A 61,829-nucleotide genomic window follows, 5' to 3' on the forward strand; every position below is an offset into this window, starting at 1 on the left:
TCACAGGGTGGTTGTGCAGAATTAATAGGAGAGAGAACCATGCACACTGCCTAGAGCTTCTTGGAGGAAAAGGAGGGATATAAATGCAATAAATAAATAGTTGCAGATAGGTAGCCGTGTTGGTCTGCCATAGTCAAAATAAAAAAATTCCTTCCTGTAGCACCTTAAAGACCAACTAAGTTAGTTCTTGGTATGAGCTTTCGTGTGCATGCACACTTCTTCAGATACTTCTTATCTTCAGATTCGTATCTGAAGAAGTGTGCATGCACACGAAAGCTCATACCAAGAACTAACTTAGTTGGTCTTTAAGGTGCTACTGGAAGGAATTTTTTTATTATAAATAAATAGGTAAATGATGGCTTGCTGCTGGAGGGGGGGAGGCTTCAGTCTCCTAAGCTCTTTCTCTGATATCCAACACTTGAATTCAGCTTCTGAAAATAGTGCTCCACTCACTTCCTCCTCTAACATCTTCAGTTTGTGTCTGGCCAGGTAAAAATAGCTCCCTGTGCCAACTTTATGAACCACCTGGAAATAAATGCCTTTATCAGCTCCAAGCCATCCTTACACCCTCTTCTAGCTGGGACCAGAGATGGATTTAAAGGCAGAGCATCAAGTCAAGATAGCATCCAGGGGCTTCCCAGAAGCCATTAATGGAATATGCCATCGAAGGTTGCTGAAACAGCTGCAGACATGTGCAGAACTAGCCCATGATCAGGCAGGGGAGAAGAGCAGAGAATTCTGGCTTCTGGATCCATCCTCTTCTGACACTCCAACCGAAAGAAGCCCCCAAGCGGGACCGGAGCAGCAGCAAATCTCTCCTGGCTCCGGATTCTTCTCAGCAACTCGCATTCATGAGCTCCTGCCTCTTGTTTCTCTGTGGATGTGATACCGTGCGATACCAGCCATGCTAAAAATTACTGGGTGATACCCAATTAAGCCACCCCTTCATTTCATTTCCACGGGCCCCATTTTGAGCATGATTAACGTCCGTAGAGTTGGGACCCCAAGGGTCATCTAGTCCAGCCCGCTGCAATGCCAGGAATCACAGCTCAAGAATCCTACGCTGCCTTTGCCATTTAAATGCCCTGCTGTCTACCGAAGTTGCACGCAAGAATTTTTTAAGAGGAAAGTATCGTCAAGATATTTGAAGCAATAAACAGAGCATCATAATGCGAAACAGCAGGAGGTCAGAGCAAAGGGTTGAGAACAGCAGGAAAATCCCTCGCAGGCCAAAGAGGACTCTGCAAGCTTGCAAGGTTTTTAGCCGGGGCAATCAGAATAAACCTATTATAACTATACATTTTCATCCGTATAACTATTTATATTTACCTATTCTTATTAACCTTATTACCAAAACCACTTCTTTTCAGTCCAACATCATTTTAACATTCATTAATTTTACAGTATTTCTGCAGATAGTCTTTAAATTTCTTCCAATCTTCCTCCACCATTTCTTCTCCCTGGTCTCGGATTTTGCCACTCATTTCTGCCAATTCCATATAGACCATCACCTTCATCTGCCATTCTTCCAGGGTGGGTAAAGCTTGTGTCTTCCTTGACTACTGATTCAAAATCCTAAAATGTATTTTATATAACTGACTTTTTCATTTCTATTCTTTACATGTCGTATTGTTGTTTTATTGCTATGGCCGATGGCTGACGCAAATAAAGATTCATTCTTTCATTCATTCATTCATTCATTCATTCATTCACAAAGAGCAGCCACGCAGACGTCTCCGATCTCTCCATTCTTCTCCATGGGAAGATTTCACTTCCGTTCCGGGGCGAAGGAAGGAAACGAGCCCGGAAGTTCAGCCTCAGACAAAAAGAAATACATACAGTAAATCCTGCGGTGACTCTAGCCTTTTCCTATCTCTATGCGGAGCCGTGGCTGGGGAAGGTTTGCTACTAAATAGCGCAGCAGCAGCAGCAGAGAAAGAGCCGGACCGGGGAGGAAGGCGGGGGGGGGCCACGTGCAGAGGTGAGATGCAGGAGTTGCATTGCAAAAGGGGGGGGGGAGGACAGAGGGTGGCCAGGTCCTTGCAAGACCCCCCCGCCCACCATTCAGCCCTTCTTGCAACCCCCCCCCCCATGTAAGATGCCAGCTGTGCAGCATCAGTGAATTTGTCTGGGGAGGGGGCGCTTTGCAAGGATAGGGGAGGGATCTAGGCCCTTGGGAAGGGAGGGGGGCAGAGACGGGTTGTTTCTGTATCTAGTTAGCTCTGGCTATGGAGATGCCTGGGGAGGGGGGTTATTGGGTTCTTGTTTCTATTTTTATTATGTATTTTATATTTTTCTACTGTGATCTTATCTTGTGAACCATCCCAAGACCTATGGATATGGGGTGGTAAAGAAATGTAAATAGATTAAATAAGGTCAGGGCAGAGGAGGTAGGGGTGTGTGTGTGTGTGTGTGTGTGTGTGTGTGTTTAGAGAGGCATTTCCATGGAGAGGGGCAGGTTGGGGGGGGCTGACGCATGGATCTCAGGCCATTCTCATCTCATTTTCTCTTCTTTGATCCTGAGGCCCCTCCTGAACCTGACAATCCCAAGATGATGAATCTGGGTTTGGGAAATGGTTCACTTTCGAATTTACTCTGAGTGCTCAAACAGCAGAAAAGAGACTGTAGTTAGGTAAAGTTCTGGCTGCATTTACAAAATAAATAGGCCGGGTTTTTAAAAAAACTTTTGGAAACCCACTAAAACAGGCACAATGTCCATGTTATTTGCTGTATGGCCAGTTTGTTTAGAAATAAAATGCGAAGGGTCTTCTGAAGGCTGACAGCTCCAGTGTTCCAATTCTGCCTTTCCTCTTCCTTGACAGGAGCTCAGCGCAGCTGTCCAGATTGCTGTCGTTTATTCCTGAGCTGCTGGAGTTATTGGCGAAGATGAAGATGGAGGAAGACGCTGCGACAGGAGGTGCGCCAGAGGAAGCAGGAAGAGACCAGGACCAGGACACTGTAGACTGCAAACCCAAAATGGAGGACAGAACGCAGCCCCCAGAAGCTATGAGATCCATTCAGAAAGCAGCCCTGCAGCCGGTGAAAGAGGAGCCGGAAGAAGGCTTCTCCCACCAGTGGGAATCCCAGTGGCAGGACTTCCTGAGGACGGTGGAGCCCCCTTGCCAGGGCCCAGAAGCCCAGCCTGAGGAGCCCACGCCGTGGGGCGACACAAATGCCTTCCTGGCCTCCTTTGAGCAAGTGGCCGCCGCCTGCCGCTGGCCCCGGGAGGAGTGGGTGGCGCGGCTCTTGCCGGCCCTCCGAGGAGAAGCCGCGTTGGCCTTTGGCTTGCTGGAGGGCAGCGACCGGGAGGACTACGGGAGGGTGAAGGCGGCCCTCTTGCGCAGAGATGCCCTCGGCCGGGAGAGGCGGCGGCAGCACTTCCGGCGCTTTGGCTATGGGGAGGCCAAGGGGCCTCGGGCCGTTCATGGGAGACTCCAGGAGCTGTGCCACCAGTGGCTGGCTGTCGAGAGGCACTCCAAGGAGCAGATCCTGGAGCTCCTGATCCTGGAGCAGTTCCTGACCGTCCTGCCGCCCGAGATCCAGGGCTGGGTGAGGGAACGGGGCCCCGAGACCTGCTCCCAGGCAGTGGCCCTGGCGGAGGACTTTCTGCTGAGGCAGCAGGAGGCCGAGAGAGACGGAAGCCAGGTGATTTCTCCGCAAAGTTCCTCTGCGGTGGGACTTCAGGATCTGGGTCCAGAAAGCGCACCCTCCAGGTCTAGTTTTTGGGTACAGCTGTGCCCACAGCCTGGCCTGACCCTCACAGTTGCCCCACAGAGTAAATAACAGGACACCAGAAATCTCGATGCTCAAGTCTGCATTGCATTCCTATTTCCCCTTCCTTCCGATATAGGTAGGAAAGCCTTATTGGTTAATAATGATCATGATAATTTTATTATATGTATCCTATCTGCTTGGCTTGCCCCTGCCTCTCTGGGTGGCTTCAAACATATATAAAGACATAATAAAACATCAAACACTAAAAACTTTCCAATGCAGGGCAGCATTCAGATTTTCTCCTAAAGGTGATATACCATATTTTTCGTACCATTGGACGCACCGGACAATAGGACGCACTTTGTTTTAGAGGGGGGAGAACAAGAAAAAAAAATTCTCCCCCTCTCTGCCCAGCGCCCCTTCAGTGAAGCGGCAGGAGGCGCTGCACAGAGAGGGGGAGAACTTTCCCCCCTCTTGTTTTCCCGCTCCAAAACAAGGTGTCATTTAAGGTGCGTTCAGGCGGCTACCTTGGAAGCCTGGAGAGCTTCCGTGTCCACTGACCCCTCTCGCTCTCCAGGCTTCAGGTTCCTTTCGAGAGCCAGTGTGGTGTAGTGGTTAAGAGCGGTAGTCACGTAATCTGGGTAACCGGGTTCGCGTCTCCACTCCTCCACATGCAGCTGCTGGGTGACCTTGGGCCAGTCACACTTCTCTGAAGTCTCTCAGCCCCACTCACCTCACAGAGTGTTTGTTGTGGGGGAGGAAGGGAAAGGAGATTGTTAGCCGCTTTGAGACTCCTGAAGGGGAGTGAAAGGCGGGATATCAAATCCAAACTCTTCTTCTTCTCTTCTTCTTTGGGGCTGGCAGGGGGAAGCCCACCACCAGCCCCAAAGAGCAGGTCAGGGAGCAGCGGAAAGGCGCAGCGGAGAGGCTCCTGCCATAGCCGCGCGTCACCTCCCCAGCCGGGAGAGCGCACGCGGGGCTACGGCGTCTTCGCTCCATAGGACGCACACACATTTCCCCTTCATTTTTGAAGGGGAAAAAGTGCGTCCTATAGAGCGAAAAATACGGTAGTTACTCATCTCCTTGACACCTGATGGGAGGGCATTCCACAGGGTGGGTGCCACTACCGAGAAGGCCCTCTGTAAATAATTATTGCACCTTTTCCTCCAAGGAGCTCCAGGCAGCGTACGTGGCTCTGCTCCTCATTAATCCCCACACCAACCCCCTTGCGAGGTGGATCAGGCTGAGAGGCAGTGGCTGTTCCCTCAGGGTCACCCAGGGAGCTTCCTGGCTGAGTGGGGATTTGAACCCTGGTCTCTCACTACACCACCCTGGCTTTCTGATCAGTCATGGTCGCCAATCTTTTTGGGACCAGTGGGCACATTTTGAATGTTGGGCTTCCATGGGGAGCGTGATGTGGCATAATGCAAAATTAGAAAAATATAGTCGTTGCTCCTTCTCTCACCCGCAATCGCTTGCCATGCAGTCACCCAGGTTTTGGTGGTCCTGACCGTGGGCATCACACAGTATTGATTTCACCCACACACACATGCAGCATGTGAAGACCGCTAGCAAGCATTAGCCTCTCTCACAAACACACACACAGATATTGCACCTCTGTCTTTCTCGCACACTCGTCCCTCTCTCTGCTCAAGTGCATCTCTCTCCGTCGCAACCACAGAGCAGGCTGCAGAAACCCATCACCCCATTGAATCTCCTACAGATTCACGGGGGTTGCCAACCTGTTGCCCAGAGAGGCCTCTGCATTAGGCAGAAGATGCATCCACTGAGTGGTCCTGCTCTTGCCTCTGTGGCCTCCCCCTGGCCAGTTGCCCCCGGCAGAAAGCCTCCAGGAGCTCCTCTCCGGCTGGGGGCCAGTTGCTGTGGGTGGGCAACAATCAGACTCCGAATTCATGGAGACAGGCTGCCTGTATCTGACTGTCTGTATCTGGCTTCCTTGCTGCTCTTGCAGGTGGCCTTTGAGGTGGTGGCTGTGAATTTCTCCGAGGTAGAAACTGCTCCTGCTGGTGGGGAGCAGGAGGGGACCCTGTGCGCTGAAGCAAAGCAGGAGGAGGAGGAGGACCAGGAAGCCAGCAAGTTGGGTAAGAGGGGCGTGCCTCCTGCTGGTCTGAGTTCCTCGTTTCTCTTCAGAAAAGCTTAGGAGATGCTCTTGCCATTAGAATATCCAGGCTCTTTGGGGTTTCTAAGGGTGGGAGGCGGGGACAGTGCCCAGAAAAAAACACTCTCTCGATGCAATTTGTATTTCTCTCTGGTGGCTCCCATTGTTATCCTCACCAATGCATTAATTGCTGGTGTAATAATAATAATAATAATAATAATAATAATAATAATAATAATAATAATAATTTATTATTCATACCCCGCCCATCTGGCTGGGCTTCCCCAGCCACTCTGGGCAGCTTCCACCAAAATATTAAAATACCGTAATGCATCAAACATTAAAAGCTTCCCTAAACAGGGCTGCCTTCAAAACTGCAAACAGATCTATTTAAAACAAAGCAAGCCCAATACAAAGAAGGAGGCGTTCTTGCAGAGATTCGTTCATTCATTCACTGGGAAAGCCTGTAGGAACAAACATATCTTCAATTGTTTCAGGAATGTGCAGAGAGTTGGTGCCTGTTGTATCTCAGCAGGAAAGCTGCTCCACAGAACAGGAGCAGCCATACTTGAAACCCTGATCTGAGCAACTGTGAGGGGGGGTAACTTAATTGCAAGATGGTACATACCTCAGACGTACTGCGGCAAACTACATTAAACCAAATGTCCAGCAGTTATTTAGGTAAAAAACCTCAAGATTGCTTGGGCCTCTCTCAACTCCCTTCTGTGAGCTTGCTAATGCTGTTTCCCCCACGGAATGGGTCATGTTATTGTTTGTTTATCTGTTTATTATACATTTGTATATCACCCCTCCCCAAGGAGCTCAAAGTGGGATATGCTCTTATCTTCTCCCCCATTTAATCCCCACAACCACGTGAGCTGGATTGGGGCTGAGAGTGAAAGACTGGCCCAATATCACCCAGTGAGCTTCATGGCCCAGTGGGGTGGGGAATTTGAACCCTGGTCTCCCTGGTCCTTTGCCCCATCATGCTAACCACTAGGAAGATTGGGTTCCGGTTCCGGTCAGGATGGAGGAGACAAGGTGAATCTGGCTACTCCCTAACTGAAGGCAAGATTTACGCTGGTAATCTATCTCTTGGCACCAGTTTATCTGCCTCCCTGTTCTAGCTTTTGATGCTTTATTAGAGCTCTTCTCAAAGCTGTGATTCATGTTCTACCCTGCTACCATATTTTTCGCTCTCTAAGATGCACCAGACCACAAGACGCACTTAGTTTTTGGAGGAGGAAAACAAGGAAAAAATATCCTGAATCCCAGAAGCCAGAAGAACAAGAGGAATCGCTGTGCAGGGAAAGCAGCGATCCCTCTTGCTGTTCTGGCTTCTGGGATAGCCGTGCAGCCTGCATTCACTCCATAAGACGCACACACATTTCCCCTTTTTGGGAAGGAAAAAGTGAGTCCTATCGAGCAAAAAATAGGGTATTTTATCAGACTAACAACCTCCATCGTGAGGCTGCAAGAAGTTGCAGGAAGCTGAGCTCCCTTTCAGCCCCCCCCCCGAATGAGAGGCATTATTAAACTCTGTAAGTTTCTATAGCCTCACAAGGCTCACAACATCATTTTGAGCAAGGCTCGACAACCTGCCTCCAGTGTGGTGTAGTGGTTAAGAGCAGTGGACCCGTAATCTGGTGAACTGGGTTCGCTTCCCTGCTCCTCCACATGCAGCTGCTGGGTGACCTTGGGCCAGTCACACTTCTCTGAAGTCTCTCAGAGTGTTTGTTGTGGGGGAGGAAGGGAAAGGAGATTGCCAGCCGCTTTGAGACTCCTTCGGGTAGTGATAAAGCGGGATATCAAATCCAAACTCTTCTTCTGCAAAACAGCTTGCATCTCAGTCCTCTGCGTGCACAGGCAGATGAGAATCAGTGTGAAGCACTGTTGGGGTTAGGATGCGGGTTCAAATCCTGGGAGACCTGCTTGGGTGAGCCACTGGCTCTCAGGCGTAACCAACCTCACAGGGTTGTTGGGAGGACAGCATGAGGAGGGGGGGAGACTCTTTAGGGGGTGAAAGGCCAGATATCAAGTCCAAACTCCTCCTCCTCCTCCTCTTCTTCTGTAATAAATATTACAAAGAGGCTTATTAGCAAAAGAGACTGAAACACTCTCTATGCGAAGACGCCGAGCCCTCTGTTGCAATAACCACTACTCCACCCTGCCTCCCCCTAATGTTCTGATTCTCCACCCTTTATTTCCCCTGCTTTAAAACTCTTTGTTTCTTTTCTCTAGCGCAGGGAAAGAGTCATTTGGGATTCTCTCATTTCTTACGCAGGCAAAGAATGGCTGGCCGCACACCAGAGGGAGACGTTCACAGCGGAAGATTCGGGCCGAGCAGGGGTGTCCCTGTGGAAAGCGGAAGAGGTGGTTCCCCAGTGCCGCTTCCAGGAAAATGCCGCCGCCACCAGTCAGGAGAGGCCTGAGGGCCAGCTGAGGACCTACTCCGGAGGGGATGGAGACGCATCTGTACCTTTTGGGGGAGATTACACAGCCCTCATTGTGACCACCGTCCAGGCAGGAGTGGACACGGGGAAGAAGCGGAATACCTGCCGAGCTTACGGGAAAAGCTTCAGCCCGGGTTCCGGCGTGCTCAAGAGCCGCCGAGCGGGAGCCAAAGCCCACAAATGCCAGGTCTGTGGGAAGTTCTTCCTTTCCGGCTCCAAGCTCATCATCCACCTGCGGACCCACACGGGGGAGAAGCCCTACGAATGCTCGTCGTGTGGGAAGACGTTCAGGTCCAGCTCGGTCCTGTACCGTCACCAGAGGATCCACACAGGAGAGAAGCCTCACAAGTGCCCCGTCTGCGGGAGGAGGTTCGGCAGCAACTCCAACCTCAATCGGCACCAGAGGATCCACACTGGGGAGAAGCCGTACGAGTGCGCGGAATGCGGGAAGAGCTTCATCCAGAGGGCCAACTTGAATAAGCACCACAAAATCCACCAGGGGGATGGGAAAAGCCGGGAGGGTTTCAGCACGAGCTGAAAGCGCAAAGTGGGTGTGACATGTGTGCACACAGGAAGAAACCGCTTAAGAGACCGGATCATGCAGCGACACTTTTCAGAGGAATTCCTGTGTTGCAGCGGGTTGGGCTGGATGACCCTAAGGGTCCCTTCCTACAATTCTGATTCCACGAATTGCAGAGATCCCAGAGGACTTTGTGGAACTGTTCTGGGTGCATTGATGAGGTGTAAGATACCGTGGGGTGAGGGGGGCACTACTGTGAGTGTGCTGGCTGCTCCCCATCATTCGCTCACAGATGCTGAGTGCTTGGGAACGACCCTGGCAAGAGCGCTGTTGCCTTTTGCATGAAGACATCTGCATCCGGTTGCACAGGCTCCCTATGAAGTGAGGCCTTGCTCTCAGTGCAAGGCAAGATTGTGGGCTGTATTGTATGTTATGTGGAAAAAGGGAGGAGACAAATGTAAACACTAAATAATTTCAGTTGCATTCCTTCTTTAAAAACTCCCCTTGCTTTTTCTTCTTCTTTTAATACTGCCTTTCCTCAAAATCTCAGCCGAGGCAGCTTATAGTTTAAACATGTCCCTTTCATGTTGAGCTAAGGAGAGAGAATCACACCAATAACATGAAGAGAGCAACAGGCAAAGCCAGCGGTCAATGCAATTGCAATGGAGCAAATTCAGTGTTTTCATGAGTTAGGCAGAGAAAGGGCCGTAGCTCAGTGAGAAATCATGTACTCGGCATGTAGAAGGAGCCACGTTCAGTCCCAATGGCCTCTCCAGGGAGGGCTGGAGAAGACCCTCTCTGAAATCGCGGGGGGAGATGACACTGAACTAGTATCTGACTCTACCAGGCAGCTTTCAGGATGTGAAGTTGCGCATTCTGTTGACAGGGATCTCCTAAGGTTGCTTGGAGAGGCAGAAGGTTGTGCATTTATTTAGTTATTTATTTTTGTGTCCAACCAATTGATTCTCAGAGTATGCATCCCATTGAAATTAATGGACTTAAGTACGATAGGTCCATTAATTTCTATGGGATGTATTCAGCCTAACTAAGGAGGTCGCTCACTCCAGTAGCATTTCTGTCTGCCTGATGGGATGATCTCTCCTCCCTACCACCACCCCTGCCAGTTTTTGGGGTGGGGGCAGGAAGAAAAGTCCCATTGCACTCTCTGATGGGAATGAACTTCCCAGGGGGCACCTGGGGGGCCAGAGCTCAAGAGGGTGATGGATTAGATCACAAGGTGGACTGTGGGTTGCCTCCTACAAAACAGCTGATTCTTCTCCAGAAGGGGCATTTTCATTGGTCCAGCACAAACTGAGTGATCCCATCTCTGGAGCAAAGGCACCAACAAAGCCCAGGTAAATGAACCCGGAATGGAACCACTGACCATTTTATTTTAATGGGAATTAGCTGAAATGACTGGTTTACGTTATTTGTTTCCTCCAAAGAAGGACTTCAGATTCCCCAAACTTGACCAGCTCTCATGCCTGGAAGAAGTTGCAATTGTCTGTGGCCTGGACGATGGAGAGAAATTTTCAGGTAGCTTTTTCAATGTGCGTTTGGATCCTTTGATGAGCTGAGAATGGTCAGGCTTCTGCAGAGAGGTTACTGAATCCTCCATTATGATACATGCAAAATAAGGCTGCTGACATAGACGTAGCCAGGAATTTAAGAAACCAAGTTATCTGCAACGCAATTGGGCAGTTAAGTATTTTAATTTACTTGATTGGGGGGGCAGCTACCCCCTCTGCCCCCTCCTGGCTATGTCCATGACCCGTGGCACCCTGAGATGCATACAGAGGCTAGTTAAGAGTCTGGTGAGTCACCGGGTACAAGAGTTAGGAAAACAAACACTCCTACTCCATGGGAGCAATCCTTTTAAAGGAGAATCCAAGGGCAAGAGGATGGTTAGACAGATCCGCAGCTTGCTGCCTAGAAGAGCATCTTTTGGGTAACGCTGTGAATTGCCCCTTTTGATGGCAGAAATGCTCAGGCCAAGACAACTCACCAACACACATAATTTAGAAGTGAACTGATTTGAGTGTTTCTTTCCCCCTTGGTCTCTGACTGGGTTTCTCTCTTTATTCCAGCAGGTGGTGAAGGGAAGATCAGAAATGAGGGGGAACTGGATAGCATCTCATCTGAAAGAGGCAAGCCCTAGGAAATAAAGGGAATTTTTGCTTCCAAGACGGAACAATGAAGCAAGGGGCAAACTAGATCAGAAAGAGGATACCACAAGTGGGGATAATGAATGTTGTGCACCTGTTGTGCTCAGGTGCTGCTTGCAGGTTTCCCACTGAGGAATATCATTGTGAGAACAGGATGCTGGACTAGATGGGGGCCTGGTCAGATCCAGCAGGGCTTCTGGTTTTTTTATATTGATTTGGGTTTAGATGAATTTAGGGACAAACTTTTGTGTTTATCAGTAGTTAAGGTTGTGTTTCCAAGCTTTTTGACTTGTAAACTAGGAGCGTTTGATGCTATTTTAACGATAAGCATCCAATTACCTTGTAACACCTGTATATAACTATGTAATTATCACTTTATTTACTCTTACCGATTAGGTTCTGTGTGTTTTCCTCTTCTATATTCCCAGCTATAAACTAGAATAAACACATTTTCATTCTAAATTACAGAGAGAACAATTTCTTTAAAATGAGATCTATAGCAGTGTTCCTCTACAAATTGAACACATATTTGAGCATTTATATTCGGACCATCTCACTTGCTCCTGCTCATTCCAACTTAAATTGGGTTTCCAAAAGCAGTCTACTTTTCTGAGCCATTCTATACAAGATCGTTTTTTTGAACATTAGATGCCAGGAACATAACCAGGAATATTCCACTTGCAGAGAATGTTTTCTACAAATCCATTTTGTTTAATGGGAGCCATATGATACTCTATGGCTAAGCCATGTAACTTTGGAACATTGTCAAAAGAGCCCAGTAAAGTCCTGCTGCTTAAACAGTTGTAAGATACAACCCATATGGCATACAAAACAAATGAGGAGTGCGGGTTTGGTCATAACAGTAAAAAGAACTTTATACATGTGGGGGAGTATATTATTTGGAAGAGGTGTGTATCTGAAGAAGTGTACATGCACACGAAAGCTCATAGTAATAAGTAACTTAGTTAGTCTCTAAGATGCTACTGGAAGGAATTTTTTTATTTTATTTGGAAGATGGTTGTTGATATAATCCAGCTGGTTTTGCATTTTTCACCATGTAAAAATATGCAAAGTATGTTTATTCCTATCTTTTCTGTATCACTTTAATTTTAGTATGTCTGCTGCACAAGGGAGCACTCTTATTATTTATTATAAATGGGCATCTAATGGAAGGCTTACTTTTGAAAAATATTGGATGCCATCACGGGAAACCATTTTTAAAAAGTGGCTCCTAGAAGGAAAACATGAAATTGGTCAGGCTATGTGTCCTAAAAACAAATTCAAAGGTGAAGCATGGAGAACGATAATCAGTTGTTTTAACTGTAGAGAACATAAACCAAACCATGAACCAAGCTTTTAAAGAAACCCCATTTGCTTTAAAAATTAACAGTGTATGTGGATCCAATGTCTTTATGATCCTTTCTGCTAATGAGTAATATTTCTGTATGGATCTAATTTGTGCAAGTAATTTCAACAAAAATAAGGATGGGAAAATTAAGTACAGATTCTTGAACAAATCCTTGCTCATACCATGGATACGGGCCATAAGATGACAAGGCCCCTTTTGGGTCCTGGATCCAACCCCTGCTATCTCCTCCTTCCCAAGCGCTATTTGCTCTGACTATAGAACTATGTCAAATCATGAACATCACATCAGAGTTTGAGAATCTGGGCAAACAAGTCCCTATTTTTTATTTTTCTGTACACAAAAGCATCTTATGTGCGGCAAGAGTGTCTCAACCAGCCGAAGCAGCTTCCCTGTTTGCCGTCCTCTTCAGGCCATCTCTGCGGGTGAACAGATGTTTAATCCAGCTGGAAAGTGGGAGAGAGAAGAGTGAAGACGTTTAGTGTGACTTTCTCTTGGAGTTCCCCAAATCGTGGCTTCTTCCTCTGGGCCTGGTCCTGTGACTGCCGAAACCCAAGAGGCCCCTTTTTCTGCTCTTAGGCATCTCTCGTTTTGGGAAGGAGCAACTCGCCCCTTCTGCCCGCCTTTTAGGCTCAGGGAAGTGCAGGAAACAGGGCTGACGGCCCTCGCTGGCCTCTCTCCCTAGAGAAGCGCCCCCCCCGTCCCAGAGCCCCTCCATCCTCCCTGCCCCCCATCTCACCTTGATGAAGCCGATGTCCTTGGCGTACTGGCGGAAGCACTGGCGGCACATGTTGAGCCCGTACTTGCGGATCAGGCCGTGGCGGTTGGAGCAGACGCGGCTGGGGGGGGGAGATAGAGGCCTGGGGTCAGCTGGAGGGCAGGAGGGACCCCCCACTCCCTGTACTCCCCCCTCAGAGGCAGGAGGAACCCCCCACTCCCTTTAATCCCTCCACTTCCCCTCGGAGGAGGCACCCCCTCCCACGGGGGGAGAGAGAGGCCTGTGGGTCAGGGGGACGGGGACCCCCCATACTCCCCCCTCTCGTCAGAGGAAGCGCCCCCTCAGATCCCCCCCGGGCTTGGCTGCCCTTTCTCTCCTCCCCCCCCCCCGCGCTCTTAGAGCCCCAGAGGAGGGGGGGCCTCCTTCTCTTTCCCTCCCTGGGGCGCCTCATGGCGGCGGGGCTCCCTCCCTCACACGTGCCTGGGGAAGGGGGGGAAGAGGCCTGTGGGTCAGGGGGGACAGGGACCACCATACTTCCCCCTCTCGTCAGAGGAAGCGCCCCCTTAGACACCCCCCCGGGCTTGGCTGCCCTTTCTCTCCCCCCACCCCGCTTTCCCTCCCTGGGGCGCCTCATGGCGGCGGGGCTCCCTCCCTCACATGCAACTGGGGGGGAGGAAGAGGCCTGTGGGTCAGCCGGGGGGCAGGAGGGACCCCCACTCCCTATATTCCCCCGTCGGAGGAAGCGCCCCCTCAGACCCCCCCCCGGGCTTGGCTGCCCTTTCCTCCCTCTTTCCCTCCCTGAGGCGCCTCATGGCGGCGGGGCCCCCTCCTTCCTTCCTCCCTCCCCCCCAATTGTCCTCCCCCCCCTCTCTCATCTCCCGCCCTGTTAGAGCCCCAGAGGAGGGGGGCCTCCCTCTCTTTCCCTCCCAGGGGCGCCTCATGGCGATGGGGCCCCCTCCCTCACACGCGCCTGGGGGGGAAGAGGCCTGGGGGTCAGCCGGGACCCCCCACTCCCTATATTCCGGAAGCGCCCCCTCAGACCCCCCATGGGCTTGGCTGCCTTTCTCCCCCCCCCCCGAATTTTAGAGCCCTCCTTCTCTTTCCCTCCCTGAGGCGCCTCATGGCGGCGGGGCTCCCTTCGCTCCTTCCCCCTCCCGCCCCCCCGCCCCGATCCTTCTCCCCCCCTACACCCGCTCCCTCCCTCCCTTCCCCGCCCCCACCCACCAGGATCGGGACCCCTGGCCGAACTTCCTCGGGTGGCTCCAGTAGAGCTGCTGGTGCCCCATCTTGCTCGGCGCCTGGCGAGGAGGGAAAGGCCGCGCCCCACTGCGCACGCGCGGGCGGAGGAAGAGCCTCTCCCGTCGTGCCCCGCGCCCCCGCCAGCTCCGCCCCTCCCCTGACATCACGCCGCGCCCCAGCCGGCCCCGCCCCTTCTCCCTGACGCCGCGCCCCGCGTGCCTGAGCTCCGCCCCTCCCCTGACGTCACGCCGCGCCCCCGCCTGCCCGGGCCCCGCCCCCTCGCCTGACGTCACTCCGCGCCGAGCCAAGAGCCTGTTCCGCGCGCCTCTCCCCCAGCCGGGCGCGGTGGCGCGTGCCTGTAATCCAGCTACTCCTGGAGGCTGAGTCTGGCGGATCGCTTGAGCCCAGGAGTTCGGGGCTGCTGTGGGCTATGCCGATCGGGTGTCCGCACTAAGTTCGGCATCAATATGGCGAGCCCCGGGGAGCCGAGGCGCGCCAGGTTGCCCAAGGAGGGGTGAACCGGCCCAGGTCGGAGACGGAGCAGGTCAAAACTCCCGTGCCGATCAGTAGTGGGACCGCGCCTGTGAATAGCCGCTGCAGCCGCGCCTGGGCAACACAGCGAAACCCAGACTCTCCTTTTGCTGCTCAGGAATAGAATAATAATAATAATAATATTATGATTAAGAAGGGCAATCGGGAGAGGACTTTTGATTGCATTCAGCAGCAATAAAATAATAATAATAATAATGGCAATTGGGAGAGAGAGAGATGCGCTGCAGCCTCGCCGGGGCAACACAGCCATACCCAGACTCTTTGGCTGAATTTAATGCAACAAAATAATAATGATGATAAGTGCAATTCGGAGAGAGACGCTGCAGAAAGAACAATGCTAAATGCATTTATTCCATGAAGGGCAAATGAATAGATTCCATCAAGGGAACTCGCCCCCTGCCTTTGCCCCCCGGATCAGACAGGGTCTCTGGCCGCTTTCAGGAATTCTTCAGCCCGCAGGGAAAGCGACGGGCCCCGCGGGCGCGGAGATCTCGGGGAGGGAGCGGGCTGGGGACTGTGGCCGGGAAAGGGAGTTTGCTCGGCGGCTCGCAAGCCTTGACTGCATTTCTGCAAAGAACTTCTCCACTGACCGGACAGAGCCCAATGGGCTCCTGCGCTGCGCGACCGCCTCCTCCTGGCCAGAGCCAGGAAGTGCTTCTCAGGCCGCGCGCACTTCCCCCAGTCGCCAGCAGGGGTCAGCGCAGCAGCGCACACGGACCGCTGGGAAGAAAGATGCTTTTAGGATCTTTTAGCTGCAGAAACAGATAAGCCCTTCCAGAAGTGGAACCACAGGGTAAATGAGCAAGCTCAGCTTTATTTAGAAATGGGGGGAAATGTGATCCCACACAATGGATATTCCGCTTCCCAGACACGGTCCATTGAAGCTGCCCCTAAACTGGTTTCCGGATGTTTGGGACTACAAGTCCCATCACCCCTGATCATCACTCTTGCAGGGCCCTGGTCTTCGTGGGGCATCCTGTAGGCCCTTGGTGCCTCCAGAAACTGCCAGGATTTTGTGGGAGCAATTTAAGGTATGGTTAGCAGATTTTTGTCAATGAATCCGGGGACACTTTTTTTTTTTGGAAGCTGAGTAGCAACAGGGAGTCAGTAGTGGGGATGGTGAGGTGAAAGACCCTGGGCCCAAGCACACATGCATATTGTATAAAGGTGCAAAGCCCTTCTTTAGCCCACTGTGAAACATAAATGCGAAACACAAATGCACCGGCGCTCTGAAGGCGCAAAAGCTGCGCACGGACAGGGAGAATCGCTCTTGCTCTAGTCTACTGGATGCCAATCTGCCAGGCACACTGCGCTTTCAGGATTATTATGCATTACTAGAGGTAAAGTTGACAAACATTGTTGTGGGTTGGTCTCTTTTTAATGAGTGCGAGGTACAAGCACAAGAGAGGCTGAAGAAAAGGATGCAGTTAAGCAGCCTGGCTGGTATGCAGGAAGTAGAGCCAGTGCTTTTTGCTAGAATAAGAGGTGCCACTTCTCACCATGAAGTTGTTACAGTAAGTGCTGCACTTTTTAACAAAAAAAAAAAAAGGTTGGTGCCGGTACTGCGTATCCTTGAGTGCCCCCCTGGAAGAAGAAGAAGAAGAAGAAGAAGAAGAAGAAGAAAGCACTGGATATAGCATTGGCAAAATTACCAGTCCTGCTTCTAGCCCCATGACCAGTGCCTCTGAAAGTCCTTTGGTCAGACATGGCTCTTGACAGCACCTGAGAGACAGTCGGTCCCACCTCCTTGCTAAGAGACCCACACCTGTAATTAAGTCCTATTTTGCTAGGTGGGGTAACTAAGAAGTTATCCTCCGCCTGCTTGTTATTACTGATTTGCATTTCTTCCCTACCCTTCACCATAAGGTCCCATCTCAGGTTACAGCAATCTTTGTGACATTAAAAACAGTGTAAAATGAATTAAAATGGTGTAAAATAATTAAAATGGTGACAGCAGCCACGAAATTAAAAGACGCCTGCTTCTTGGGAGAAAAACAATGACAAACCTAGACAGCATCTTAAAAAGCAGAGACATCACCTTGCCAACAAAGGTCCGTATAGTTCAAGCTCTGGTTTTCCCAGTATGGAAGTGAGAGCTGGACCACAAAGAAGGCTGATGGCCGAAGAATGGATGCTTTTGAATTCTGATGTTGGAGGAGACTCTTGAGAGTCCCATGGACTGCAAGAAGATCCAACCTGTGCATGCTGAAGGAAATCAGCCCTGAGTGCTCACTGGAAGGACAGATCCTGAAGCTGAGGCTCCAAGACTTTGGCCACCTCACGAGAAGAGAAGACTCCCTGGGAAAGATGGAGGGCACAAGGAGAAGGGGACGACAGAGGATGAGATGGTGGGACAGTGTTCTCGAAGCAACCAGCATGAGTTTGACCAAACTGCGGGAGGCAGTGGAAGACAGGAGGGCCTGGCGTGCTCTGGTCCAGGGGGTCACAAAGAGTTGGACACGACTAAACGACTAAACAGCAACAAAATGAATTACAGTCAATAGAATAGGATGGGGCCTAAAAACATGCATGTCAGGTGTCAAAGGCGTTTTAGGATGGAGGTTGGACTAGATGACCCTTGCGGTCCCTCCAACTCTACGGTTCTGTCATTCTATGAAGTCACATACAGCTCCCTGTTGCTTCTGGCTTGCGGATGGAAATACGGCTTTGATCTTACCTGGGATTCCAGCAGAGGGCAATGCAGTTCAACAATCTATTATTGTCCCATACAGAGGGAAGCAGAAGTCAAGATACAGTGGTGCCTCGCAAGACGAAATTAATTCGTTCCGCAAGTCTCTTCGTCTTGCGGTTTTTTCGTCTTGCGATGCACGGTTTCCCATAGGAATGCATTGAAAATCAATTAATGCGTTCCTAGGGAAACCGCCTTCAGACCAGGTCCGGGGACAGACTGTCCCCAGACCTCTTCTGAAGGCTGGGGGGGGGGGGGACAAGGGCTTTTCTTCCCACCCCCAGCATTTTAAAAAACCCTGGGACAGCGGAGGACTTCTCTGCTGTCCGGGCAATCTTAAAATGCTGGCGGGCGGCAATTTAAAATCGCCCCGGGACAGCGGAGGACTTCTCCGCTGTCCGGGGTGATTTAAAAGCCCCTGGGAAGGCAGGCAGGGGGGACAAAGACTTTTGCCCCCCCGCCAGCCTTCAGAAGGTGTTCCCGCCCCCCGCCCTGCTTTGGAGCACCGTTCCGAAGCGGGGCGGTGGGGGAAGGTGTTCCCGCCCCCCCCCCGCCCCGCTTTGGAGCACCGGGAGAAGCGATCTCCCCGCAGCCGCTTGCTTCAAAAGAGGTCCGGGGGCAGCGGGAAGCGCTTCCCGCTGCCCCGACCTCTTTTGAAGCAAGGGGCGGTGGGGAGAAGCGATCTCCCCGCCCAGGGGCGCCGACTTATAAAAAATATTGGGGGGGCCCATACTGGGGTCCTGCCGCTGCTTCGCTCGGGTAGCCGGGAGAACGCAGTTCGAGGTGGCGGTGTTGGGGAGAGACCCTCGCTCAGGGCGCCACGAGACTTGGCGGCCGGCGGCCTATCTGGGGGGTTTTGGAGCGTATTTCGGCGGAGCGATTGGGGAGGAGGGGGCTTGTTGCCGGATTCTTCAGCTGGGCCGGAGATCCGCTGCTGGGGGGTCCCTGGGCCGAGTTGTGAGCCCGGCCTGCTGAAGGGAGATCCAGCCGATTGCACGACGGGGACGGCCGGGGCTCTCCGGCTAGGGCGCGCGGCTGGCTGGCTGGCTGGCTGGCGAGGGAGCAGGTGGGGAGGAGGCGGGGGTCCTCACTCTCTTAGGAAACGCACCCGCGCGCCCGATTGCCACGAAGTCCGAAGGGTGCGTGTGTGGAATTAAAAAGAAAAAACGAGATACGGGCAGGGCAGGCAAAGAGTTTTCCGCAAGAGGATGGAGGGCAGGTTGAAGAGAAAATCACTCAGGATGAGACAGTCAAATCAGCCATGATAAAATGGGCTCAGGATATTGGGTATAACATCATGTTTGAGGACTGGGAAAGGTTATGGACCACCAGAATGAAATTCACTGCATGTAATGCCTTGAAGGAAAATATTATGAAAATGATTTATAAGTGGTACATGACCCCAGTCAAGCTTGCAAAAATATATCACCTGTCTGATAATAAATGTTGGAAATGTAAGGAGGCTGAAGGGACATTCTCTTTCACCTCCGGTGGACTTGTCCAAAAGTGAAGGCCTTCTGGGAAATGATCTATAATGAGTTAAAAAATGTATTTAAGTATACCTTTCCCAAGAAACCAGAGGCCTTCCTCTTGGGCATTGTTGGCCAGAAAGGGTTAAAGAAGGATAGAACTTTCTTTATGTATGCAACTACAGCAGCAAGAATACTTATTGCAAAATATTGGAAGACACAAGATTTGCCCACACTGGAAGAGTGGCAGATGCAATTGATGGACTACATGGAACTGGCTGAAATGACTGGCAGAATCCGAGATTTGGGAGAAGAAACAACAGAAGAGGACTGGAAAAAATTTAAGGACTATTTACAAAAACAATATAAGTTGTATGAATGTTAAAAATTTAGACGATTCGGAAACTATAGCTTCAGCAATTAGATTTGGGAAACAGGAAATTATATTTTAAGTAAGAAAAGGTCAAAATCTAAGGTAATACTATGTTTAATTTAAGATATAAGTAACTGATGAAAAGTATGTTAAATTTAGAGGTATAGTATTTGAAAAGTACAAAATAAGGTACGAAACAAGGTAATAATTTGCTGATATCTTTATTATAAAGAATGCAGGGTAAGGGAGATGCGAGGAAGTCCAGTTAGTTATATAAAAAATGTGTTGAATGGTTGGTTTTCTTTTCTTCTTTTTCTTTTTTTCTTTTTCTTGTTCTTTTACTTTTTTCTTCAGTGTATGTTTCTAACTTTGTATTTGAAAACTTAATAAAATATTTATAAAAAAAAAAGAGAGAGAAAATCCTTTCGCTTTTCTGGGGCGCAGGGAAGTCTCAGAGCCGGAGGTTGGGGAAGGGACCCCCTTTGCTCTGCCCTCTTCTCCCGTCTTAGATTCGCATGGGGGTCCCCGCCCGAGCTTGCCTGGCCACCGGGCCACACAAGGGCCGCGCTCTACGCGGCGCACCTTGCTAGCCGCGCAGCTGTCCTCCGCGGCTGCGGAGCGGCCCTGCGCCGGTGCCCAGCCCCTCTGGGCGCCCGCTGCGCTGCCAATGACAAGCGGGCGACGTCGCGGGCGGGGAAGGCGTCGCTTTCTTTCCCGATCCTTCATCCTCCCAGTCTTCCAGCCCTTTTTTGGGTTGGAAGCTCGTCTCGTTCGCCCTTCTCCTTTCTTCACCCTGTGCGCAATTTTCCTCCCTCGTCTCCCTCCCCATTTCTCCTGACTGACTGACTGACTGACTGACGGGCTTGAGCTCGGGCTCGGGCTTTGGCTCGGGCTTTGGCTCGAGCTCGGGCTTTGGCTCAGGCTCGGGCTCGGGCAGCCACAGCGTCGGCGGTGTTGGCGATCGGTGGCGCGGGGGGATGGCCCTCCCGGGGGAGCCGGCGCTGCTCAATGGGGTTGCCAAGGAAACAGGCCGGCCGCCCCCCGCCCGGCGCCCCCCGCCGCCCGTTATCGAGCTGCTGGAGGGGCGCCCGAGATTATTGGGGGGGCAGAGCCCCCCCAAACGAATTTTTGAGGGGGCTCGGGCCCCCTCAAGCCCCATGGAGTCGGCGCCTATGTCCCCGCCGCCCCTTGCTTCAAAAGAGAAGACCCGCTGTCCCCGGGGCAAGCTTCGTTTTGCGAAGCAAGCCCATAGGGAAATTCGTCTTGCGAGGCAACTCGAAAACGAAAAAAGCTTTCGTTTTGTGAGTTTTTCGTCTCGCGAGGCATTCGTCTTGCGGGGTACCACTGTATTGACATCAGCATTCCCGCATTTGAGGCTGTAAACAATATTTCAACTATAAGCAATGAATGGCACATCTCTCAGTGATAAGTTATGCATCCAGGATTGTGCCATTGCCTCCAGAGGTTTCATCACCATTTGTGGGAAGCTGTGGACAGGGTACAGAGCAATAACGCGGTGGTGAAGTCTTCTTGGCCTCAGCCCAGGATACCTGAATGAGCGTCTCCACCCCCATTGTTCTGCCCGGACACTGAGGTCCAGCTCTGAGGGCCTTCTGGCGGTTCCCTCACTGCGAGAAGCTAAGTTACAGGGAACCAGGCAGAGGGCCTTCTCAGTGGTGGCGCCCACCCTGTGGAACATCCTCCCATCAGATGTGAAAGAAATAAATAATTATCTGACGTTTAGAAGACATCTGAAGGCAGCCCTATTTAGGGAAGTTTTTAATGACTGATGTTTCAATGTATTTTTAATCTTTTGTTGGAAGCCGCCCAGATGAGTGGGGTAGAAATAATAAATTATTATTCTGCCTCCCACCTGTTAGTAAATTATAAGAAGAGGCCTGTGTTTGGATCAGCCCAATGGCTCAAGTGGTCCAGAAAACCTCCTCACTGTGTCCAACCCACAAGCTGGGGGGAGCAGAACCAAGCTATCTGTTCGGTCAGTTAGTTTAGTATTTTTATTTATTTACTTGAATTGAGGGAGGGGGAAGCTGCCTCCTGACCCCCCCCCTTGGCAACGCCTATGTGCCTTTCAGATTTAAGTATCCAAACAAAATTAGACTGATGAAGTTAAGAGTTGAACGCTATACCATCATTTGCGGCTAGAGGGCGATAACTGGCTTTTATAGCCTGCCCGGAAGATACTGTAGTAGAGACGGCAGGAGACCATAGAGTTGCTTTCTACCCTTTCTCCATCTCTATGGAATCAGACGTCGCTGGTCCCACGGGCGGGTTCGCACTGGGGGTCCTTGAAGGAAGATGTGGCGTCTACCTAACCCGCCTGCTGCACTTGGATTTCTGAGGGCGGGGGGGCGAGGAGAGAGAAGCGAAGTTGGCGCAACAACTCTAGGGAAAAGAAACGGTTCTGGGGTCAGGGGGCGGCTGCCGCGTACAGATTGGGAGACGGGGGTTCATCAGGCAGGCAGCGCCTTGGTCAGCCGCGACGCGCCGCTACGTAAGTATGGAAGCGACCGGGTTGAGGAAGGCCCCCTTTGGCTGTGTGGCGGTTTGAATCCTTTCCCGGCGGCGCGATGCGCGCGCAGGAGGCGGGAAAGGCGCTCGGTGGCCTGGGCGGTTTTTTGGCGGCGCCTGAGGCGGCGGCCGGGCGGAGATGCGGCTGCCGTGCGAGGTGTCGGTGGCGAGCCGCCTGCTCCCCTCGGCGGGGCTGCGAGGGCCGGGCCGCGCCGCTAGGGCTGTGCTGGCCCTCGGGAAGCCGCCCGGAGGAGGAGGAGGAGGGGGAGTCTGGCTCCTGGTCAGCACCGCCCGACACCGCCCGGGGGCCAAGTACCAGGTCAGGCAGGCAGGCCGCGCCCCGGCCCTGCTCTCTCTCTCTCCCTCTCTCCCCTCGGAGCCTCCTCGGTGGTGGCTTCTCGCTCCTGGGAAGCCCCACGGGAGGCTCGTCTTATCCCGTTTCTTATAAAAGTATTTTAAATATTATTAGTACTACAGTGGTACCTCGGGTTACATACGCTTCAGGTTACAGACTCCGCTAACCCAGAAATAGTGCTTCAGGTTAAGAACTTTGCTTCAGGATGAGAACAGAAATCGTGCTTTGGCAGGAGGCCCCATTAGCTAAAGTGGTGCTTCAGGTGAAGAACAATTTCAGGTTAAGGACGGACCTCCAGAACGAATTAAGCACTTAACCCGAGGTACCACTGTACTGAGGTCCAGCTCCGAGGGGAACCAGGGAACCAGGCAGAGGGCCTTCTTGGTGGTGGCGCCTGCCCTGTGGAACGCCCTCCCACCAGATGTGAAGGAAATAAGCACTAGCTTATCTTTAAAAGACATCTGAAGGCAGCCCTGTTTAGGGAAGTTTTTAATATTTAATGTATTGTTTTTAACACTTGAATGGAAGCCACCCAGAGTGACTGGGGATAAGCAACTTAGCTAATTATCCCCTGGCCTCCTCGCTGGCCCAAGTAGGACTAATTCAGCCACCTAGCCCGGGTATCTATCTAATTCTTATTAGATGGATTTCCCCCAAATTGATTCTTGAACTTTGAATTTTGTTGTTATTCATGTTTTTATACTGTATTTTATGCTGCTGCTACAGTTGTTTTACATTTGTTGTTGGCCACCCTGAGCCCGGTTTTCTGAAACGGGAAGGGTGGGGTATAAATTTAAAAATCTTGCTTATTCATTATTATTAGAAAGGCCTGGGAGAAGAGGAATGTTTTTGCCTGGTGCCTAAAGAGGTGTAGAAAGGGGGCAGGTGAGCGCCCCTGGGCAGAGCATTCCTCAAGCAAGGAGCCACCACAGAAAAATCCTCTTCTTGTGTTGCTGCCCTCCAGACCCTCTCATGAAGGAGGCGCACGAAGAAGGGCCTTCAGATCATGATTGCAGGGTCTGGGTCCATGCCCGTGGGGGGAGGCAGTCCTTGAGCTTTTGCTGTCCTAATAGAAGCTTGGAGGATTGGGCAAAGGCATAGAGGAGAGGGTATTCATGGATACTAGCCACGATGGCTGCGCTCTGCCCTCCACAGATGGAGAGAGCATGCTTCCGAATACCAGTTGCTGGAAACTGCAAGAGGGAAGACTGTTATTGTGCTTGGGTCTTAGCTTCCTCTGGTGAGCATCTGATTGGCCACTGTGAGAGGAGGATTCTGGGCTAGATGGGCCACTGGACTGATGATCCAGGAAGCTCGTCTGAAGCTCTTATGAGACTCTTGCCCAGAACTGCCAGCAGCCCCTCCTCTGCATGTAATGAGGACCAAGACGAGGGTGCCGTTCATTTATTTTGGCCTCACCGTGACCAAGCAGGTGCCTATGGGAAGCCTGCAAGCAGGACCTAGGGAATAATAGAGGCCAACTCCCATCATGCCCTGCCTGTAAGCTATAATAATAATAATCATAATAATAATAATAATATATTATTTATACCCCGCCCATCTGGCTGAGTTTCCCCAGTCACTCTGGGCGGCTCCCAATCAAATGTTAAAAACAGTACGGCATTAAATATTAAAAACTTCCCTAAACAGGGCTGCCTTCAAATGTCTTTTAAAGATAGGATAGCTGCTTATTTCCTTCACATCTGAAGGGAGGGTGTTCCACAGGGCGGGTGCCACCACCGAGAAGGCCCTCTGCCTGGTTCCCTGTAACCTCACTTCTTGCAATGAGGGAACTGCCAGAAGGCTCTCGGCTCTGGATCTCAGTGTCCAGGCTGCACGATGGGGGTGGTGACGCTCCTTCAGGTATACCGGTATTCTAAGGGCATAGCTGTCAATTTTTCCCTTTTCTTGCAAGGAATCCTATTCGGAATAAAGGAATTTCCCTTTAAAAAGGGGAAACGTTGACAGCTATTTCTAAGGGTCACCTGGTTGGCACCTGAGGGAGAAAGCTGCAGTGAGGGCTGCTGCAACATTGGAAAATGTACTCCATAATAGTTACTTGGATTTATCTGTAGCTCTGATCAGAACATGCGGGTCCCTTAAGAGGCAGAGAACAGAAGCAAAGAGCGACATGGCAACAGCCACGTTAGCAAAGCTGGAGGACGTGCCCAAGTAAAGGGGCAGCAAAAATTTATCAGGCTTGAAGTCCCCAGATACTCAAGGTGAAGTACTTCCTGGAGCTGAAGAACTAGATTAGGACACTGAAATCGGATACTAATTCCACTAATGAATTGGCAATTACTTGGCCACTGTGTAAAATGCTTTAAAAATTACAGATAATACGTTGTTTGGAAAGCAGAAGCCCTTCCAAAGCTGCTTTTGTCAAATATTAGCTTTGTATATGATTATTCGGCAGCCTCCGTCTTCCTGCTCTGAACTTGTGCTTTCAGTCCTTATCACCTTGGTCCTGGTTTGAAAAGCCATGGGGCAGATCTGGGATATTGCAGTGGTGAATAGGGAACAGTGGAGAGTTAAGGTGCCATTTGCTCCAGAGGAGTGGGAAGCTGTGCCACCAGTATTTTAAGAAGAGCTTTGCTGAATCAGGCTCATCTTTCGGACACTGTCCAGTCACAAGGGGCTTTATAAAATGAACAGATTGTGAATCCCTTCCCACATTTTTAAAGCCGGAATATCTGGTTGGCAATTTGAACATGAAGCTTGTTTTCGGGTTCTCAGCAGGGAATGTTTACTTACAGGCTCATGGCTCTATTGTGCTCTTTTCCTTTTGAAAACAGCTGAGAGAGAACATAGAGCAGCTCTTTACTAAGTTCGTGGAGGAAGGAAAAGCCACCGTACGGCTGAAGGAGCCAGCCGTGGACATCTGTCTCAGCAAGGTATGGCGTCAGGCCAGGGGCAGCAGATGGTCTTCTAACTGCGTGTTCTCACTTGCCAAATTAGGATGGTGTCAAGGTAGCCCTCCTTGGATGACAGGAAGACATGCACCCTCCCCAACCTCTAACCTGACTCTGCTGAAATGATTAAATTTGGGGTTGATTCACAGGAGTTTGGATGCAGCAGGAAGCTCGTTAGCTTCTCCTTTGATCTCCCAAGGTTAGGAAATAGCAGTTGGCAGCTTTGTGACGTCTTGGCCGTCTCACAGTGAAGAAATAAAAATGCATCGTAATGTATGTGCTTCATTGATTTTTAAGCAGAGGTTGGATGGCCAGCTGTCATGTATGATCTAGTTGAGATTCTGGCATCGCAGGTGCTTGGATTAGAGGACCCTTGAGGTCCCTTCCAAGTCTACAATTCTATGATTCTACTTGTTTAAGTTATGTAGATATCATATTATATATATATATATATATATATATATATATATATATATATATATATATAGAGCTATATATATATATAGAGCTATATGTATATCTATCTATCTCTCTCTCTCTCTATATTAAATACATAACCGCCAGTTGCTGGGGACCAGGAGTGGGGAGAGTGCTGTTCCTCTCGGGTCCTGCTTGCGGGTTTCCCACAGGCATCTAGTTAGCCACTGTGAGAACAGGAGGCTGGACTAGAAGGGCCATTGGGGCTTATGGTCCCCATATATATTTCATTTCTTAAGTTAGTGAACAGATTGGGAGAGATATCTTGCAACTTAAAATACCTTTCATCAATGTTGATTCTGGCTGGCAAGTTTTATATTTGCATCATTTTAGAAATGAGGTAGAGATTTTCTCGTTGTTTTGAGAATGATTTTTAAGTTTAAGCTTTGTGCTTCAGAACAATGCAGGTTTCGGTTTGTAGGACCAGATTATTCATGAAAGTTGTACGGTGTGACAATGCTGAAGCTTTCTTCTGCTGTCTCAATAGTTAGTCCTGTTCTTACAGGCCCCGCTTAATATTAGAGCAGTATTTGCCCAGCCTCCCTCAATGCCCCTGTTGACAATGTGGTTTGTTAATTGTGGCAGAGACAATGCCAGACAAAAATGCATTGTGCTTTCCAAAGGCTGCCACCTGATCCTTTCCCACGTGTTGGGTGTCATGGTTCAGAAAGTGCCAGCGCATTGACAAAAGCGTTGAATCTGCAAATGCTTATTATCTTGGTGTCCTATTTGGCTGCAGGCAAATGTCGGCCACCTGAAGACTTTCCTCTCTGCAATGAAGCTGGCTGACCGAGGCACCAGCGAGGAAAGCTTACCGCTGTCCACCTTGGCCCCACCGAAAGCTTCTGAAGTTGAGAAGCCAAAGACAAAGATGACCATAACATCCAGGAAGGATTACCCTTTCACCCAGAGCTTCCCATACACTCTGGAGCAACTCCAGGCCTCTTACTGCAAATTACCCCGCATTGATACGCACATACTTGGCCTGAAGAGCCTCCGGAAACTGGACTTGAGCCACAACCTTATCAAGAAGCTGCCAGTCACAATTGGGGATCTCGTGTCCCTCCAGGAGCTCAGCCTACAGGGCAACCTCCTGGAGTCCTTTGGCGCGGCCCTCTGTAATTCCACCCTCCGAAAGTCGCTCCAGTCTCTGGATCTCAGCCAGAACAAAATCAAAGCGCTTCCAGCCCAGTTTTGCCAGTTGCGGGAGCTCATTCACTTGAAGTTGGATGACAACGATCTGATCAGGCTGCCGTTCAAGATCGGTCAACTGAGCCAGCTCCGCTTCTTGTCCGTGGCTCGGAACAAGCTCCCCTTTTTACCCAACAGCTTTGGAAAACTCTCCCTCGAGAGCCTGGATTTATTTGGCAATCCTTTTGAGCAGCCCAATCCCCTTGCTCCCGACATACAGCTAAAAATACCACTGACTTTGTGGGAACATTCAGCTAGAGCAATGATCAATTACAGGTAAGGGGGTTGGGGGGGCTCTGAATGCCAGAAGCAGTGCATCCCTTTCCTTCCTATTGTTTCTTACAGTCAATAATCATATCAACGCTTTAGGACTTTCCCTAAAGTGTTAAGATTACTGTTGAGTGTAAGAAACAATTGTAACGTGAAGGAAAAGTAGGTAAAGCTCATGGAAGAATTTCAGAAAGGCCTTAGGATGATGTGCTGGTGTGCATTTGTGGGGCTTCCTATACGAATACAATATTTAGTGACTCGCAGAAGATCCCGGAGTCAATCCCTGACGGTTCCAGGTAGGGTTGGGAAACAGGCCTGGCTGGCGTGGAAGCCTTGGAAGTCTCTGCAAGTCAGGGTATTTGGCTCAGAAGTGTGTTTGGGGTGCATACATTCAATATGTTAATTTACAGTGCTTGCAGGCTTCTTTCCAAGACAGGCTTCCAGGCTCTATGAAACTGCTCGGCACGAACTGTATTCACATCCAGGCCTTGTTCTCTTTTCACAGGCTCCCGTACAGCTGCCACGTCCTCCCTTCTCACCTCTGTCACGATCTGGACATGTCAAAGAGCTGTCACTGTGGGCGAGCTTGCCTAAGCAGCTTCATTCAGACGACCGTGACCATGAATCTCCACAGTGTGGCGCACACGGTTGTCCTTGTGGACAACATGGGGAGCACAGAGGCCCCCCTCCTCCGCTACTTCTGCTCTCTGACTTGCTACTCTCAGTTCCTGGACAGACATCTGCAAAGCATCCGATGACCTGAAACCGAAAACCACATGTGGTCTGAGAAGCCTCACTCAGCAACAGACGCTGTCTGATGTCGAAAGCAATGCTGGGACACTAGGAAGCAGAGCCAAGAGATCAGTTGTCTCCCAGGCCTTTCCTTTTTTCATCATCCAGAAGGAGCAAGGGAGACAGGCTTGCATTCGAAACAGAATGCAGTTTAGCAAAGGCTGCAGGTTCTTTATGAAACTCTCTTGCCTGCATAGATCAGGGAAGCTCCCTGCCTGACAGTGGCAGGTTATGTTCAAGATGTGAATATCATATTCCTTCACCTTCCTGTTCATCGCTATGATTGAGCAGGAGGACTCTTTTTGTCGTGCCCTCAAGCAAGAACCTGATTTCCTTCTCCTGTGCATTATAAGGACACTGTTCTACCTACAAAAATAGTTAGCTGTTTGTTATTTAAAGCAGAACATGTTCAAAGTGTGTCTAGACGTTTGGCTGCAGTGGAGCCTCTCTGGATGGCATGCGACTTGTTCAGACAAGCTCCAGGTTATTTCATCAGTCTCCCAAAATCTGTTCCCTGAAATGGTGTTCGCTCTGAACAGGACAGTATTACTAGTTAACACAGAGTTTATGCTGATTTTTTAACGTTCATGCCATTGTCAAAAGGAAGTTTGTCACGTTCACACAACCTGTTGTGTTGGTATTGAAGAACCGATGCAAAAATAACGTGCTTCAAATCAAAATATTGTGGTGGCCAGTTCATCATATATTAAAATTTGTATGCAGGAACTGGTTGTTCCGAGTACCAGATGCAGGCACAGAGTGTTTTGGGAATGGTGCCCATGTGCAGAAATTGTAGTTTGAAAGGACAGGGGTATGTGATGCAAGAATGGGAAAGGATTGGGCCCCTGCTAGTCTGGATTTTGCCTGTAAAATGTGTGCTCTGTATGCAAGAATTATTATGGAGTGCATCATGTGAAGCAAGTTTTGCATCAGTTAACTTCTGAAAGCCTCTTTTATTTCTTAAAAAGAACAAATAAATGCTTAAGAGTCTGAAATGATGTGAAATGAGTCTTGCATTACTCTTAAATGGAGCTGGGCTTTAGAAACAACATAGATCGCACCAGCATATTTCTGTTCCCTGGTCTCTGCTCTTTAGGATCATGAAGGATTCTAAATGTACAAAATACAGTGACAGCACAGATAGAAACCTTTGGCCCATTAGAACTAAATGGCCACTTTAACTCTGGGGCTGCTGTACTGCTTTCCAGCCCCATGGAGATGATGATGAGGATTTTATTTATACCCTGCCCATCTGGCTGGGTTTCCCCAGCCACCCTGTGTGGCTTACAGAATATATAAAACATAATAAAGCATGAAACATTAAAAACTTCTCGGTACAGGGCTGCCTTCAGATGTCTTCTAAAAGTTGAGTACCAGTAGTTCTTTATCTTCTCAAGATCTGCTGGGAGGGTGTTCCACAGGGCGGGCGCCAGTGAGGGAGCTCCCAGAAGGCCCTCGGCGCTGGACCTCAGTGTCCAAACTGGCCGATGGGGGTGGACACGCTCCTTCAGGTATACTGGCCCGAGGCCGTTTAGCACCAACACTTTGAATTGTGCTCGGTAACATACTGGGACCCAGTGTAAGAGGGTCATTCCATATAGTGACCCAACTTTTTTACCTCATGTCATCCAATTTTCTTAATATTTTGTACACTTGTTGAATGATCAAAACTAAGTTCAACTCTAAAATAAACAAGACTTCGGCCAACAGAATTAACGCCTTGAAAGAATTCTCGTTAAGTACTAAAGAATATTTTTCAAAGTGTTTGTTGTATCATGCAACAGCAAGCTGTCACTCTGCTATGGAACACATTTTTTAAAAAGCCTGACTAGCTTTTCATATACCTTTTAATTGAATAACTTTCTAAAGAAATGCCTGCGGTAACTGATATTATAGGTTGTAGTCTTTTTTATTCTGTTTTATTTTACTCCAGAGAGACCCGTTTATCCTAAATGGAACCCAATAAGGCAGACATGTTTGTACAAAAAATAAAAATTAATGTGATCCCAGTGAGATCCCACGGTGAAATTTTGCAGGAAGCAAAAATTTCTTGGGGAAATTTTAATCGTATTAGATTTTGTAACAAATTTAAAGTACACCCATCATGTGACATACATTAAAGCCCATGAAGTTCTGAAGAGATTGGTTTTTTAGTTTTGACAAATCTCAATCCTGGGCTGAGCTTTAAAGGTTTAAAGGCCAAAATGGTCAATTTTTTGAAATATCAAACCCTCATAACTCACAAACGGAATGAGATAAAAAATTAAAATTTTAGATTTGAACTTAGTTTTGATCCTTCCACAAATGTACAAAATATTAAGGAAATTGGATGACATGAAGTAAAGAAGCTGGATCACTTGATATGGAATGACCCAGGAATTTCAGGAGGTGTTCCATGGTCAAGGCCTGGGCTGCTTTAAGAGTACAGTGGTACCTCGGGTTAAGTACTTAGTTCGTTCCGGAGGTCCGTTCTTAACCTGAAACTGTTCTTAACCTGAGGTACACTTTAGCTAATGGGGCCTCCCACTGCTGCCACCCCAACAAAGCATGATTTCTGTTCTTATCCTGAAGCAAAGTTCTTAACCTGAGGTACTATTTCTGGGTTAGCGGAGTCTGTAACCTGAAGCGTATGTAATCTGAGGTACCACTGTACTACCAAGGACATATATGGGTTTGCAGAGGGGAGAAGAATACTGTACATGAAGTTCGGAGTTCCACGGATCCCTTTTTTTGTCAGAATGAAGTGTCAAAAGGAATAGTGGGGCTGTAATATATAGCTGGTCCCTTCCAGAATTAAAATCCACTACCAAGGTTTCAGAAAATTCCTCTTCTGAGCTCTCCAACCTTCCCCAGTTCCTTCTATGCAACACACAAACATTTTCTTTTTCAGTCTTGTAGTTCCAGCCAGACGCTTCTTTTGGACATGATTGTTTTTAAACTGCCAAGTAATTTGCATTTGCTTCTGAGTTCCAACTGGCCCTTCATGCAACAGCTGCAGCAGGCGGATGTCTTGGAAAGCAAGGCCACACCATTCCCAAGCAGGGAGGGATTAAAATGAAGACGCTTGTTGCACCCATCTCAGAGCCTGGTGTCAGCAACTCCTCTTTTACTTAAATAACGTTTATGCTGCGACTTGGCAGATCAACAAAATCACAGCAACCCGCATCCTCTTGTGTGCAATCCTAAAAAGGCGCAACACAAAAGGAAATCTGGTTGAGAGGGAGGAGGAAATAAGGAAGTACCAGTTCTTCCTAACAACCAGCTGTTAGGGAAAAGTTCTAGGTAGAGGAGACGCTGCCTTCTTTTTGCCCTTCTTTGCACGGCTGAAGACTCTGCACATGCTCTATGATACCCCATCCCCCACTGAGTTAAAGGGGGAGGTGGGGCTTGCACTTGGTTAAAGATGCAGAGGCGGAGGGGCAATTGTCTAATATTGCAGACCTTCTATGATGTGCCCCTGTATTCCAGGGACAATCCCCGGATTTACAGAAGCTGTCCCAGTTTCCGATTTGATCCGAGAATGTCCTGCTTTTCCTTAGGGCAGGGGTCAGCAAGGTTTACCTTTGCCTGGGCCGGCTCACTCCAGCAGAGATCCCTCCGTGGGCTGGATACCGTGTGTGCGATTTTCAACATCTGTGCAGGTACAATTTCTGGTGCCACAGAAGTGAGTGCCCACACTGTGCTGCGGCAGTTTAGCACAGCACACAGGGAGTCGCTGAGCGGGCGGCTCGTGGGCCGATTAAACAACCCCCATGGGCTGCTTAGGTTGCTGATCCATGCCTTAGGACATCCCTATTTTCATCAGAGAAATGTTGGAGGGTAAGGAGTTATGCAACCCTGGAGACAAGGAGATAAGCGAACATATACACACACACAGATAGATAGATAGATAGATAGATAGATAGATAGATAGATAGATAGATAGATAGATAGGAAGCTGCTCAGAGTGGCTGGGGCAGCCCAGTTACATGGGCAGCCCATCATCATTATTGAATAGGATGTCCCTATTTTTATTGGGGACGCGGGTGGCGCTGTGGGTTAAAGCACAGAGCCTAGGACTTGCCAATCAGGTCGGCCGTTCAAATCCCTGCGACAAATAAAACTATTGCGATCGAATGCTTCGTCCCTCTTTTCGGGGGAGAAATGTTGGAGACTTCCCCGTTCCGGCTGCCTCTGCCTTCCCGCTCTGCCGGAGCCCAGGCCGCCCTCCACCCCCAGCGCCGGCTCTTCCCTCTCCCCGGCCGGCCAGGGGCTCCGGATGCGGAAGCCGCACGTGGAGGGCGGAGAGCGGCGGCGGCAGGAGGAGGAGGATCCGGAGGCGGCGCCCTCGTCGCCGCTGCTGCAGCCCCGGCGGAGCGGAGCGTGGCGGCTGGTGGCGCGTCCGGGGCGGGGCGGCTGGCTGGCCGGCTCCCTCCTCCTTCCTCCTCCGCCCGCCCGCCCGCCCACGCCCCATCCGGCCTGGGCGCGGGGACTGGCCGCCTCCGGAGAGAAAGAAGGCAGGCAGGCAGGCAGGGAGATCGAGCCCAGGAAAGATGCCGCGCGCGCGGCGGAGGGCACCGTTGGCCGCCCGGCCGCTCGGCTGATGCGCCCCGGAGGGAGGGCCGCGCCGGGCCCGGCTCCTCGGTGATCGCCGCCGCCGCCGCCATGAGGCTCCGCATCTACAAGCGCAAAGTGCTGGCGCTGCTGCTGGCCCTGGCCGCCGCCGCCTGCGCCCTGGCGCTTTGGGGAGGCGCCGGAGAAGCCGGAGGGAAGCGCGAGGCGGACGATCGGGCGCCGCCGCCGCCTCCACCGCCGCCGCCGGGAGACCAGCCCGGGGTACCGGCCGGCAGCAGCAGCAGCGGCAGCATCCTCCCCGCCCGGTCCGGCCAGCGGCTGCCCAACGCGTCGTCTCCGGCGTGGCTCCCCGGGGAAGAAGCATCGGCGTCGGCCAACCGGACGCTGCACTACCGATCGCTGGTTTACCGGCTCAACTTCGACCAGCCCGTGCGCAACGAGGAGCGCTGGCGGGCGGAGGGCGGCGACGGGGCGGTGGCGGTGGTGGTGCAGGTGCACGAGCGGGCCGAGCACCTCCGGCTGCTGCTGGCGTCTTTGCGCCGCGCTCCGGGCGCCGACCGGGTGCTGCTGGTGCTGAGCCACGACGTGTGGTCGGCCGAGCTGAACGCGCTGGCCGCGTCGGTGGACTTTTGCGCCGTGCTGCAGGTCTTCTTCCCCTTCAGCCTGCAGCTCTACCCGGGCGAGTTCCCGGGCACCGATCCGCGGGACTGTGCCCGGGACGTGGGCCAGGCGGCCGCGCTGCGCCTGGGCTGCCTCAACGCGCAATACCCGGACGCCTTCGGCCACTACCGCGAGGCTGCCTTTGCGCAAACCAAGCACCACTGGTGGTGGAAGTTGCACTTCGTCTGGGAGAGGGTGCGCGCCCTGCGACGCCACCCGGGGCTGGTCCTTTTCCTGGAGGAGGACCACTACTTGGCACCCGACTTCTACCACGTGCTGCAGCGCATGTGGGCTGCGCGCCAGAGGGACTGCCCTGAATGCCAGGTGCTGTCGCTGGGCACCTACGCGCCGGTCCGGGGACCCTTCTCCGGACGGGCCGACAAGCTGGAGCTGAAGACCTGGAAGTCCACCGAGCACAACATGGGCATGGCCTTTGGGCGGGACACCTACGAGCAGCTGATGGGCTGCGCCGAGGCCTTCTGCACCTACGACGACTACAACTGGGACTGGACCCTGCAGCACCTGACCGTCAGCTGCCTGCCGCGCTTCTGGAAGGTGCTGGTGCCCGAGATCCCCAGGGTCTTCCACACGGGCGACTGCGGCATGCACCACAAGAGGCAGTGCCAGCCCGCCGCCCAGAGTGCCAAAGTCGACGCGCTGCTGGACGCCAACCGGCAGCACCTGTTCCCCGAGACCATGGTGGTGGGCAAGAGGTACTCGCTGGCCCCGCTGAGCCCCCACGTCAAGAACGGCGGCTGGGGAGACATTCGGGACCACGAGCTCTGCAAAAGTTACCGCAGGTTGCAGTGAGCCCAGCCGGGCCTGGATGGAGACTTGGCCTTTCCCCCGTCGGGCCTGTGGGATCTATTACAGGCATGAGCCTGAAACAGGGGGGGCGGTGAAAATGTATTGATTGGTTTCTGCTTTAATAGGGACAGTGGTTATTACAGAGAGAGAGAGAGAAAAGAAGTATTTCTGAGGCAGAAAGGTCCTGTAGGGGAATGTTAAAAATAAACATAAATGCTACTTGTTTACTGGAAAAATAATTGACATTTTTTACCTAGGCCTTTTTATAAAGTGTTTGTGACACTTTCAAACAACCCTGAATTCCGTTTTTCTTTTGCAGTTTGGGTGTCAAAGGGTTGGGCGAGTGCCTAAGATGACCAGGGCCCCCTGTCCGCAACTCAGGAGCCCCCCAGTTCTGAACTGGTTGGCGCTTTCTGAACAACCCCTCACCCTCTCTCTGCCAACCACTTATCTTACTAGAGAGAATCAGTCGTTCAGTATTCCATAATCTTGTACATGCTTGCTTGAAATTTGGTACCTTAATACCTGCAAAAGCCTTCTATTTTATTTGCTATGTGCTTATGAGAAAATTGGAAATCCATTTCTTTTCACTTAAATGTAGAAATATGCAACTTTTTTTTTTAGTTCTGCCAAAATAAAAAAAATCATGTTTTTTTGTAACACAAGTCTTTCAGTGATCCGAAACAATCCCTTTTAATTTTTATAGCGCCAAATTAAAAGAACAGCTTCAACAATGGTAATGACGACACAGTGCAATGATACAAAGTAAAGTAAATTAACAACATAACATTTGAAGAACTGAACTGAAAACAATGACAACCATTTACCTCCTGTTCCAGAAACAATTCAGGTTCCTGCGTAGGCAGCCCAGCTTAATGAATAATTAAAAATAGGGCTGGGTGAAGAAACAGAGGAGAGCATCCAAGAGCTAAAAGCCCCAAGCAATGTAAAGTAACAGCATATGCAGAAGAGATATACTAATTGAGAGCCTAGTCTACATCTGTGCTAAGAGGCTCAGTAACCTTCAAAAGCCCTTCTTGATGAAAGAGCACAGACTTAATTTAACTAGGTATTGAATGTTACAGCGCAATCCCATCAAAAAATTCTCCTGCACAAGTTCTTCGTAAAGTAAATGGGCCTTGTGCGAAAGAACTTCCCAGTGGATTGTGCCCTTCCTTGCCTCTGGAAAAAGGCAATGAAGATGAAATCCATTTCTATGCCCAAAATGTAACAAAGGCCAATTTGTGTATTGTGGTGCAGTAATACAGGCAGCAGCAGAAAACACAAGATGGCAAAGTCATCTCCAAGGCATCCCTTAGACCTGCAGCAAAACGCTTTATTGGTGAATTTTAGTGTGTTCCTAGATTTTACAGGACAATCCAATTAGTGGAAACTACTGAATTCTGTCTAACATAATTAACTGCTGAGTGTTTTCCAGAACTTGACTTTCTGGGATGCAAATGTGTTTCTTCAGGTTACAAGAGAGGAAAGACTTCATTAGGTTAGTCTCCCCTGCTCCATTTCAATTTTGAACATGCTAATTAATGTAGACAGAACTTCTAATTTAATGGCTTGAAGAGTGCTGATGGGTTTTCAAGCAGGTCTTAATTGAGAGTGGGTTCTGGTGAAATCTGTGGGACTGAGAAGAGGGTTACAATCCTGCTCCAGCCGAGCACTGTTGAGCCCCAATGCAGATCACTGGGGAACAATTCTTCCATTTAAAATGTGCTAAGTTTTAGCTTCATGGTAGGTACCTGCCACATCCAGGGTATTGATGACGTTTGTTAGAACAACAGTTGGCACAAAATCTCTTCCTGTAAAATGCAGGCAGTTTCAAAAGCATCCAGCCTAGCTACGGTAGACAAATTAAGCAGAAGTTCTAAAATAGTCTTTGAACTGTGAAAACTAGTTTGGCCGACAGAAAACCTGAAACACATTTCTGCCGTAAAACGTAGAGCTGGGAATAGATCTATGTACAGTAGCTGCTTGTGGGGTGTGCTATTCTCTGGCAACGGTTGGGTACAGCCCTGTCCCTCGAGTGCATGCTTACTTTGAAATCAATTCCATTAAAATGAATAGTATTATCTTCCTGTGAATGCAGTTTACAATCTGGCTATGACACCCAAAAACAGTTTTCATGCAAGAACCCAGGGGCTTTCCCAAGACAGTTTCAACACTTGACATTCAGGAGACTTGCATGGGTTTTGATGAACAGAGAGCAACTCATGGTATGTATACTGGTTTTAGTATCCACCATGAAAGCAAGCAAGCTGGTTTTTGCCCAGCTGGTGCTGTTGCATTTTGATCTACCTGTTTGAAGGGTGCTTGCAGAGTGTGAAACGGATGCCCCAAAGGCAAGCCATACAAATTCACACCTAAAAGTGATTGTGGCAGCACAAGTCATTGTGAAATGTGAGGCTTCTGAGACGGGAGGACACTTCAAATAGTGGGTTGTTGTTTCCCCATCAGCAGAGAAGAGATGGGAATGCTGGAGGAAGGGGAAGTTGGAATAAAGGCATTATGAAACCCTGAAGTTGTGACGAGGCCTTGCGCAAGAGCATGTCTCAGTTGGCTCAGCCGAGAGATGAATTAGCCTTCTGCCCACACAGCCTCTTCGCTTTGCCCTTCCAGGGCGCAAGACGTCACAACCAAGAAGTCTCCCTGTTTCAGTCAGTGGCTTCAGAACAAGCCAGCATCCTAAACGAAACTTCAAAGTCTGGTTTAAGATCCTCATTCCAAAGTAACTATAGTCTCCCAGTTCAGAATGGGAAATGGGAAATTGATTAGAGACTTCCTGGTTTAATCCTGTTTGTGTGCACAGGCAAAAGGCATGTTCCTATTTCAGTTTAACAAACCTAGATGTAGCCTGACCACGACCTGTATGTTCCCCTGACTACTCGCAGCAACGGGATTTTGACTTGAATGAACTGCCAGTTTCTTTCTGAAATTCAGCAACTTGCTGAGTGCTCGTCTAAACCCAGGGCTGCCAAGGCACTGCTCTCCAGATGTTGCTGCACGGCCACTTCTCTCCTTCCTGACCTTTAGCTGGGGCTGATCTGGAGAGCACTGTGTTGGTAACCCCTTCCTGGGGTCCAATCCTTTCAAATCTCCCAAATGGAAGTGAACGTTTTTGAGCACATGGGACCGGTGCTTTGTTTCCGCAAGACTTGGGGTTGGGGTTCTGCACCGTCCCTTTCCTGTGCTCTTTGGAGGAAATGCAAAATATAAAACTTGAGGTTTTTTCTCGCCGCAGAGCCCGGCTGGGAGCTCAGCACATTAATCCAGTTCATACAACAAAGCATTCTGAAAGGCGACTGCGCAGTGCGTTGTGTGGCTGGTAATGTACTGCACACTTCCATCCCGCATGTCTGTTTCCTTTAGCACAGGAGGAGCCGGCCTGCTCCTGCCCTGGCCCTGGCTGTTCTGTGCTGACTCTGAATGCACACCCTTCCCCCCTCTGGTCTGGCCAGGCTCCTCCCAGTCAAACTGGGCTTGCGGTGTGGACGTGGCTCTTTCCTCCTCCCTTGCAAAAGCACGTTCTGACTCACGGCACTCCCTTATCTGCTGTTTCCCAGGGCTTGCCAAGCTGGGGTTGCTGGGGTCAAGCTCCAAACAATGGCCTGGTCCCCCGCCAACTTGGCCCATTGTTTCCATGGATGTGAGCGGAGCTGTTTGTGCGGGGCAGCTTTCTGCGTCTGCTGAGAGTTCACTGCCATTTTCTTCTTCACCATCCTCTCCCTTGGGAGCAGCTCCTTCTTGCATTTTACCAAGCTCAACGCCGTTCTGCTCCAGCGGCTGTGAAAAGAAAGGGGGAGAGATGTTTGTTACAGTGGTAGGCTAAAGGTAGAGAGAAGTGTTGCTGAAAACGGTCTCAGCCACCAAACAGGAACAACCTGGGCTTCCTCCCAAACAGGTCTCCCTTTTAAGTTCGTACCTTCTTGCAATGTTTCCAGTAAACAGGGCTGGAGATGTTTGCAGGCCTGGCAGTGGACCCTGACCTACAAAGCTCTGGGAACATGCTCAGAGGCAAAGTTGCAAGAGTTCTGCCAGGTGGCTGCCCACTGTGTGCTCCTCACAGGAAGGATGATTCTGGCTGGGTTGTGCAAGATGCCTTGCGCTTGTCACAGAGCCGTAGTTACCCAATGCCTGGGGGCCATCTGGATCATGCACATTTCAGAGAAGGAGTCATGGTTTCAGCTGAGGAGACTCAATGTGCATAAGTCATAAGTGGTGCACTAATTGGTTTTATTCTGATTACATGGTGTACTTGGACTTTCGACAAGGAACCTCGCCAAAGACACCTCAGTAAGCTCATGGAATAATTGGAGAGGTCCTCTTGCAGATCAGGAATTGGTTAAGTATCAGGAAGTGGAGAGTAGGAAGAAATGGCCATTTCTCTGAATGGAGAGATGTAGAAAGTGCATTCCCCCAAGAATGGATACTGAGACCTGTGCTTTTTAACTTCTTCATAAGCAATCTAGTTTCCTAGCCCAGTTTCCAGGTGATGTTAAATTGTTCAGGGATGATGAAACAAAAGGAGATTGTGAAGACCAAACTGGGTGAATGGGTGGTCAAATGGCAAATGCAATTCAGTGCAAACAAGTGTAAAACAACGCATGTAGTCTAAATTAGGGCAAAGGGGTGTTTTGAGCCTCAACACCTTGTTGCTGAGGAGGACTGCATCTAAATCCTCCAAGGACCCTCTATGACAGTGCCCACAAGCAGCCAATGATTGGTAGCCCAGGTCCCTAAGTCAACATTCTTCCAATCGTTCCTATGCAACAGGACGGGCCACATTCTGTGATGCTCAGAAGACTTTACACCAGCTCTCATTTTCACTGGCAAATAAAGCAGTCCTCTAAGATACAGAATAAGGCACAAACTCTCGCAGAGTAGCCTGGATATGAGCAGCAGGTGGTTGCCAACTTCCAGTGTGGTGTAGTGGTTAAGAGCGGTAGTCACGTAATCTGGGAAACCGGGTTCGTGTCTCCGCTCCTCCACATGCAGCTGCTGGGTGACCTTGGGCCAGTCACACTTCCTGAAGTCTCTCAGCCCCACTCACCTCACAGAGTGTTTGTTGTGGGGGAGGAAGGGAAAGGAGAATGTTAGCCGCTTTGAGACTCCTGAAGGGGAGTGAAAGGCGGGATATCAAATCCAAACTCTTCTTCTTCTTCTTCATATTCTTGGCCCTGTGCAATCTAGGACACCAAGGTGGTCTGTGCCACGGTGCTGGCTGCAAATGTTAATGGAAAAAGCTCTTCTGCTCCAGTGCAGGACTGAGAAAAATGAGAGCACAGATAAGGGAAAACACACCACGTAGATACCAACCAAGAGGTCTGGGTGTAGGCTGGAATTGCCATCCAAGCGATATCAAGCTCTGCTCTCCTTTCAATAATTAAATGTAGAAAATCAAATATTGATATTCATTGCAGTTGGCAAGTTTCCAACGGCTAACAAACAACAGGTGCCAGACCCAAGGTAGAAATGCAAGGCAGCCTCTGTGAGGCTTTAAATGGAAGCTGTAAGTTTACAACACATACAAAGTGTGAGACACTTTTATTTTACAGTAGGGGAAGCAGAAACAACCCCAGAGTCCGTAAGGAGAGCTGGGCTACAAATACAGGTGTCTGCTCTTATCTTTCATTTCATTGTGTGCAGGCAATTAAAGAGAGTGCACCTCGCAACCCACCCCCAGGAGCAAAGTCCAGACTGTGGCCTTGAACTTTCAGAGTCTGATCCAAGATACAGGCTGGCTGAGGCACATGATTATTGAAATAATATTTGCAAATGCAGCATGTGGAGCCACACCGTGTTCGGTCTATTTCAGGAAGAGATTACAACTCATCTGCTGCCACTTTTAATCATTTATTATTTGGGATATGCTATAATTTTACAAATTGTGAAGTTCTTGTAATGATTCTGCAGATTAAGTTGGGAGGAGGGGAGGGGAGTGACATCCTAGAAACCCTCATTCTGTGATGGGAATCTGACCGTTTGTTACAGCAGGCTATTTGAGAAACCGCCACACAGGACCAAGTAATTCTTAAATTCTTAAAATTTCAAGAGACTCTAAATATTAGGTGTCAGTCCAGCCAGCTGCCTCTGTTTATATTTGAATATGGATTTCTATTCCTTCCAAGATGACAAGTCTTCATGCTCTCCAAAAGGGCTTCAAAATCACAAAGCTTACAAGATCCGCAATAAGATGAGAAAAATCTGACTTCCGACATGCAGTTAAGATCCTCTCCAAATGCAGTGGAACAGTGTTGTCTGTTCTGGGAGCATGTTCATGGCCATCAGGAACATTCTTGCTTATCCTAAATCTCTCTCTGCAGTTTCAATTCAATGTTGCTTGTCCTGCATTGAGTTGAAGCCAAATTCTGGCTGATCTGCAGATTTCTCCACAAGCATGGCAATCTCATTGAAACATAGAACATTCCCAGCACACGCATGCCAGGGTGGGGAGCTTAATACAAGTGGAATAGCAAGTTGCCATGTTTGCTGAACATTTAATTTGGAAGTTTTCAGAATCAATGAGCGCCCGTAACGCACAGGTAAAAATATCCTTACAAGCAGCAAGGTGTTGGGCAAATGGAACTGGAGACAGGTAAGACAGTGACTGGTTACTCCAGTGTTGTTCATGGATGATAAGGCAGCCCTGCTGAACAATGCCTTACCTTTAATCTGATCTGACTTTTGCCCTCCGAGACATCCAACACTTCAATTAATGGCTGATGTTCCATCTCAGACGGGCTGGAACGGGACATCCTCGAAAGACTGTCCAGAAACTCATCCACATTGTCTTCAGTGACAAACCACCTTTCCTGAAGGGGAGAAACAAGTGCAAGGATTAAACTTTCCCTTTGGTTACAAAACACTAGCCCTTAGGCACCCCAAAGCTGCCGTAATCCCCAGATCTCTGATTCTCCTTAAAGCTGGCATTCTGGTGAGCTGCTGCGTGCTTGCAGGTGATAATGCTTTTTCCATAAGCTGGCAAATGGCACAAGGGCAGGCCAGACCGGGTTGGTTTTGTTTTCTTTTTCTTTGATTAAAGCCTTTTTGCCAAGGCCCTTCTTCCTTGTGAGCATCTGTCTGAGGGATGCCATGGAACTCCAACAAAAGAAAAGTCTTTCTTGGCAGTGGCACCTGAACTCTCAAATGCCCTTGCCACACAGCCTTTAGCAATGACAAACCTAGACAGCATCTTAAAAAACAGAAACATCACCTTGCCAACAAAGGTCCGTATAGTTAAAGCCATGGTTTTCCCAGCAGTGATGTATGGAAGTGAGAGCTGGACCGTAAAGAAGGCTGATCGCCGAAGAATTGATGCTTTTGAATTATGGTGCTGGAATGAGACTCTGGAGAGTCCCATGGACTGCAAGAAGATCAAACCTCTCCATTCTGAAGGAAATCAGCCCTGAGTGCTCACTGAAAGGACAGATCCTGAAGCTGAGGCTCCAAGACTTTGGCCACCTCATGAGAAGAGAAGACTCCCTGGAAAAGACCCTGATGTTGGGAAAGATGGAGGGCACAAGGAGAAGGGGACGACAGAGGACGAGATGGTTGGACAGTGTTCTCGAAGCTACCAGCATGAGTCTGACCAAACTGCGGGAGGCAGTGGAAGACAGGAGAGCCTGGCATGCTCTGGTCCAGGTGGTCACCAAGTGTCAGACACGACTGAACGACTAAACAACAACAACATACACAGCCTTGCTTCCTTGGCACCCTCATCAGAGTCCTTTCAGCACCAGGCTAAGGTGTTTTTGCTCACAGAAGCATTTTAACCTTGTGTAGTACATTTTAATGATTAACCATTTTATCTGTTGTTTCATTATTGTGCTTATGCTGTATACACCCAACCGGTCTGAAGGTCAGGATGAAGATTCAATATATACAGTGACAGGCCAATTCTATGTTAGGCTGCAGACCTTTTTTTAAGGCCTTTGAGCAAGAATCCAGATGCAAAAGTGTTGCATTACTCAACCCCAAAAGACATTCACCAATGAGAGAGAAACAGAGGCTATGCAGATGTGTCAACCTTTTTTTCTGGCAAAGTGCCAGCGCCTTGTACAACTGTGCGGCGAGGAGAAATTCAACAGGTGAAGCTTTTTACACATGGGGTAAATGAACTGGACCATGTGGCAATAAAATCTTCAGCCAGTGAATTTTTGCTTGTCATACAGTTGTAAAAAAAAAAAAGTAGAGCAGATCCCCTATGAGGAAATGTTGCAACATTTGGGACTTTTCGGTTTAGAGAAACGGCAAGTACGAAGGCAACGGTGCCCAAAGCTGTTCTCTGGATTGCAGGTACATGCGTGCTTTGTCCTGGAGCCGCCATTTCCTCAATCTCAGGGGACAGCTGGGAGAAGCCTCTGAAGAGCTCCAGCTAGAAGAAAATACCAAATGGAATGGATGCCCCAAGGAGCTCTATGGATCTGGCCTTTAAAGCTAAAGTAAAATGTCCAGGTTCACCGATGAAGCAAACTGCCCAGTAGGGAATTTCACTTTCGTTATTTTTGCCCATGTTCCCTGTCTGCACATCACTGAAAAAGATGGCTCCGCATGCTGTCCTGGTTCACATATAATGCTGAACTGTAGTTTAATAATAACAATAACAATTACAGTTTTATTATCTATACCCTGCCAATCTTCCCTGCCCTCTCCTCCACCAGGACAACCAAGAGGAGGAAATCAGAAGTGATTGCTTCCATCTGCAGATAACCATAGTGACTCAGGTCCAAAGCTAGGGGAAACTGTGATGAATGTTAACTATATTTCAGAGAACAAGCCGCCTTCAAAATGCAGTGTATTAACTATAGTTAACACTGATCATGGTCCTCAGTTTGGACAAAATAAGTAATTACAGTTGGCTGAAAACAGAAGCAAGAGCTTTCCATTTTCTTGTGGCTTTTCCAGAGGAGAGGGAGGTGCCAGAATCTCCCCCAGACTCATTCTCATAACCTTACATCACTGTCGCCACTGTTTCAGAGTTAACAAAACCCACACATGCGCCTTGGAACATGTCACTCTCAAGAAGCTTCACATATATTAAGATACATTTTTATTTTATAACATTCATAGGATGACTTTATAAACTCATTCAACGCGGCTTACAGCCTTATAAAAATACAACTTTCGACAGAAATAAGACTTCTAATAGAACCACAATGTTAAGAAAACCTGCAATAATAAATACATGTCCAGCCCAGAAATAGCACACAAATCCATCAACCAACAGAAGGCCAATGGCAAGATGGAATATCACTCATAGGTAAGTCACTGAACCCAACTGGGCATACTGAGAATATTGCACAAAACCACAATAACGATGTATGTCTAGGACTTAACACTATGTCAGCACTATGTCACGTTGTTCATAAGGCATTAAATAAAAGCAATTAATAAAGCACATTTTGGGTTCACAGTAGTCTTTGGAGCAATTGCCAATGGTAAGAAATAAAGCTAACAGATCCATTTTTGCCCCTTTATCAATAATACCCAGTGCTAAGTTATTAGAATTGAAAGTTTCTCTCCAGCAGACTGCAGGCATTTTAAAAGTAGGTCATGCGCTGGATCTAAATTAAGTTAAGGTGCCTTTATGGTGAATTCAGGAAACAGGTTCAAAAGAAACTCAGATCTCAGCGCCTCTCTGCCTTTTTGCAAATCCTGCTGCAGAGGAGATCAGCTAAAGTCAGAGTCTCTACGGCAATGGAAGATGAAAGCCACAAAGGGGTGAGTCTCCTATGTATAAGGTATTAGCAATGGCCAGAATTAAGACAGCTCCAGAAAGGCTTTCGGAAGCTTAATCAAGAGGTTAATAACTTTGGTGACACAAGTTTCCTATACCAGGAAGGCGGCAAATGAAACTTAAATATTAATGGCTTCTAGAAAATGATGGTGCTTTTTATCAGCGATTAAATCAGTAACAATTTTGATGGGTAGATTTTTCTTTTCAAAACGTATTCTCTATTCTTTATTCTAGTTTCTGTGATGTATCAAGATGGCAAAATGGCTTGAAACGGCCCTGGGTTTATTTCCTCCTGTCATTCCCATTTTCGAATACCATGTTACAATAAATATTCTAATCCCGGTTCTATATTTGTTACGCCTCTGCTTTGACAAATAATGCTTAGATAAATAGAAACTTCCAAAGCAAAGGTCAACAACGGCACCAAAGCAAACATCTATAAATCACTGAAAATTAGTATGTAACAGCATGTGGGGGCTCCTTTCTTTACTTTTAGAACTGCTTTGTTTACGCAAATTTTTCAAAACACTGTTTTGCATCTTACAATGTTTTTGAACAGTTTTATGTGCTAATGGGGTGTACTTTTAGGGAGTTGTTTGTTGGATGCTCTGAGCATTTTCAAACAGGAAGGCAGGATTAAAAGAGCTTTGAAATAAACTGAACAAATAAAATCTGGTGACAAATGTGGAAATGTGGACTTAATTTCATCAGATATTTATAAAGGATAGGAAATGGAAGAACTGACTACTTTGCTCCACATTAGGGAGGACACTAGCTAGACAAATATATTTATTTTGGGGAAAGGGCGTGGCATTAAGAGAGGTGTGTTTTTTGCTCTGTGATTGTCTAAGAGTTGCTCCTTGTTACACTAATTCGCTGTAGAAAAAAGAAGAGGGGAAAGAACTGTTTAATAGTCTGCGTGAAACCTTTGTAAGTTGTGCATAATTGCCCCATCCCAGTGTTGCTAAAGAGAGATCTGTCTGTTTATGCCTTCTCTCTGATTCCTGTTCCTTAACCATTTACTTACTTTTAAGAGGACCTCTCCTCTGATCCCACGACAGCTAAGCTTACTCAGGAGTCTAATGCTCCTGTCTATCTGAAGTATAGACTAGCCTAGAGCAAAGCTGCCACCAAATACTTCCATCCTAGCAACCCACTGCAAATCCATTCAGATGACTAAAGCTGATTTGGGGAACTGGGCATTAAAATGGAATTAACGCTGTGGACATAGTTTTATGGGGAAAGTGTGTATTATTAACTAAGGGGGGTTTATTGCTTACACCCTGGCTTCCAAAATGGCTTGGAACCCATTTGCCTATTACATCATTGCTGAAATACAAAGAGATGGAGGGAACATCTTTTTTTAATCAATCTGAATATCTTTCAGTTGGCATTCTAAAGGTTTGGTTTGCATAAGATCCTGGATGGTTCGGTTGGTAACAGCCTGGTGCTGATAATGTCAAGATTGCAAGTTTGCCTCTCCGTATGGGACAGCTGCATATTCCTGCACTGCAGGGGGTTGGACTAGATGACCCTCAGGGTCCCCTCCAGCACTTCAATTCTATGATTCTACGGTTGTACCCTGATGTGTGAGCCTCCTTCAGTTCCAGCTGGAAGAGTAAACACACAGGAATTCCTCCCAGGTGAAGAAGAGTGAAATACGGTCTCCAGTCTGTTAGTGCCACCATGTGTAAGCGAAAAGGAATCCCGCTTTAAAACATTTATGTAGGTTGCCTTCTCACAGCACTAAAAACCAACCCCTGCTTCTTGGGGGAAACATAGAGCGAGGAACTCCACTGCCTATCTGCTGGTGGTGACGACGAGAGCAACAATTTCCCCCCTCTGAAAAGCAAACCGCGTTTCACCATGGCAATCCCCTTAAACGTCCACGTGCCAAAACCAATTCTAGTTGGCATTTCTCCACTCATTTGGAAAACATCAAGAACTGGCAATTTTCCGCTGTTGCCAGCAAAACATGAAACTAACTGCTCAGTTTTGGAAAGGAACAACTAGGCAAACATGTAATCTGTGGATTGACAAAAACAAAGGATCCCAGAAGAACCCCAGCACCACAGAAAAATACCAAGGTATGGGGAAACCCAAGAGATTTCACAGTAACATGTGTGCCATTTTAGAACATGCAAGATACAAGTAAATGAGTATAAAACTATTTATGTGCTTATTGCTAATGGTATCAGCTTGGAAATACTGGAAACCACAACTGTATGTTACTCACAAAAGTGTGGTGTTAGGAGAAAGGTCGTTTCTCTTTTCTGTGGGTTATATTTTACATAGTTTTTCATGTAGATTAGCACAAACTTTTATTTTAGTCTGTATTTCTTAGCTGATGTGCAGTCATGATTATTGTATCATACAGTAACGCAGGGGGCAGCAAATTGCAAGAGCAGGCGCAGGCAAAAATCACGATGCAGGAGAAACCGTGAAGCCAGCCAGTGCCTCTACCTAGCTCCATCCTTATTTCAGACATTGTCATACATTGGTATATTGTGATGCTGGAAACCAGGTATCGCCCAGCCCTGGCTTACACACTCTGCCTCCACAGTCATGGGGACATTTGAAGCTTCCACTTCCATTTTCTATTTACCACACAAAATGTAATTAATCTTATTTATGGTTTACTGAAACAAGTCAGCTTCATAAACCATGTTTTGAATTGGGTTTGTTTGATTAAACCAGACGTCATCAACCTTTTAAACCTGTTGTGAGCACCAAATACGAACAGCAACCAAGGACAGAGCTCAATCTATCCCACTGACTAGCACAAGAGAATGCTTCTTTCAAGTTTAATTTCAGTGAGTGGAGGAGACTCTGTAGGCACAAGGGAAGGTCTCTGTGGGTGCTGGTGAATGGAAGGAGGAGGAGGAGGAGGATTTTGGATTTGATATCCCGCTTTATAACTACCCTAAGGTTATGGAGAGGGACGCGGGTGGCGCTGTGGGCTAAAGCCTCAGCGCCTAGGGCTTGCCGATCGAAAGGTCGGCGGTTCGAATCCCCGCGGCGGGGTGCGCTCCCGCTGCTCGGTCCCAGCGCCTGCCCACCTAGCAGTTCGAAAGCACCCCCGGGGGCAAGTAGATAAATAGGTACCGCTTACCAGCGGGAAGGTAAACGGCGTTCCGTGTGCGGCTCTGGCTCGCCAGAGCAGCGTTGTCACGCTGGCCACGTGACCCGGAAGTGTCTGCGGACAGCGCTGGCCCCCGGCCAATAGATGTGAGATGGGCGCACAAACCCCAGAGTCTGTCAAGACTGGCCCGTTCGGGCAGGGGTACCTTTACCTTTACCTTTAAGGTTATGGAGAAAGCTAGAGAGTTCCAGAAAGACATCTACTTCTGCTTCATTGACTATGCAAAAGCCTTTGACTGTGTCGACCACAGCAAACTGTGGCAAGTTCTTAAAGAAATGGGAGTGCCTGATCACCTCATCTGTCTCCTGAGAAATCTCTATATGGGACAAGAAGCTAGTTAGAACTGGATATGGAACAACTGATTGGTTCAAAATTGGGAAAGGAGTACGACAAGGCTGTATATTGTCTCCCTGCTTATTTAACTTAGATGCAGAATTCATCATGCGAAAGGCTGGGCTGGATGAATCCCAGACTGGAATTAAGATTGCCGGAAGAAATATCAACAACCTCAGTTATGCAGATGACACAACCTTGATGGCAGAAAGTGAAGAGGAATTAAAAAACCTTTTATTGAGGGTGAAAGAGGAGAGCTCAAAATATGGTCGGAAGCTCAACATCAAAAAAACGAAGATCATGGCCACTGGTCCCATCACCTCCTGGCAAATAGAAGAGGAAGAAATGGAGGCAGTGAGAGATTTTACTTTCTTGGGCTCCATGATCACTGTAGATGGTGACAGCAGCCACGAAATTAAAAGATGCCTGCTTCTTGGGAGGAAAGCAATGACAAACCTAGACAACATCTTAAAAAGCAGAGACATCACCTTGCCAACAAAGGTCCGTATAGTTAAAGCTCTGGTTTTCCCAGTAGTGATGTATGGAAGTGAGAGCTGGACCATCAAGAAGGCTGATGGCCGAAGAATTGATGCTTTTGAATTATGCTGCTGGAGGAGACTCTTGAGAGTCCCATGGACTGCAAGAAGAACAACAACAAGGAGTCTCAAAGTGCCTGACATTCTCTTTTCCCTTCCTCCCCCACAACAAACATAAGAGGACCCTCCTGGATCAGGACAATGATCCATGTAGTCCACCTTCCTGTTCTCACAGTGTCCAACCAGATGCATATGAGAAGCCTGAAATCAGTTAATATATCAGTTTCTTGTAGGGCAGTGGTTCCCAATTGTAGGTCCGCAGACCCCTGGGGGTCTACATAACCCACCCAGGGGGGGTCAGTGGCACCATTCACATAAAAAAAACCTACCATAGAGATATCAAAATTTTCAGAAGTAGGGGCTCCATGGCTTGTCTTTTGAAAAGCAGGGGGTCTGCAGTACTAAGCTAACTGGGAACCACTGTTATGGGAAGTAGAATCCCTTCCCTTCTTGACTCATGCACATATCAACACATGATTAGCACAAGAGTTATGGAATGAATAGACAACAATCCAGACTAATTTTCCCAAGAGTCATTCTAATATTGAGCAAATTGTTCATTAAATAATTAGTGTTATTAATCCTTTCTTGCAAGGGTTGGCATTCATTTCAACTACCTCCAGTTTGTTCTTTAACTACAGTCAGCAGCTATTGGACAGGATTTACAGTGTTTGGGAACTAATGGTGCTGACTAGGGCTGATGGGAATTGTAGTTCAAACTAGGTTGGGGAAGGATGACTTATAAAGCCACCAATATATTCTTAAGCACACCTCTGTCAGTTAACCAGCTGCTACAATGTCAGTGTATAACCTGAAAATATTTATTTTTTCTAAGCATTCTCCTATGAAAGTATTTTCAGTTGCTAGCTGGAGGTCAAGCAAGAACTAATTCCACTGGCTAATTCCAAAAGAATCTAGATATGTGGGAAGGCTAGAAACAGGAAAACTAGAGCTGCTGTTAAAATTGTTTATACTGTAACAAGAAGGTATCTGGTTTCTTGGACCAAGACGTGGGTAATCTTGAATCTCTCTCCACGAGAAGGTCACTAAATAAACCCGTTTTTCTCATTCTAAACAGTGCATCTTTGCCTGAAGGCTTCATGTCTGGAATTTATGCTTTCCTGCATGCCTATTTCTCATATCTCTCTATCTTCCCTGGAGAAAAAATGGCCAATTGTTGTCCATACTGCAGGGGAATCACTGCAACCAGGCCCCATCCATGGGCTGCGGAAGGCAAAGACCCATGAGCACAGCTGAGCCAACGCTGGCAGTACAGATCTTGCTCACTGGGACACACCTTCAGCCTCCAGGTGTCAGCTGTTCTGTATGATGGAAAACTTATTTGCTTTTGCTGTACTACTTGGCTGAAAAATCTGACGAAATGAAACCAGTCACCTGCAACTGAACCTTCTCCCATTCGTAGTCCTCACACCCAGCCAGCGGCAATGCCTGACATAAGGAGTTAATGGTTTCTGCAAAGCATTAGATTAATGACCTTTCACCAGCCTCTGAGAGAAATGCCACAGTTATTTTTTACCTCCTTGCCATCAATGATCCATACTGAATGAGATAATATAATTTTAAAAATTTTAATCAAAAGGGCATTTGATCTGTTAAAACCCTATTTAACAAACTGCTGGCCTTTAAGGAACTTCAGAACGAAAGGTCACATTACCTCTCTCAGAGATGCAACCCTTGCAGGAATAGCAGTGGGGAAAGTCCAACCGTATCAAGGGCTCAGTCTCTTTCTTTAAAAACTGCCGTGGTTTTCCAATCCGAGGGTGTGCATTTAAGATGGGAGCAGAAGGTGAACACAACTAGCACTCCAGCACAAGACAAGATCCTCCACAAAGTGGCGGGTTGAACTCCAGAACAGGAGGGAAATTACTCAAGGCCACAACTGAAACACCTGAGAAAGGATAAAGATGTCTCTGTTGCCAGGAGACAGAAGCCCAAACACCATCCCCAAAAAGTAACATGTTGCAGAGTGCCCTCATCTGGTTCTAGAACCAGAGCAAAATCACAGGGGAGTTTGGTGATGGTTTAAAGGTCACTATATACTTATAAGCTCTTCTTCGACATGTTTCTGTTTAACAGAAGAGAGCCAGTGTGGTGTAGTGGTTGAGAGTGGTAGACTCATAATCTGGGGAACCGGGTTCGCTTCCCTGCTCCTCCACATGCAGCTGCTGGGTGACCTTGGGCCAGTCACGCTTCTCTGAAGTCTCTCAGCCACACTCAGCTCACAGAGTGTTTGTTGTGCGGGAGGAAGGGAAAGGAGAATGTTAGCCGCTTTGAGACTCCTTTGGGTAATGATAAAGCGGGATATCAAATCAAAACAAAAACAAAAACAAACCAGCAGGGGCTTGATTTGATCAGTTTACTCTCAACTAAACCAAAAGCAAACAGCAGCTAGTCTGGATTGCACCCCACTTTAAAGTTGAGTTTTGCACCCTGAACCTGGATGTTCAGAAGCTGGCTGTGGGCAAAAGTGTCTTTGCACAACTTTGCTTGGTACGCTGGGTGCACCTGTTCCTAGAAAAGTCAGATCTGGCCAGGATACCTCACGACCTGCATTACAGCCGAACTAGCTTTTGTTTGAAAGCTTCAGCTGGCACAGTATGCTGTGGCCAGACTGCTGACTGGAGCCAGTTATCAGGAACGTGTGGCTCCACTATTACAAGAGTTTCACTGACGGCTGGCCAATATCCAGACCCAAATCAAAGTGCTGGTTAGGACTTTAAACTTCTATTTCAGGAGCGGCAAAGCTTTCTAGCCCAGCAGACCAAGCCTGACAGGTGAAAAGGTCCTGCAAAACACCCCTATATAAAGTACAGAGCTTATTTTAGTCATTGCTAGTATACAGGACTCAGTAGCTTCAATATGTCATTTGTACTGGCATATAATTAATATTTATGTGAGTTTGAATAATTAATTATATGTCAATGCAAGTGATATTTTGATGCTACTGAGTCCTGACATACATGGGTTCTGCCTTGCCAGAATGCAACCGTAACTCTAATAGTATCTCATGTTGATGAGAGCTGACTCAATGCTCCAATTAAGTGGTAAAAAAAATGTGTGTGTGTTCTTCAACAGAGAAAAATGTATAGCCCCAGTGTCAGCAAGAAGACCAAACCTAGATCCTCTCTTTCCTCCCCTCTGCAATTTTAATATGAGGGTTTTTTCCCCCATGCAAAGAAACATTCTAGGCAACAGAACTCCAGAGAATCACTCTACAGATTCATGAGCATTCAGTCTGGAATGTTTATTCACAAAGGTGGAAGCTATAACAAGAAATGCTGTCTTCAAGGAGCAGAACTGCAAATTAAGCTAGTTTGAGTATTGAAACAGAGAGGAAGCATACTTTACTTTGCCTCTTCAGTTTCTAAACAAACATGATGACGAAACTGCAAATGGCCACACATTTGTTTACTAAACAGGTGTCAGAAGGAGGATGACAGTTTCAGCTCCCTGCTGACATCAAATAGGAGAAACTTTATAGCATATTACACACCGGCAAGTAGCAAAGCAGAAAAGCAATGACAAACCTAGACAGAATCTTAAAAAGCAGAGACATCACCTTGCCAACAAAGGTCTGCATAGTTCAAGCTATAGTTTTCCCAGTAGTGATGTATGGAAGTGAGAGCTGGACCATAAATAGAAGGCTGATCGCCGAAGAATTGAGGCTTTTGAATTCTGGTGCTGGAGGAGACTCTTGAGAGTCCCATGGACTGCAAGGAGATCCAACCTATCCATTCTTAAGGAAATCAGCCCTGAGTGCTCACTGGAAGGACAGATCCTGAAACTGAGGCTCCTAGACTTTGGCCACCTCATGAGAAGAGAAGACTCCCTGGAAAAGACCTTGGTTCTGGGAAATATGGAGGGCACAAGGAGAAGGGGACAAAAGGACGAGATGGTTGGACAGTGTTCTTGAAGCTACCAGCATGAGTTTGACCAAACTGCGGGAGGCAGTGGAAGACAGGAGGGCCTGGCGTGCTCTGGTCCAGGGGGTCACGAAGAGGCGGACACGACTAAACGACTAAACAACAAAACTAAACAAGTAGCAAAGCAAGTTCAGGGGACAAGTTCTACTGTGTAGGGTTAGGCACACACTACTCACTTCAGTACTATGAGGTGCTTGTGTTTTGACAGCGCCTTCTCCAGTTCAGCCCAAAGGAGGTCAGGTGCAATCTTGAGGCAAAGCCCTGAACAGTTTGGGACTTAGGTTCCTGAATGACTTTTTCTCTCTCGCATACAAGCCTACTCAACTACTGCCAAACATCCACAGAGGTCCTTCTCAAGCCTTCGGGGGCAAGGAGAATGGGAAGAGAGCAGTGGATTGCCATACTAAAAGGGTGTACGTAACAGTCACTACTTACTATGGAGGTTATTTTCTTTTCATCACTGTGGTAGGGAAGGAAAATGTTCCCAACACCCCAATAGCTATGGGCAATAAGAAAACAACCACAGCACTTCAGCTTAACATCACATGCATCTAGTTGGCCTTCAGGTAAAGGACTAACTGGGGCCTCACTTGCTATAATAATAATAATAATAATAATAATAATTTATTATTTCTACCCGCCCATCTGGCTGGGTTTCCCCAGCCACTGTGGGTGGCTTCCGAACTGAACATTAAAAACAATACAGCATTGGACATTAAAAACAATACAGCATTGGACATTAAAAACAATACAGCATTGGACATTAAAAACTTCCCTAAAAAGGGCCGCTTTCAGTTGTATTTTAAAAGTAAAATAGTTTATTGCCTTGACATCTGCTGGGAAGTCATTCCACAGGGCAGGCACCACCACCGAGAAGGCCCTCTGCCTCATTCCCTGTAACCTCACTTCTCGCAGCGAGGGAACCACCAGAAGGCCCTCAGCGCTGGACCTCAGTGTCCGGGCAGAACGATGGGGGTGGAGACGCTCCTTCAGGTATACAGGACCGAGGCCGTTTATGGCTTTAAAGGGCTTTACTACTCCCACAAATCCTAAGAATGGAAGAACCACCTTGCTGGATCAGGTCAAAGACTCATCGAGTCCAGCATCCTGCTGTCCACAGTGGTCAACAAGATGCCCAGCAGCAAAACATGAGCACAACAGCACTCCTTATGCTCCTTGGCAATGGGCATAAGAAATAGCCTTATACTCCACATATTTGTCTAGTCTCCTATTAATGCTATCCAAATTGTTGGCCATCCATTCCATCGTTTAACTATGCACTGTGTGAACCCAGACGCCTTCCTGTTGCTCACACATTTAGCAAGGAGCCTAGTGGGGAAAGCTTTGGAGACCCACATTCAAATCCTGCTCAGCCATGAGGGTCACTGGTGATGTGGGGCCTATCACATTATTAGTCTCAGCATAACTTCAAAGTGTAGCTGTGAGAATGTATGGGATAACAAGTGAGTCCACAATGCCCCAAGTAGAAGAAGAGCAGAATAAAAACGAAATAAGGGCCTCAAAAATATACCCTTGATTCTGCTACACCCTGAGGGTGAGAGTAATATGAAATGTAGTTTTACCTGCAAGGAATCACCATTTGGGCCAAAATACATCTTTCTCCAAAGTCCAGTGGTCTCGAGAGACTTGGTGAGGGAAATAACAGCATTATCGGGGGACACATCAAGTCCAAACTCAGGGGGACTCAGTCTATTTTCTGGAGGAAACTGCAAGAGGAATGTATAAGAAGCAAAGTCTTTGCTGGCAAAACTAACTCTGTAGCAATTTGTTCCTACTTCCCCCCTGAGGCTCTGGGGAACAATGCCTGGCACCTGCAAGATCAGCCTCAGAGAGTTTTCATCCTGAGTGCACTGGAAAGGGGGACACCGGGCGGCTGTGCTTGCAGGGGGCACTGGAGAGTCAAGGCAGCTAGCGGGGCTTTTGGCAGAATCTGGATCAACGGTGGGGCCCTCCGTGGACGGCAGAGAAGAACCAGAGGTTATGTTTGCAGGACCCAGAGAGGCAGGTGCAGAAATCTGCACGACGCTAGTGGTACTAGGGCACCCTGGTGGCGCAGGAAGCTCGCTTCTTGTCGAGGGCATCGGATCCTCATCTACACTAGAGCAGTCCAGACCCGACAGGGTTGCCACGGAATGGTCCAGGCCGTCACAGCGGGACACACGTGGAGGAGCCAGGATGCCACCGGGGCACGAGGAGGGCACCACGTCGCTGGTGACATGGGTGCTTTCGTTCAGATCCATGTCGGCGCAGAGCAGCCCCTGACTTACTCCCGCAACAGGGCCGCGTAGCTCCACGGTGCTGTCCACGCACGGATCTTCACGCGGCGCGGCAGACAAACCCGCGGCGCGGCCAGTGCCGGCGCACGTCGGGACGGTCGGACGCGTGTCAGCCGCCGGGTCGCTTTTCGCGGGATCCTCCGTGCTGCTGGCCCCGGGGCTCCGAGGATCGTCGGAATCGTTATGACCCGGACACGTGGAGAGGCCGGGCTCGAGAGCGGCCGGAGCGCTTTCCGCGGCGCACCCCGGCCTCGCCTCCACGTGGGCGGCAAGGGGCGTTTGCTCCGCGTCGCTCGCGGCTTGGATCGGGGCGCAGCCCGGCTGCGGTTCAGCCGAGCCTCCGGTTTCGGAAAGCGGCGGCGGCTCCTCCTCTTCCTCCTCCCTTCCTTCTTCCTCCTCCTCCTCCTCCTCCGGCCGGCCTTGCTCGCCGCAGCCGGGGCTCCCCTGCTCTTGCCCGGCCGGCGGCAGGACGGGCAGCACGACCACCAGCTGCCTCTTGGCCTTGTTGAAGGTGGCCTTGCCGGCGGCCTCGTCCACGGCGTAGGGCAGCGGCAGGCGCAGGCTGTAGGCGGCGGGGCGCCGCGACTCCAGCCGCAGCTCCCGCCCGCGGACCTCCAGCTCCGCCTGGGCGGCCGAGCTTAGGCAGGGCAGCTCCACCGTCACCACCAGCTCGCGGGGCACCGGGCTGGGCGCCGAGTCGCGGCAGCAGCGGTAGTCCTGCAGGTCCACGTAGGAGCGCTGCCGGAGGCTCCAGCGCGGCGTGGTGGCCGCCGGGGCCGGCTCCGGCGCCGGCCTCGGGGGCTGGGCTGGGCGAGGCGGGTAGGCGTAGGGCGTGGGGAAGGGCTGCAGCGGCGGCGGCGAGGGGCTCTCTTCCTCCCCGCTTCCCTCCGGGGCGGCCCCGGGCAGCGGCGTCCGGAGCAGCGTGGCCTGCGGGACTCCCTTGTACTTGACGCCCCTTAGCGGCACGGCGTTGGCGCGGTCCAGGCCGGGCGAGAAGTGGCTCTCCAGCGCCTCCAGGGCCGTGTCGCTCACCAGGCGGCGGAAGCGGGCCGAGCGGGCGGCCAGGCGGAGCGCGTCCGGGTGGAAGAGCACGTCGTAGACCAGGCGCGGCGGGCCGCGGGGCTCCCCGGGCCGGCGCCGGCTGCCCAGCTCCTCCCGGGCCGGCGCCAGGCAGTGCGGCAGCGTCCAGCGGCTGCCCCCGGGCTCCGGCCTGGCCTCGGGCCTGGCCACCAGCGCGTTGCCGCAGACGTTGACGTAGCAGCGGCGGGAGCCGGCCTGGCTGGTCCGCAGCACCCAGCCGGGCTGCGGGTGCAGGAAGCGCGCCTCGACGCCCCGCTGCCGCTCCAGGGCCGACACCTCCGCCTCGTACACGGCCCGCTGCGCCGGGTCGCTCAGCTCGGCCGCGTAGTCGGCGAACAGCTTGCGGAAGCCTTCGTCCTGGAAGGCCTTGCTCAGCCGCTCCACCTCGTCCCCCGTCAGCTCCAGGGCTTCCAGGCTCGAGCGGGCCGCCATGCCGGCCCTCGGAAAGCCGCCGGGGAAGGAGGAGGAGGGCGGCCGTTGCTATGGAAGCCGCCCTAACAAGATGGCGGCGGCGAGGCCCGTCGCTATGGAGACGGGGCCGGCAAAATGGCGGAGGCCGCCGTTGCTATAGGAACGACCCCGGCGGAATGGCGGAGGCCGCTGTTGCTATGGAAACGACCCCGGCAAAATGGCGGAGGCCGCCGTTGCTATAGGAACGACCTCGGCAAAATGGCGGCGGGGATAATGGAGGCCGTCGTTGCTATAGAAACGATCTCGGCAAAATGGCGGCGAGGCCCGTCGCCGTGGAGACGGCGGCAAGCAAAATGGCGGCCGCCGGGATGGCGGAGGCCGCAGTCGCTGACCTAGTCGCTGAACCGTTCCTGACCTAGGTGACAGGTATTTTCGCACCGTCCAATGAGATATTTGGGGGTGACGCGTACCCCGCAAGTGTCTCTCGCGTCTGTCCGAGCGGCCCGGAGGTTCCTGCCGCTTCGTCCTGAAAGGGTTAACAGCGGTAATTGAGCTGCCGGTCCTAGAGCGGAAAGGAAGTGTGAAAGAGAGGAGCTTCCGTTCCCCGTCTCGCTGCCCTTCCTGGCGGAGGCGCTGGAGGCGGGGAACTGGGGAGGAGCTGCCAGATCGTAGGAGCCAATGTCCCTTCCTCTCCCCCCAATAAAATATTTGAGGGGGCCGCCCCCCAAGTTGATGGTTGTTGCCTTTCAGACGGGGTGTGCCAGGTCAAGAGGCAGAATCGGAGGGGTTGCTGGGGCAAAGGGCTGCAAATGGGACTTCCCACCCTGAGCACCTAAAAGGCAATGGACAAAAGTTTTCTCTTGCATTTAATAATAATTTATTTATTTATATCCCGCCCTCCCCAGCCGAAGCCGGGCTCAGAGCGGCTAACAACAGGAAAATAATACAACATTTTAAAATCGGTTCGTTATAAAATCAGCTCAAATCAAATTAATGGCAACCTCTGGCCTGATTCTGCAGGCTCCTCTGTTCAAATAAACCAGAATGAACACTCAAGTTTCCCCAGCAGCTTAATAAAAACCGCAGAAGCCCTTCAGTAACTTGCTAAAACCAATGGTACAGTTCTGTCTTCAGTTGAAAACCAATAATAATAATAATAATAATAATAATAATAATAATAATAATAATAATAATAATAATAAATAATATCTTTATTGTCATTGCCCCCTTCGGGGACAACGAAATTACTTGAAACAGCAAGTGTGTGTTGGGTTTTTTCTTTAAAAAGAAACCTAACCATAGCGAATCCTTAAGCATAAATCTGCTGGGAGAAAGAAAAGCAGGATGCTGCTTGGCTGGCAGTCAAAACCTTGCCGCTTCCTTTCCTCCTGCAGCGCCCAGAATGGCATAGTCCACAATGTACTCTGGAAACTCTGGCCATGTGCAGAGGGAAGGGTGGGCATCGCTTTCTGGGATGCGTAGTAGGGAGGTTTGGGCTCCACGGTACTGAGGTTGCTGCAGTGCAGGATTACCCAATAAGCAAAGGTAAAGGATCCCTGGACGGTTAAGTCCAGCCTAAGGCGACTGTGGGGGTTACAGAGCGGCTATCATACTACAAATATCACAGTATACATAAAAACAGGAATCAATTAAAATACATCTTAAAATTAATTCAGACAAATGAAAATCTGGACAAATGGCAGTTGATTGAGAAGAGTTAATACTTGCCAGGACCTATTGTTTTCACTGATCATACAAGGACCTGTGAACAGGCTGGGAGGCCTCCTTCATGCTTGTTCTTATACAAAGGAAAATAGGTCAGACTGCCCCTTGGCCAAAGGCCTGGCAGAACAGCTCCGTCTTGCAGGCCCTGCAGAAAGATGTCAAATCCTGCAGGGCCCTAGTCTCTTGTGGGGGAGCGTTCCACAAGGCTGGAGCCACGGCCAAGAAGGCCCTGGCTCTGGTCGAGGCCAGTCTGATTTCCCTGGGGCCCAGGATCTTCAGTGTTGTTTGCAGACTGTAAAGTCCTCCGTGGGGCATATTAGAAGAGGCGGTCCTGTAGGTACGAGGGTCCTAGGCCATATAGGGCTTTGAAGGTTAAAACCAGCACCTTAAACCTAATCCTGTACTCCACTGGGAGCCAGTGCAGCTGGTATAGCACCGGGTGAATGTGATCCCGCAGCAAGGTTAGGCTGGCCTCAACTAGAGCCAGGGCCTTCTCGGCTGCGGCTCCAATCTGGTGGAATGCTCTGTCACAAGAGACTAGGGCCCTGCGGGACCTGACATCTTTCCGCAGGGCCTGCAAGACAGAGTTGTTCTGCCAGGCCTTTGGTCAGGGCGCAGCCTGACTCCCTCCTCTGGCAACCTGCACAGAACTTTGCTTAATTGGTTGCCATCAATTTGATTTAATTAATTTTTATAATGAAATATTTTTAGATTGTGTGACTATTTAACTGTTTGATTATTTGATTGTTCCAGTAGTAGATAGGTAGCCGTGTTGGTCTGCCATAGTCAAAATAAAAAAATTTCTTCCAGTAGCACCTTAAAGACCAACTAAGTTAGTTCTTGGTATGAGCTTTCGTGTGCATGCACACTTCTTCAGATATCTCACGAAAGCTCATACCAAGAACTAACTTAGTTGGTCTTTAAGGTGCTATTTGATTGTTGTTAGCCGCCCTGAGCCCGGCTTCGGCTGGGGAGGGCGGGATATAAATAAAATTTATTATTATTATTATTATCCTCCAGAGGAAAATGCTTGCAAGGAAGTTTCAAATGCAACCACCGTTATTCCCCCATCTCCTACAAAGCTCATGTATCAAGGGCAGCCTTCCTGGTCATTAACATTTTAAAGTCATTCAGACTTCCACTGTGAACAAAAGTACTTCCCACAAGGTTGCTTCATGGAGAACGACAGAGGGCATGAATTGCTAAAGCACGTGTAAGGTATTAATGGAAAGTCAAACGGGTCTGAACTTTCAGCAGTACGCACTTTAATTCAGAAGTGTAGCAGCAAGAGCTAAACCAATTATTTTAATTTTACTCCCGCTATCCTTTGAGACTAATGAAATTGCCTTGTAAGATGAAAAGAGCAACAGCTCCTGGGCATGAACTTCAGGGCTACAGACTTCCTTACTTGGTCACAATGGCATGTTGCTCATGCTTGGTTTTGGGTATAAAAACACTATTTTAGTATAAAGACACGGAAATATTTGGAGCAACAAATGCAGAGGGTATGATTGGTAGCTGCCATCAACACTGGTTCCATAACGAAACAGGATGACTAAAAATGGTAGGATATGTAAAATGAACCATGGAAAGAGAAGAAGGGAAGTAATTGGACATTATAAACTTTGTAAAATGTTTATTTGAAATTGTAAAACAGAAAATATAAATTATATGTATATAAAAAATGGTGAACAAGCCATAGGTACACATTTCCATATGTTGTGGTGGTGTGACCTCATCAAATCTTTCTGGAGTGCTGTAAACAAAGAAATAAACTTGATGTACTTGTGCACTAACACTACTTGGGCTTGGGGTGCCACCTGCTCAAGATTACGCCAATGATGACATCTTAGCCTTTCTATTGACCTCTGTTGGAAAACTGGTGTTGGGCTGAACACTGATTCTTGGTATACCATAGTATGGTCAATAGCATTGGCTGAGAAACTAACAGGTTAGGTCAGAGCAGCAAAGGGCAGACACAATCCCTATTCCTTTTATAACATATGGCAAATGTTTAGCGAATACATTAATTGTTCAGACTGTGGCAGGAATCCACCCAACACTCATAGGAAAATGTGGTGTGATCTCTTAGAGGAATCAAATGAAACTTTATCACACAGCATGACAAAAGTCTGTAATTCTATCAGGACAGCTCTGTTGTTTACTGTTGTAGCAATTGTTTTCTCAAAATGTATCTTCTGTACCATGAAAAATAAATAAAATCATCCAAAAAAAGGTGAACAAGCCCACACATTTCAGTGAATTCTCTTCACAGTTGTTGTTTTTTAAAGCGTTTATTAATTTTCCAATAAGAACATCTAATCAACATATCAAATCAAATCCAATAAAAAACTGAAATTAAAAAAAGTCCAATTGTCTTCCAAATTGTGATAATTTTGGTTTTGGCTTCCCACGGTCTGAATTCCGAAGCGCTTTCAACATCATAGTCCTGCCTCTCATCATCGATGTTTTTCATAATTCCATATCCTCCACGTTTTGACTCTGGTTCTGCAATCCTCATTCATGTCAGAAAACACATACTTTTCTTTCCTATGGAATGCAGATTTATCCGTATAGTGTACTCTTTCAGCTGTTTTTGTTTTCTCATCGCACCACTTCTTTAATTGCATCCAATTCCAGAGTTCTGTCCAGCTCTTTGAGAGTTGTTATTTTGGCAGCTCCCAGATTGTTAATCTTTCCCGTCCAGGTGTTATCAAAGAAACAGAGAGAAACCACCTTCTGAAATTCCTTGCTGATTTATTCTTGAGCAGACTGTTTGCAATGTAGCCATATATCAGACAGTTAACAATTAGCCTTTGGAATCCACCCAATTATATATGAAAGTCCATCTGTGCTCACTTTTTGAAGAACAATTTAGGTTCTTAATGAGACTTGGCATGCAATACGGATTGTTAAAGGAAGTAGAAAAAAACATACCAAGCCCCTCCAAATTCAAAACGTCATGATGAGGATCTCTTTGAAGTTCGATCTTTTCCACCAGAGACTGTACATACCGCAGGTTTTTCCCCAGCTTCATCAGTTCAGAGCGTGTCTGTTTGTTTTTCAAATATTTATATTTTCCCAAACAGATGCGTCCGGCTATGGAGTGGCGTTGAAGGAGTGTCAGTCCGTCCCTTGCTCCGTGACCCAGTGCCCCTGCTGTCTGCCACATCGGCAATCTGGGGCAGACCGCGGGTCGTTGAGACAGTCCTCCCCTGCCCTGGGGAGGCTGCCAGGGCTAATTACCCCCATATCAGCCCTGAATTATCGGAACGGCTGAGGTCCGATCGTGTGGGATCTGCCTTTTTCCACTGCCGGGAACAGGAAGACCCACTTAGTTATTTTTTAAAAGGGCACACACTTAAGATTTTAAAAGTATCAAGTCCCATCCATCAGTTGCGCACAACCTGAGTAATACTCCCCACCAAATCTTCTTTCTTATGCTAGAACATACCTTTTGATATGCTACATGAACCAGTACATTAGCTGCATAGGTCCTAGAAACTTGATGGGACATCTTGTTTCTTATGCTATCAGTCTTGGCTACCTTGTTTTGATGAGGCTGTGTAAATTCAGAAGTTATAATCCCATTATCAGTCACTGCGTATTCTGAAAACTATCCTGAAGTGCTGTTGCTGGTGTGTATTCTCAGGACTGGGATGTGGGCTGAAGATACATACAGTAGCAACTTTGCGGAAGTGATCAATGTCTGGATGGTAGACTGCCTCAAGGATACGTATGCTGTGTCTGGTATAATGGAAGACTGGCAGGCAGGATATTAATGCAATAAACCAACAGGGTTTGGTGTGGGGCTTCTTGCAGCTGTAGGGAGAACTGTAATTGTTCCACATTATACAGTGGTGCCCCGCAAGACAAACGCCTTGCGAGACGAAAAACTCGCAAGACGAAAGGTTTTTTCGTTTTCGAGTTGCTTCGCAAGACGAATTTCCCTATGGGCTTGCTTCGCAAAACGAAGCTTGCCCCCGCACCCCGGACCTCTTTTGAAGCAAGGGGCGGTGGGGAGAAGATCGCTTCTCCCCGTTGCCAGCCCCGCAATCTCCGGGGACAGAGGAAGGCGCGCGCACGCCTTCCCCTCTGTCCCCGGACCCCTTTTGAACCAAGGGGCGGCAACGGGGAGAAGCGATCTTCTCCCCTCCGCCCCTTGCTTCAAAAGAGGGGACAGAGGGGAAGGCGCGCGGCGCTTCCCCTCTGTCCCCGGACGGTCTCCATAGGAACGCATTGATTGATTTTCAATGCATTCCTATGGGAAACCGTGCTTCGCAAGACGAAAAACTCGCAAGAAGAAAAAACTTGCGGAACGAATTAATTTCGTCTTGCGAGGCACCACTGTAGAAGAGCTTTTAGCAGAATAGGCATAGGAGAGCTAGTCTTAGCAACTGCCTAATAAATGGGAGCTCCGTACATCCATCCACAGCAAAGTTCCAAAACCTGATATGCTAAATATTTCAGCCAGTTTGTGGTTAGGTAGGACCATGATATGACGCCAACCCCCTTCAGTTGTTAAGAGACCCCAGTTTTGGATAATGTAAAATGAGCATTTGTCTGCTTAGAACTGATGTTTCACGTATTGGAAGGTTCTCAAGCCCCTTTGGAGAGGTTCCCCCATCC

At 49.0% G+C, this 61,829-nt stretch overlaps 5 protein-coding genes and 2 long non-coding RNA genes across 15 annotated transcripts; 4 read left to right on the forward strand and 3 right to left on the reverse strand.

Annotated features, from left to right (window-relative positions):
• The first annotated feature begins 1,753 nt into the window (after window positions 1-1,753).
• LOC309535437 (uncharacterized protein) lies at window positions 1,754-11,433 on the forward strand. 7 transcript variants are annotated; one of them, XM_082228501.1, is made up of 6 exons: window positions 1,754-1,840; window positions 2,823-3,645; window positions 5,687-5,816; window positions 8,118-10,161; window positions 10,252-10,342; window positions 10,894-11,433. In XM_082228501.1, the coding sequence occupies exons 1-4, from the start codon at window positions 1,758-1,760 to the stop codon at window positions 8,822-8,824; spliced, it is 1,743 nt and encodes a 580-aa protein (XP_082084627.1). In that variant the 5' UTR covers window positions 1,754-1,757; the 3' UTR covers window positions 8,825-10,161; window positions 10,252-10,342; window positions 10,894-11,433. The 7 variants fall into 7 exon arrangements, with proteins under 7 accessions (XP_082084627.1, XP_082084630.1, XP_082084629.1 ...); XM_082228504.1 differs by having other exon boundaries at window positions 10,897-11,433; XM_082228503.1 differs by having other exon boundaries at window positions 10,255-10,342.
• An 837-nt stretch (window positions 11,434-12,270) lies between these two features.
• On the reverse strand, window positions 12,271-14,463 carry LOC309535475 (small ribosomal subunit protein uS14-like). The gene is made up of 3 exons (XM_082228557.1): window positions 14,280-14,463; window positions 13,077-13,176; window positions 12,271-12,783 (listed from the first exon to the last, which is right to left on the reverse strand). The coding sequence occupies exons 1-3, from the start codon at window positions 14,456-14,458 to the stop codon at window positions 12,775-12,777; spliced, it is 288 nt and encodes a 95-aa protein (XP_082084683.1). The 5' UTR covers window positions 14,459-14,463; the 3' UTR covers window positions 12,271-12,774.
• Window positions 14,464-21,990: 7,527 nt separating this feature from the next.
• On the forward strand, window positions 21,991-28,898 carry LRR1 (leucine rich repeat protein 1). Of its 3 annotated transcripts, none has more exons than XM_082216100.1 (4): window positions 21,995-22,225; window positions 25,057-25,155; window positions 26,390-27,117; window positions 27,617-28,898. In XM_082216100.1, exons 1-4 carry the CDS (start codon window positions 22,046-22,048, stop codon window positions 27,867-27,869), a joined length of 1,260 nt encoding a protein of 419 aa, XP_082072226.1. In that variant the 5' UTR covers window positions 21,995-22,045; the 3' UTR covers window positions 27,870-28,898. The 3 variants fall into 3 exon arrangements, with proteins under 3 accessions (XP_082072228.1, XP_082072226.1, XP_082072227.1); XM_082216101.1 differs by having other exon boundaries at window positions 21,995-22,186; XM_082216102.1 differs by lacking the exon at window positions 25,057-25,155 and having other exon boundaries at window positions 21,991-22,225.
• LOC309528562 lies at window positions 28,051-30,323 on the reverse strand. Its single transcript, XR_014217807.1, has 2 exons — window positions 28,378-30,323; window positions 28,051-28,335 (listed from the first exon to the last, which is right to left on the reverse strand). It is a non-coding gene; the product is annotated as an uncharacterized lncRNA (long non-coding RNA).
• Window positions 30,324-32,435: 2,112 nt separating this feature from the next.
• On the forward strand, window positions 32,436-34,589 carry MGAT2 (alpha-1,6-mannosyl-glycoprotein 2-beta-N-acetylglucosaminyltransferase). Its single transcript, XM_082230140.1, has one exon. The coding sequence runs from the start codon at window positions 32,548-32,550 to the stop codon at window positions 33,925-33,927; it is 1,380 nt and encodes a 459-aa protein (XP_082086266.1). The 5' UTR covers window positions 32,436-32,547; the 3' UTR covers window positions 33,928-34,589.
• A 3-nt stretch (window positions 34,590-34,592) lies between these two features.
• Window positions 34,593-55,787, reverse strand: DNAAF2 (dynein axonemal assembly factor 2). The gene is made up of 3 exons (XM_082229852.1): window positions 53,271-55,787; window positions 40,602-40,748; window positions 34,593-37,719 (listed from the first exon to the last, which is right to left on the reverse strand). The coding sequence occupies exons 1-3, from the start codon at window positions 55,494-55,496 to the stop codon at window positions 37,201-37,203; spliced, it is 2,892 nt and encodes a 963-aa protein (XP_082085978.1). The 5' UTR covers window positions 55,497-55,787; the 3' UTR covers window positions 34,593-37,200.
• Window positions 43,087-44,017, forward strand: LOC309529332. The gene is made up of 2 exons (XR_014218164.1): window positions 43,087-43,373; window positions 43,907-44,017. It is a non-coding gene; the product is annotated as an uncharacterized lncRNA (long non-coding RNA).
• Window positions 55,788-61,829: the final 6,042 nt, after the last annotated feature.

The sequence above is a fragment of the Podarcis vaucheri genome (assembly GCF_965113315.1).
Source record: "Podarcis vaucheri genome assembly, chromosome: 1".
Taxonomy (NCBI): Eukaryota; Metazoa; Chordata; class Lepidosauria; order Squamata; family Lacertidae; genus Podarcis; species Podarcis vaucheri.

Bases quoted from the DNA above. Each gene is read 5' to 3' on its own strand.
- LOC309535437 (XM_082228500.1), top strand. From the start codon at position 1,758: ATGGGAAGATTTCACTTCCGTTCCGGGGCGAAGGAAGGAAACGAGCCC. The intron at 1,841-2,822 runs GTAAATCCTGCG...CTTCCTTGACAG, and splicing joins GACAAAAAGAAATACATACA to GAGCTCAGCGCAGCTGTCCA. The intron at 5,817-8,117 runs GTAAGAGGGGCG...TTTCTTACGCAG, and splicing joins CCAGGAAGCCAGCAAGTTGG to GCAAAGAATGGCTGGCCGCA.
- LOC309535475 (XM_082228557.1), bottom strand. From the start codon at position 14,458: ATGTCAGGGGAGGGGCGGAGCTGGCGGGGGCGCGGGGCACGACGGGAG. The intron at 13,177-14,279 runs GTGGGTGGGGGC...TCCCCCCCCCAG, and splicing joins GGCCAGGGGTCCCGATCCTG to CCGCGTCTGCTCCAACCGCC.
- LRR1 (XM_082216100.1), top strand. From the start codon at position 22,046: ATGCGGCTGCCGTGCGAGGTGTCGGTGGCGAGCCGCCTGCTCCCCTCG. The intron at 25,156-26,389 runs GTATGGCGTCAG...ATTTGGCTGCAG, and splicing joins TGGACATCTGTCTCAGCAAG to GCAAATGTCGGCCACCTGAA. The intron at 27,118-27,616 runs GTAAGGGGGTTG...CTCTTTTCACAG, and splicing joins AGAGCAATGATCAATTACAG to GCTCCCGTACAGCTGCCACG.
- MGAT2 (XM_082230140.1), top strand. From the start codon at position 32,548: ATGAGGCTCCGCATCTACAAGCGCAAAGTGCTGGCGCTGCTGCTGGCC.
- DNAAF2 (XM_082229852.1), bottom strand. From the start codon at position 55,496: ATGGCGGCCCGCTCGAGCCTGGAAGCCCTGGAGCTGACGGGGGACGAG. The intron at 40,749-53,270 runs GTAAAACTACAT...TCTCCCCTTCAG, and splicing joins CAAATGGTGATTCCTTGCAG to GAAAGGTGGTTTGTCACTGA. The intron at 37,720-40,601 runs GTAAGGCATTGT...TTCTTTTCACAG, and splicing joins AAAGTCAGATCAGATTAAAG to CCGCTGGAGCAGAACGGCGT.